Below are 72,089 nucleotides of genomic sequence, written 5' to 3'. Positions count from 1 at the left end.
ACATAAAAATGAATAGGTATTATCAACATTTTTCAAATTGTGTTGATAGTTTTTGTTGTAAAGAATATGCAGTAGGAAATTTGAAGCCTGTAGCTTAGTTATTTCTCAGCTCCTCAGAGACCTTTGACTTTGCAGTTTGGGTCGTATTTCAGGTTGACATGAATCTTTACTTTTTCCTACCTTTTGTTTTTAATTTTATGTATATGGGTGTTTTGTCTGCATATGTCTGTATGTGTGCCCCATATATATGCGACTTACAGAGTCCAGAAGGTGGCACTGGATACCCTTGGAAGTGCAGTTACAGACAGTTGTAAGTGCTGGGAGTAGAACTTGGTTCATCTGGAAGAGTAGTTAGTGCTTTTAACCACTGAGTCATCTTTCCAGTCCCAAAATCTTTATATTTGTCCTAGAAGACCAGGATCGTATTCTACCTGCCCCACTTCCCAGGTGTCAGCAATATCAGCCTTCTAAGAAGCTGCAGAGAGGAAAGCCACCGTGCTGTTCCCTCTTGGCTCTCTCAGTGGCTTGTGAAGACAATTGTTTTTAAACTTGGTCAGCATATAGAGTAACTCCTGAACCAGGAAGCAAAACTGGGATGAGGTATCACAAGCCACACAGGGTGTGGGTGGCTGAGCTCCTGGCTTACAGCTCAGACAATGGGAGCAAATGCCACAAATATATTAATAGTTCTGTGGCTTGTGAATGAAAAGCCCAAGTGTTCGTGTTTCTAACCAGGGAGGTTAACTACACTCTTTCCTTCAGCAGTGCTGGTGGGAATCTTTGCACATTGAATCTGACACAGAAGATCAAAGTAGCTGAGGCTTAACCATTCTGTTTATAACTTTAAAAGGGAGTTTAAAAGATATTTTTCTGTTTCACGTTAGCATTTAAAAATTGATTTCCTACCATACTTTAGGCCCCAGATTCAAGCCCCTTACACCCCATCCATAAGGGGGAAGAGAAAATAGAAGTTAAGTTCAAAGGCGTTTAAAACATGGGTTGATATCTTCAGGTTCTGTGACTATGGAAAGTTCATCTTATACAGCTGTTGTTAAACCTGAAAACTGGGAGGAGGAGACTGAATCCATGATTGTTCAACTGAAGCAAGCTTTATTGAATACCGGCCAGGAAGATGGACACTGTCCAGGTCCATATCGGGAATTCCCAGAGAAATGTCGCTAAATTAGGTCAGCCTGGTGCCTTTATAAAGGCTACAAGGCTAATCTTTCTGCCTTTGTCCAATCAGGGGCAAGCATACATCCTGAAGTACTTCCTGTCTAAGCACCTCCTGCCTAGGTATAACCAAGCACATCCTGTGCTGTTGGGGCAACCAAGCATGTTTACTGAAGCAAAAACAAAGCCTTGTTATCCTATGCGAACCACAGCCTCTAGCATTCTGTGAAGTTATCTGTCCTTGGGCAAATGGGGCTTACAGGTTAAGTTTAGCCCTTACATTGTGGCTAAATTGTACTCTCTCCTTCTGGACCTTTCTCCTCTGCTTCACCCTCCAAGTAAGATAAAAAGAAAACACAAGTGTTTTTCCATGTTATGATACATTATCAACATCTTTTGGAATACCAGGGCCATCATTTACTTAACCATTCCATTCCTTAATGTGCATATAAATTACTCACAAATTTCAAGTTTAAAAATGTATGTAAATTGATATGTTTGTAGAGAAGTATGTGCATTTTAACTACTTTAGAGGATAAGAATTTCTAAATTAGGAGAAATAAGTATTTTAAAGCTTTTGATGTACACTGCTAAATGAAGTATGCAATATTAATGGAAAAACAGTAAATCTTACAGGTTGTTTTAAAAATCAAGTAAAACTTTATTATGAAAACATTTTGAGATTTAAAGGTAAAGCCTTTTTGTTAACTGACATATGTAAAAGCTTGGTAATTAGAAGTAATAAGAAAAGTCAGTTTGATTTGTGATTAATTCTCCCCTGTGGACTACTTTAAAACAATGTGGTTTTCGCATAAAGTTATACCTAGACCAATGAAAAATTTATGGTGCTCTGTTCCAGGCTTTTGGCTCCAAGTTATGGTTTTCTGTTTCAGATTCAGTTTTGAAACCAGACTCCATTTCCTACCACCTGACCTTGGGCAAATTTCTTAATTTCTTTGCTTTATTTGCTACATCTGTTCAGTGAAGATAGTGCCAGCTTTGGCTTATTAAAGGCATATATAGAGCTTGGGGGAGGGCAGCAGGTAAGAACACTGCTTGTTCTTCCAGAGGATGCTCAGTTGATCACAGGCACCCATGTGGCAGCTCACAACTGCCTGTGATTCCAATTCCAGGGGATCCGAGTCCCTGTCCTCCCGGGCCTCTGCATTCATGTAACATACCTACACCTAGACACACACAGGAACACACACATACATGATTAAAAATAATAAAAGTTAACATTTTTAAAACATGGCATATATAAAATAATATACTCAGGGGCTAGGTAGGGAGGTCATGGGTAGAGCATTTGCCCAGCATGTACGAGGCCCTGAGTTTAATTGTTGATACCATAGTAAAAATGAGAAATTAAACAATATATGCCTTGTCGACTACTAGAATGCTGCTTAATACATTCATCCAGTATTTAAATTGAATTTTTAAAATGGAGCTATTGATCAGTTAGGATTTCTGCATAAGGGGCTGGAGAGATGACTCACCAGTTAAGAGCACTTGTTGCTCTTCCGGAGAACCCGGGTTCTAACTCTCAGCACCACATGGTGGCTCACAACCCCTTGTAACTCCAGTCCCAGGGATCTGGCCTCTATAGGTACCAGGCACACATGTGGTACATAGTACACATACAGACAAAACACTCAAACAAATTTTAAAAATCTTTAGAAAGAACATCTGCATTAATAAACAAATTAATTGGACTATATTAAAAAAACAGCAATCTGAAAAAGGATTTTTATGCAAGTTAACTAAAAATTCCTCATGAAGTTGTACTTATTTGTTTCCTTTGTAGATTGCTGTAAATTTATGAACATGTATGTGCGTCTAAGTATATAAAACAAAACAGTCCACAAGAAACCTATCTAATTAATATGGTGATAGTCTAAATTGAGGCCTAGTTTTCAAACCATTGTCTTCTTACTTATTTTATATTATGAAGCAAATAGCTTGGTTTAATGCTCCTAATGCTTGGATTATAAAGGACAACAACAAAACTCCACTGTAAAACTAATGAATACACCAGATAAATTCCATATCATATATAAATATACAACTAATCTCAATATTTATAGTTTATCTGTAAGGAAAAGTATAAGTGGATCAAATAAAAATCCCTAGTTAATAAATAAATTACAATGTTTTCCTAAGTAGAGAAGGACTGGGGATGGAGTTATATACACTGAAAGTTGTCTCTTGGTGTTGAGGGAATCCTATCCTACTTTGGTTTCTGGTTCAATGCAAAAACAGCACTCAACTCAAAAAAGGTAAGAGGGTATTTTTTTTTTAGCCAAATTTGAGAGATCATGGCCCAGAAACACAGATTTAGGTTGTCCCAAATGCCATGTTCCCCAATGTGAAAGCAGACTCATGAAGTTTTTATAGTACCAGAACAGAGAAAGTCTTTAATCAAGGTACTTTTCAAGTACGTTGGTGGGAACATTAATTACATGATTACAACAAAGTGGAGAAATCTTAGCTCTGGGCCTGAGATGTTTTCTGATGACTCTTAGGCCTTTTGGTTGGTGGAAAATTGGGCTTTCCTTAATTTATCCTGAAGGTTTTTTGTTTTTTTTATTAGTAGGCAGGATGTTAATTCCCATACAGAGGTAGCAAGCAGGGAATGGCTAGTCAGCGGGCTGAAGCTAGCCCATGATAAACTGTAATCTGGCTCTGGACCTGCAATATTGCACTCTCCACAGTCGTAGAGGGTTCACGCAGTCAATCAGCAGGGCTACTCCCTACCTGCCCGGGGATGGCATTGCCTACAGTGAGCTGGGCACTCCCTTATCAATCAACAATCAAGAACTGCCACACAGACATGCCTGCTGGCCAGTGTGACAGAACCGTTTTCCCAAGTGACGTTCCCTCCGCCCAGATATGACTCTAGTTTGTGTCATGTTGACAAAAACTAACCAGTGTAGACCCCATAGTTGCTTTGGAGCTGAAACAGCTTTCTGTTTTCATAAGCCTTTTGAGATGCAATTTGATCACTGTGGTCTATGGTTTTTCATTCACCTTACCTCCCTCCCCCCCACCCCCACTCTGCCCTGATCCTTCTGAACTCTTCTCTCAGGACAACATGGTCAGTTTCTGACTACTCGAAAAAGTTCCTTCTGGTTCTTTGTGGTTCCTGTCAACTCATAGGTAGCAAACAATCTAATAATAAAAGTCACACAATTGAGAACATTTCAAATTAAAATGACACAAAGGAATGGGAGACAAGAAAAGACTTGACCACCCTACACTGTCTTCCTGACTCCAATACTGATGTTGCTGGCTTTTCGTTCTTGGGTTTCTCAGCACAACTGGCCACATAACAGGTACCTTGGTGACCTTTGACAGAGAACAGGGACGTGAGACATAGCTGAGTCAGTCTTCCCTGTGGGGTTGAGGACTTTGCTGAAGCTTAAGTGGTGTAGACAGATGGCCTCAACAGTTGTACAAATCATACCTGGATGTTAAGCCCTTACTTTTTTCTACAGAGTCAGGTCATGTTACTCTTTCTCTCCTTGCTATGAGACTTGAACCAGGGCTGTGTCCACATGAAGTGAATGTTCTGTAGTATTCACTACGTTTCTGGCCATGTTACATTTTGCATTGAGTTTCTGGAGTTTCAGGGTTGTCTATGACCTTTATGCTTTCAACTTGCTTTCCTAAATCTCAAATCTGACTTATGTTTCTGAGTCCTCGAATGAGTCACACTTCCTGCCATAAATCCAGTTGTCTAATCAACTATGTCGAATTTTTAAAGTGACATACGTAAGGTTTGGGTGTGTAGCTCGGTAGTAGAGTGAATGCTTGCTTAGCAGGTATGAGGTCTCAGGTTAAATTCATGACACCCAAATAATGGAAAAATGAAGTACTAAGCTTGAAAATGGTAAATGCTGAGAGTGATCCCCAAAGTTACCACTTAATGACTGTCCAGAAGTGGTTCTGTGTTCCTTTAGAAATGAACACACATAGAGACACAGAAAAGATTTAAAGGTTTTCCCAAATATTACTTTTTTCTTATAAAAGAGAAAAAAAGGAAAACTCTGAAATTAAAATTATGTAAGATGATAGGCAATCAAAATTTCCAAAAAGTCAGTCTGCAATTTTATAGACAGTATACAGAAGGTAGTGAAGTGATGACCACAGAAACAGCCTTCCTTGCACAGGGCACATCCTCTGATGATCTGAAGCCTAAAGGGGAGCACAGTGGTCTGCTGTAGGCAGCACTACCACTTTGAGGGTGCTCTGGGGACACACTGTGTAAAATCCTGTCCTCCGGCATGGAAGCTCAATATATTTCACCTGGTTTCAAGTCAGGGCTTCTCCACATTAGCAATATAGAAGACTTGAGCATTGTAATCCTAGCTACAAAATATCTTCTACTTTGTAGACTAGTTAGCATCATCACTGGCTAAATGCTCTTAGTGTGACACTCCAAAATATCGCCTAAAAGTTGCAGATGTCTCTTGGGGTAGTGGAGAATGTAACACTGGTTAAAATCCAATGATCCTAGATTAAACAATTCATAAACTGGTCTTAATTGTTTTCTAATTGGTTTTCAGGAAATTAAAGAGAACAAGAATAGACCCATAGACAGTAGTTCTATGGTCCTTATGGATATGTATGGTATGAGCAGAGTTTGGAGAAGGGCTTTATTTATTCTTTCTGAAATACAGGAACATGAATGTAAAGAAAAAGTAGATGGCACTGCAAATACAGAGAAACACAAACAAAATTCAGGTAAAACCACAAACTCAGAATTTATACTTGCTACTTGATACCCAATGACTTTCTATTTTCACCTAAGTCAGTGTTTCTCAACCTTCCTAATGCTGCAACCCTTCAATACAGTCCCTCATGTTGTGGTGACCCCCAGTCATAAAATTATCTTCGTTGCGACTTCATAACTGTAATCTTGGTACTGTTATGAATTGTAATATAAGTGTCTCTATATTCTGATGGTCTTAGGCAGCCCCTGTGAAAGGATCATTTGATGATCCCTAAAAGGGCCATGGTCCACAGGTTGAGAACCATTGGCCTACACTTTCAAAACAGGAATTGGGAGATTGTAATATACAATATTATTAACATAAATATATAATGGTTGATCTTGATTGTCGACTTGCTGGGATTTAAAATCATCATGTAAACAAACCTCTGGCCCTGTGTGTGAGGGATTATCAAGACTGGGTTAAGGTAGAAAGACTCTCCTACATGTGGGTGGTACTGCTCCATGTGCTGAATAGAAAGGAGAATGTGAGCAGAGTACAGGCACTCACAGTACAGCCTGACTGTGGACCCCATGTGACCAGCCTCCTCCTGGAGCTCATGCTGCCCCGATGGACTGTATACCCTGGAATTACAAGCCAAAATAAACCCTTCCATCCTTAATTTGCTTTTGTTGGGTGTTTTGCCACAGCAGTCGGGTGAGTAAGTAGTAACATAATATTAATAGAATTCTGAAGGTCATTAATGTTATTCATTTCTCATAGAAAAATGCAGGTGTCTCTGCCACCTTCATGGGCAGCAGAGAGATATGCTGTGGGAAGCAAGGATGAAGTTCAGTAAGCCAGTGTTGGTTCTAACATTGGGAGTCTGACACGAGTGATTTATTTTAGGCTGATTTAAACACAGCACAATCTGGTGAGCACTATTCTTACGATGATTAACTCAATCCTCAGTGTTCAACAAAGCATGTCTAATTCTCTTGGAGGGACAAAGTAAGTAAAATACAGATCAGACATGACAATGTCAAAACTCTTTGTAAAGTACACGTGACATCTTCCATAAAGATGGGTTCTATAGACTGAGAAAAACAAGTAGTTGAGAAGTGTGGTAGAACGTTACTTTAAGGCATGTGACTTTTGTTTATGCTACTCAGTGAAGCTTGATTCTTTGCCTGTCCAAAACACCTGATGGTCTAATAAAGAGCTGTGTTGTGACATGTTGTTTAAGATCTAATAAAGCCACTGGTGATCAAAATGCAGTGCTAGCCACAGCCATAGAGTCAGGCACAGATGATACACACCTTTAATTCCAGCAGTCACACTAGATAGCTATAGAGGTGTGGTGGTGGTGGTGGTGGTGGTACACACCTTTAATCCCAGGACTCGGGAGACAGAGGCAGGCCGATCTCTGTTAGTTCAAGGCCTCACTGAGCTACATGAAACTGATCTAGTCTAAAAGAGAAACAGCTCACACAAAGGTGATCTCAGCACTTAGGATCACATGCCTTTAATCCCAGCACTCAGGAGGCAGAGGCAGAGGCAGAGGCAGAGGCAGAGGCAGAGGCAGAGGCAGAGGCAGAGGCAGAGGCAGAGGCAGAGGCAGAGGCAGAGGCAGAGGCAGAGGCAGAGGCAGAGGCAGACGCAGAGAGGCAGAGGCAGAGGCAGAGGCAGAGGCAGAGGCAGAGGCAGAGGCAGAGGCAGAGGCAGAGGCAGGTGGATATTTGTGAGTTTGAGGCCAGCCTGGTCTACAAAGTGAGGACAGTCAAGGCTATTACACAAAGAAACCAACCCTGTTTTGAGAAGCAAACAAACAAACAAACAATCAAACAGCTGGCTAGAAACAAGCCTAGCTAAGTCCAGGCATTCATAACTAAGAATAAGCCTCCATGTATTTATTTTGGGTGCTGGGTGGTGGGCCCCTCAAAATGCCAAAAGGGCAAAAACAGCACACAACAGAGAAAGGTCTGGAGGAGGATTTGATGCTGGAAAGTACTACATAGGGAGTGCAAAGGTCACCAGGTCACTAAGCACTTGTGCTTCAACCTTCTGGCAGAAAACAGGTTTTGCATTCTTTCCCTTGAAAGAACAACCCTGTGTTCTTAACGTTCCAGGTTTCCCCAGTGTGAACACACAGACCTCCATGCCCCCTACACAGAAAGGTAAGTGATCTCAGGAGGCTGAGCATCATATTTGAGACTGCCAAGAGCAATGCTATTTTAAATACACAAGGCTTAAAGTAGAATTCTGTTGTGGAATATTAGTTGAAGATGTGTTACATTTGTTTATGCTGTGGAACACTTGTTTAATGATGCAAAGATATGTTGTATTCTTTTATGTTGCATTTGTTTAACTCTGTGAAGCTGTGTTACTTTGCCTGTCTGAAACACCTGATTGGTCTAATAAAGAGTTGAATAGCTAGGTAGAAGAAAGGTGGGTTTGCCAGGCAGAGGGACTAAATAGGAGGAAAATCTGAGAAGAGAAGGAGGAGAGAGAAAAGAAGGGGCCAACTACCCAATCACATAGCCAGACACGGAATAAGACGGAAAGAAAAAATACACAGAAATAGAGAAAGGTAAAAGCCCAGAAGCAAAAGATACATGGGATAAATTAAGAAAAGCTGGCTAGAAACAAGCCAAACTAAAGCAGACATCCATAAGTAAGAATAAGACTCCATGTATTTATTTGGGAAGTGGATAGCAGGCCCCAAAGAGTCAGAGTTAGGAAAACAAAAAACATAAAAACAGAATTTTGTTTGGAGACAGGGTTTCTCTATGTAACAGTCCTGGCTGTCCTGAAACTCCCTCTGTAGACCAGGCTGGCCTGGAACTCACAGAGCTCTGTCTGCCTCTGCCTCCTGAGTGCTAGGATTAAAGGCATGTGCCACCACTGCCTGGTTTAAAAGCAGAATTCTAAAGCAGCCTTCCCTTTTATACCTCTTTTTAATATAAAACCAAGCATGCAGTGCTGAGTAAGCCATTGTACAGGGTATTGGCCTGTACGGGATACTGGTAAATACCTAAAATAACAGCATCTGCTGTGACCTATCTCTTCCATTTGATGTCCACTCTTTTTTTTTTTTTTTTTTTTTTTGGTTTTTACGAGACAGGGTTTCTCTGTATTGTTTCGGAGGCTATCGGTCCAGCCCGGCCTCGACCTCACAGAGATCCGCCTGCCTCTGCCTCCCGAGTGCTGGGATTAAAGGCATGCACCACCACCGCCCGGCTCTATTTTTTTTTAAGATTTATTTATTTATTATGTATACAGTGTTCTGTCTACATGCCAGAAGAGGGCACCAGATTGAATTGTAGATGGTTGTGAGACACCATGTGGTTGTTGGGAATTGAACTCAGGACCTCTGGAAGAGCAGTCAGTGCTCTCAATCCCTGAGCCATCTCTCCAGCCCCGATGTTCACTCATTTAGAGTCAGTTCAGTTCCTCCATGGGAAGAATGAGGCCCCCTAACCAATTCTTGTGATCGTGGTATTTATGATTGTTAGTATTGTTAGCTCAGTCACCCAGCCTATTCCACTTTTCCTCCCCTTCTCTGTACTTGTACCTGTCTATTACACACACACACACACACACACACACACACACACACAGCACACAAGGTTTTGGAGCCATAGCCATGACTCACTTGCTCAGACTTTGTTCTGGTGTTTTTGGAAAATTAAGTTCACATGCTTGACAAAATGAACTGAGGGTCCTGATGAGCAATTTCTTACCACTTAGGGTGATTTTTAAATCTCCAGTTACTTAGATGGGTATGGAAGAAAAGAAGTTCTCAGTGAAAACAATTAGGCATCTTTGTTAGAGGCCATCCATCCTAGCAGGTGCTCCTTTTACTTTTGGGTCCTTTCCAGCACACTGTTTCATTTCTAGAAGTTCCAATTACAGAAAAGTGTAAACCTTATGGATTTTATTCTGGGAAAACAGAGGCTACAACTCTTGTCTTGTTCTGTAATGAGCTATGCAAGTCATGGATCTTATAGGGTTGCTACATTTAATAATTTTGTGTATGGAAATGTCAAGCACAAAATGTACCAGAGAGGAGGTACAGGCAAGAAGATGAAGCTGGTCTGTGATACATAGTGAGAATTTTGTCTGAGAGAGAGAGAGAGAGACAGAGACAGAGACAGAGACAGAGACAGAGACAGAGAGACAGAGAGAGAGACAGAGACAGAGAGAGACAGAGACAGAGAGAGACACAGAGAGAGAAACCAATTTCATTGCTACGCAACCCTGTGAAACGTTGTCTCATCTTATATTTAATGGACTGCTTGACTTGGAATGACACAGAATTGTCTGGAATCTAAACCTTCTGTTAAAGAACTGCTAGTGAATATGCATTCTAAAACTTCAGAATAAGAGACCCAATTGGCTGAGAAAATAATCATATTTGGCATTGCTTGTGATGTACTTTTGATTTGAAACAGCCACCACAGTCCTACATGTTATAGGTTGGTCACCAATCTGTGATACTGTTGGTCTTGATGGGACATTTACAAAGTGGATCCTAGTGGGAGGAACACTGAGTCATTGTGGAGTATCTTTCAAGGGAACATTGGGACCTTTCTGTCTCGACTTAACAGAGGTCTGAGGTGAGCAAGCTGTGATGTGCTATATTGTCACAGTGCTGAGCAACCATAGCCCTCGAGAACCATGAGCCAAAATATAGATTTCCTCCTCTTATGTGCTTATTTTAGGGTTAGACCACTGGCAGGCACAGCCTGGAACTCACCAACACATGATATCTTTAAGAATACCTCACGAGAATACACCAAGATATGGTTTTATCTATTTAATAGAAGAACACGGATTAAAAACTGACTCCAACAGGAATATGAATAAGATGCTGCTGTTTGCTCTTGGGGCACTTATGCCAGCTGCAGAGTTAGAGACTGGGAAATCGAATTTGTGGGAAGCTTTTGCATTAATTATTTTTTTCTGATCACTGTGTTAAAACACCCCAAAGTTAAGCTCGCGCTTTGAGGGGATGCAGTTGATCATGGTGGGAAAGGAATGGAATCAGATGGCTCTGCAGTGGTGTGGGCACGCAGCTAGGGTCCCTACCATCTCACAAAGGATCCACTGACTTCTGACACGGCACTTCCAGCTGTCCAAACACGTGAGTGTGTGAAAGAATTTTACATCCAAACCATTAATTACACTCTGCCACTGCCCGCCACAGGATCATGGACATCTTGTTAGTCTAACTTCAAGAATCCTATCCGAAAGTCTGAAGTCTGGTCTGAGACTAGACAAACTTGTAACTATGAGCTCTTGTGTGGTGGTTTGAATAGATATGATCTCTAAAGACTCCTGTGTTTGAATGTTTGGCCTACAGGGAGTGACACTATTAGGAGGTGTGGTCTTGTGGGAGGAAGTGTGTCACTATGAGGGTCGGCTTTCAGGTTTCATATGCTCAAGCTACACCCATTGTGGCACACATTCTCTTCCTGCTGCCTGCGGACCGAGATGTGGAACTCTCAACTCCTTCTTCAGTACCATGTTTGTCTGTGTGCCACCCACCATGAATAATGGACTAAGTCTCTGAACTGTAAGCTAGGCCACAATCAAATGTTTTCCTTTATAAGAGTTGCTATGGTCATCAGGGTGTCTCATCACAGCAATAAAACCCTAAATAAGACAGCTTGTGACATAAAAGAAAAGACTCCCAACATATAATGGCACAGAATAAATGTTTGCACTATGAAGAGAAAGAATGGGGAGCAGAGCAAGGAAACATTGGACCATGGCTGGACCAGTGACTTAGTAGTTAAGAGCATGTAAAGTTCTTGCAGAACACCCAAGTTTGTTTCCCAGCACCCACATCTGTAGGCTCACAGCTGCCTGTAGCTCCAGCTCTAGGGAGCAGGGAGCTTTAACTCCCTCTTCTGGCTTTGCAGGCACTGAACTTACATGCACAACCTCTACCCAAACATACAGGCCATGTGCATGTGCCCTTCTTGGCACAGGTGTTACTCTTACACACACACACACACACACACACACACACACACACACACACACACACACGAAAATGAAATAAAAGATTGGCCCAGAATAAGATCAAAACACAGCAGGGCAAACACCAGCCCTGCATGTCCAGCATCTGGGTCTGTAATGGCATCATCTGGGCTCCACATGGCCTGGGCAACCTCCCAGATGCACTACACATCTTGCTCTCTTTTGAGCCAGCTTCATGCAGTGCCTGTAGCTCTCCTTAGTGAGGATCTCATGTTCCTGTCATTACCAATATCCTAACATCTGCACTACAGTATGGCTTCACTGTCACAGCTTGACAAGCAGCCCACTCAGGAGCTCCATGTGGGGAATCTGACCCCGCTACAAATAACTTGACCCCAGTGAATTTCTGGAACCTTGGTTAAGTCTTGGTGAACCCCTCACTCTTATTTTTTACCTGAAAAATCAGCAGTAGATGGACAATGCCTTGGTCCATTACCAACTCAAGATAGTCTGTCCCTCTATCTGCTAAGATTACAGCAGCACCACCTGTGGGAAGCTGGTTCCCTAGGTCCATTGTTCAGCCTCAAGGCTGTTTTCCAGGCTTTTTCCTCCCCATGAATTGATGGGTGAGACTTTGCCCTTAAGGCACCTTTCTTATTGTCTCAGAGCAAAGCTTGTAGCTTCTCAGTGTTGCTAATCTCTAACAAAGGCAGGTGCTTTGTCTGCACCTGCAGACAAGCCTTGTTGTGCCTGAAGTCTTTGACATTCCTTTCTTCACCAAGCCACCCATCTGCCTCATCTTTTAGCACCGTTTGCTGCTCTTTCTCAATGTGTTTTGGCTTAGAGTCATGAGCAACAGCCATGGCACAGCCTGAGTGCTGCACTGTCTTGAGTTTTCTTCTGCCAAATCAACAAGGTCATTACTTGTGTTTTGAGAAGCTCTCATGTAATTCAAGCTGACTATAGCTGAGCCCTGCTTTGAGCTCCTGATCCTCCTGCCTCCACCTCTCAAGTATTGGGATCACCAGCATGTACCATTATGCTCAGCTTAGTCTGTTATTTTCTAATTCATTCTCACTCAAGTATTCAGGACATTTTTATTTTTGCTAAAATATAACATGAATGTCTTCTGACCTAGTTCCTTGGTTTGTTCTGAAACCCCATGAGGCTTCATTGTCTGCGTTTCTCTTGGCATTCAAGTCTTCCATACTCTTACCAGAATGACCTATCAAACTGTGTTTATAGGATTCCAGAAGTTCTTTAGACTGGTTTCTGCAAACCAATCACAAAGGCCAAAGACGTAACAGTCTGAGTTTTTCATGGTAATGCTTCCACTTTCCAATGCTATTTTTAATATTATTTATTCCCATGATAGGACAGAAGTAAACAGTTTACTGGGCTTGCAGCTTGAGGGAATACAGTCCACCACAGAGAGGAAGGCATGCTGGCGGGTGCCTCCATGGCAGTGAGAATGTGCTCCAGGGACTCCTCACATCCTAGGAGACTAGGAAGAAGTAGCTCAGGAGGTGGAGCCAGACCATGAACTTAAGTCTCACCCCTCAGACACTTGCTTCTTGTTGCTGGCTTCCACTCCCCAGGGGTCCACAGTCTCCTCAGTTCTTACCACCAGATGGAAACCAAGTGGTTGAACACGAACCTGTGACGGTCATTTACATGCAAAGCATGGCCGTCTGAACCGTCAGGCGCCTAACAAATAAGAGATCCCGTGAGATGGTATGTGCACCTTTCTCACTGGCTTTGAAAGCCATTCTGACTTTCTCTTGCAATGTAATACTGTCCAGCTTTCTTCAGTTCTTTTCCCCAATGGGCCTATTTCTGAACATTGAAACACTTTTCCTTCCAGACAATTCCCAGCTCCCCCTGAACAGTCTGTGCTACCAGCTCTGCTTCCTCACATCATTTCCTTATGTGTCTGTGCAACCTCACTCAGAGTATGCTGCTCCACAAATGCAGGGATTAATGTGGAACGTGGGACAGGAAGCCTTAGGAAGGGGTACTTAGCAGCTTGCGTATGTTTACTTGGGGCGTGGATACTATCCTTTATCAGAGTTATGTAGCTAAATATTAACGATGAGATTCTGAACAATTCCCTACTGTCTCTGTATCCCAGTCCTTGTTAGTAAAATAGAACAATGACTACACTTGCATCTGGGAAGAGGAATGTAGAGAGTGAGTCACTAGGGAGACACCATGTAGCTGCCAAGGAAGAAAGACGCCCGGGCATTACTGGTAAGACTAAACCACGTGGAGATACATAGATTAATAGAAATGGGTTAATAATTAAGAGAGAGCTATCCAATAAGAAGCCTGAGCCATAGACTAAGCAGTTTATAATTAATGTAAGCCTCTGTACATTGATTTGGGACTAAATGGCTATGGGGCAGAAACTTCTATCTACACTTGCATAACAGATTAAGAGGGTTGAGTTAATTTAGTCTGATCTCTTTGAATGATGTCAGTAAGCATTTGTAAGTCTATTACTTCTATAGAAATGAAAATGCAGCCATGTTTTTGTGTTGCATTTTATTATTTGTGTAAAGCCTTTGAAACATTGAATAATTTTATTTTTAACCTTATTTACTTCCTATGTGAGCAAGCCCACTGTTGTCTTTATCAACACAATAGACCACATGACCCAAGTTCTACCTCTACTGGTGTGTGTGTGTGTGTGTGTGTGTGTGTGTGTGTATAGGTATATCTTGTGTGTAAGTGTCTATGTTTGTGCATATATATATATATGTGTGGTGTGTGTGTATATGTATGTATATCTGTATCTATGGTCTCTGTGTATGTTTATGTGCATGTATATGTGTGTATGTGCATCTGTGTCCTTGTGAATGTGTGTGTATATATGTATGTATGTGTGTTTATGTGTGTATGTCTCTATTTTTGTATGTTTATGCATGTATATATGTATCTGCATATGTCCCTCTGTATGTATGTCTCTCTGTGGATATATGTCGCTGTATGTATGTATGTCTATGTGTCTGTGTATGGGTGTGTTTGTGTCTATGTGCTGTGCACATTAAAACATGAGAGAGTAAACCAGGAGGTGGTGGTGCATGCCTTTAATCCCATCACTCCGGAGGCAGGGGTAGGTGGATCTCTGTGAGTCAAAGCCAGCTTGGACTACAGAGTGAGTTCCAGGACAGTCAGAGCTACACAGAGACCTTATCTCAAAAAGCCAAAAAAAAAAAAATCATGAGTGTCATGGTGGGTCCAGCTGGTCTGGACTGTTCATTCCTCTTGTCATTACTTGCATAATGAAGCTGTCTGATCTCTTTCATCATGTGCAGCTGCTACCACCTGGGCTGACCTAGATGGATACCATGCCAAGAAATGATTAAAAGCCTGGTGTTGTCCTAAGGAAAACAACCCTCCAAATAAGCTGAGAATTCGCTATGGAGGTAGGTTTGAAAGATGACAGTTTTTATTTCACAAAGTCTACTCTTTCTCATTGTATTACTCTGGACTTACTTTTATATTCTACAATAGATGATTCTGTAGTCACTCTCTCCTATATAGACACAGATATAATATAGCACAGATGTAACCTGGCCGAATAATGATAACTCAACACACCTGAAACTGAAAGAGATTCATCATAGCTTAGACATATGGATAAAGACTAAAGCAAAGCTTGGTAACTCTGGCCATCACTGGGAGCAAGGAATGAAAAAATACCAGTGGAAATTGCAGTTGATTAAAAAAAAATTAGACTTCTTTGCTTTATTTAATCTGTGTGAGTGTTTTGTCTACACACACACACACACACACACACACACACACACAGCATGTGTGTGCCTGGTACACTTCTCATGGAACTGAGAAGAGGGTGTCATATCTCTGGAGCTGAAGTTACAGATGGTCGTGTGCCACCATGTGAGCGCTGGGAACTAAACTCGGGTCCTCTGCAAGAGACACAAGTGATCTTAACCGTGGAGTCTCCTCTCCAGTTCCTGTTGTAGATTTTAAGAGATCATCTGCAAGGAGAAGCTCTTCCTGCTTCTGATGTAGGGAGATTTTCCCAAGACAAGACAGAGAACGTCCTCAGTGGCCCGCTTCCTTTGTTTCTTGTGTGGATTCTTTGTCAGGGCTGGTGCAGGGAAGGCAGAGTAGAAGTTGCTCTGTTCTGAAATGTTTTGGTGAGTTCAGAAAAGACAGGGGTATGTTGTGTTGAAGAGTGAACATGGCAAACACAGAAGGTAAGAAAAATCCTCCGTGCTTCGAATATTCCCCTTCTTTCAGTGGTGGGTGCTCCTTGTTTATGAAGGAGCAAGTGTTCTCTTGGATAGATTTCATTGTCTTAAGATGCACCTGCCTTGCCCAATGTTACTGTGCGGCTGTGACTTTTCTCAGACCCCTACAAGGTCTTTACTCTTTTATTACCTCTTACTTTATCTGGGGCCTATCAAGCCACATGGACAAATGAATTCAGTAGGGCTTTAAAGGTTTGACGGTGGGATGCTGGACACTGTAGCAATGGGATGAAGGCAGGCAGGATGCCTGGAGACTCAGAAACCACTTGGGTATCTCATATTTGACTTGGGACTTCTTTAGACAGCTGCTAATAGCCACCTTTTTAGGCACAGAAGTTAAATAATAAATGGACATTCTCTCTCTCTCTCTCTCTTGTGTGTGTGTGTGTGTGTGTGTGTGTGTGTATGTGTGTAAGAGTAACACATGTGCCAAGAAGGGCATCAGGTACCCTGCCTTATCACTTTCTTATACCTTTGAAAGAAGGTTTCATATTGACTCTGGAGCTAGTGTGATGACTGGTTCCAGTCATGCTCCTGTCTCCACTCCCACAGAGTTCCAGGGCCCCAATTCACATGGTGCCACGCTGTCCTTTTTTTTTTTTTTATGTGGATGCTGGACAGTTGAACTCAGGTCCTTATGTTTGTACACCCAGTGATTTTTTTCCCCACTGAGCCATTCTCCAGCCCTCACTCCAGTTCTTAAGTAAGCCCATGCTGTTCCTGTGGTTGTGAAGACTTGGAATTTTAAAGTGGAGACTTGGGATTTTAAAGTCCATAAGCCATGTTTGCTAAGGATGTAATGAACGCATTTCACAGTTCCCCTTGAATGGTCCTATCAAAGAACTACAGCATCCATACATCTCTACTAGTCAAGTTGGAAGAAAAATTCATATACAAAAGCAAGATTAAGTGAAAAATGAAGCCACTTATTTAAAAATGAGTATCACAAGTTGTAGTCTTAGCATATTTATTTCGTTGCCTTAATAAGGTTGTACATATTACAACCTTATTAGTAAAGAGAATTGTCTGTGGAGACTGTAAATTTGAAGAGGAAAATTTGAAAAGATCTTTGCAAAAATCCAAATGAGAGCAGTTTTTGAAACTGCTGCTAAAGTGTTATCTATAGTTACAAAGCGTCTGGCACGGTGAGCGTTGTCATGAGGAATGACAACTTAGGCCTTTCTCCTTTCTTATAATGAACATTCTTATAACATTCCCCAAGGAACTCTAAAACTGTTCTAAGAAATGTTTGTGTCATCCTAAACTTGCATCTGCTCAGCTCTTGATTGCCTCAGCAAGAAAAAAAAAAAAAACAGAAAAAAGAAGAAGAAAAAACTACTCTTTTATAGCGTTTTGCATAGCAACGTCCCAAACACAGCAAAAATGATGATACTTGGAAAATACAAAGACTGGGAGAAATAAAGCTAAGCAGAGACTGGGCATGTGTTCCCAGAAACCACTTGGGGACCAAGTAGCTATTCTCCCATGACAACTGCAAAGGGCAGAGTCACTCATGGTTCTCATTTCCTGAAACTCTTCCTTAGCAATTCTTACAAAGCTTTCTTTTATTCTGAAATCAGGTGAAAAGGATTAAAAAATGTAAAAAGTCTTTTCAAGATGACGTGTACTCCCATAAGGACGGGCTGCATACTTCACAAGTACAGTAAGTATGTAAGTATACACGGGTCTAGAATGGTTACCATAGAAACAAAACGTTTCCCCCATTGAATGGAACAATAATCGTAGTAAATTTCCATACAAATGTCCTTGCTATACAAACCACACACTGGTTGGGAGTCAAATCCACCTGGTTGTGTATTTGAATACTTCCTCGGATAAGCAGGCATTAACTGTGGAAAGATGGGGAGGAGTTTCACTCCCCAAAGTTTGCACATTCTAAGTTCAAACTAGAACTTACCTAAACCAGCACTAAAGAAGGCTTGGGATGGCTACTGAGTTTTTTATCCAGTCCTCATAGCACTCTACAAAGCAGTGTCAGAGGGGTCTCCTACCCTGGCCCCTGGCTTTGCTCTGAAAGGGAGAGCACATGGTAGGATGGGTGGACAGGATACTCTGGGAACAAGGGGAGGTGTCAAAAGGGATTTCACTTTGGAAGGCTTGGGGGATCTGGCTTTGAGCATGGTGTTTTTGGTTTTTGAGACTGGGTCTCATGACATAGGATGACCTGAAATTTGCAGTGATCCTCCTTCACCAACCTCCTGAATGCTGGGATTACAGACATGCCCCACCATGCCCAACTTTGAGCAAAGTTTCCATTTCTCCTAAGAAGCGCCTGGTGGCACAGGCCTGGAAGCCCAGCTAGTTGGAAAGTTATACAGGAAGGCCACAAGTTCAAGAAAAACTGGGGCAACTTAGTAAATTCTGTCTCAAAATGAAAAAATACCAAACATAGAAAACAAAAGCAAAAACAAACAATCCTTGAGCATTTTATCTTAATGACAGAATGTCCAATGTCTTGGGCTCAATCCTTACTATTTCCAAAATAAATAAATACGCCGGGCGGTGGTGGCGCACGCCTTTAATCCAGCACTCGGGAGGCAGAGGCAGGCAGATCTGTGTGAGTTCGAGGCCAAGCTGGACCAACAGCCTCCAAAACAATACAGAGAAACCCTGTCTTGTAAAACCAAATAAATAAATGAATAAATAAATACTGGAAAAGATGCACAGATAGATCCCTTATTTGAGTGTATATGAATTGAGGCTAGTTTAGACTTGATTATGTCTCATAGTCCCTGAAAGATGGCAGCTATGATGTACATGACATTAGTTGCACATGAGTGAACTTGGTCATTTGTTTTTTTGACTATTTTGTCAATGACTGACTCTGTGTACACTGAATTTTACTTACATTTAAAATGTTATGTAAAAAGCTGTGCTGTTCATTCTTGAGATGAAAATTTCCTAGTGACAAAGTTTGATGCTAACTGAAGGAAGTGGTGGTTGAGAGAGGAACTTCCAGTATCATCAAACTGCTGAAGGGATGGAATGGCTCGGGACGGAGTTACAGGCATATGCTGGTCTTTCATGTGACAAGTTGTGTCACCAACATGCAGGCTGGCACAGAACATGTGCTCAAATATGGACATTGATGGTTTTGAGTGGTAGGATGTTGATGTAAAGACATGTAGGATCACTCAGCCTTCACCTTCTAGGCCCACACAGTAATACAGGAAGACAAGTCGTCTTAGCTGAATAGAACATTTGCAAACAAATTTAAAGTCAGAATTCAAAGAGCTAAGAAAACATTGTGATGTTTTGCTAGAACATTCTTTCTTAGTGGTATATGAAATAGCTGTGCTTCTTACTATAATGACACCTCAGACTTAATGGAGTACAGACATCAAGGAAGACTAACAGACAAAGGAGGAGCACTTAGGGGCCCATGGCAGAAAAGCAAACCGAACACAATACAGGGGCCTGGCAGAACTCAAACTCCCTAAAATCCCCTCCAAGTATTAGTAAATACACTGCCTTAAAAACTCATTTGCTATGAAATGGATGAGTGAAGCAGAACACTTGAGTTCTGCTGTGAGCTGTACAATAAGATGCTAGCACTCTAGAAACAGTTAAAATTTGCTTTTAAGGAAATTAGTCTTGGTGTGTGCACTGTGGGGGTTTTCTGATGACTCATTACAACTGCATTCTACTTACATAAAAAATGCTTTCATTCTGAGAGATAAAGACACTTAGGGGAGGAGCAAAGAAGGAAGGGACGAGAACAGAAGGCAGAATAGAAAGAGAAGGAAAGGCCATATGGAGACTCGATATCAGGGACAGCTCAAACCCCTGGAATGATGCAGAGACCTTGAGAGGACTGCACAAGGTGTCACTTGCAATTCAGATTAAGTTCAAACACACACACACACACACACACATACACACACACACACACACACACACACACACACACACACACACACACACTCGGGTCATACTCCTATTTTCCCAGCACTTTAAAAAAAGGTTTTTAAATAAAAAAAATAGAATGTCCAGTTGCTACTAGCTTATTTGGCTTATGCTGAAATAAGTAGAAAATTTGAAGACTAAGAACCTTGGCACATTTTCTTCTGTATATTTTAAGTTATAAAGTGTGCATATAGAAAATAGAGTTTTTAGGATTTACTACTGTATTTTAATATACTAAAGGGAGTGTCAAAGTAATTTTCAAAAAAAAAAAAAAAGAAATCTCTGGGGGAGTTACAGGACAACAGAAGTGTGATGTTCCAGTGAAGGGGCCATCCAAATTCTGAGGGTATTGTAATTAGAGGGCCAACTCACCAGGCTCATGGATTATACCATCTGTACCCTCAGGACTCCCATGTTAGCCAGTACCGGAAATCATCCTTCTATGTGGGTGGCAGCTGCCCGTCAGCTCAATAATCCTGAAGGAAAGCCAGGAATTTGTTTCAAAGCATTTGTCCAGATTAAACCACATGTGGCCTCCAGGGAGCTCTGGGCCTCAAGCCTGCTGGCTGTGTGGAGCCATCGAGCTTATCCAGGGGGAAAAAAAATGGACCGTCTTCTCAACGCCAATAAGATAAAAGAAACCTTTCATAGTCCAAAACAGTCCAGCTCATGGGTGGGGATTGCACAAGATTAGGTTTGTCCTCTTTGCTGGCCTCAGAAAACTGAGAAAACAGGAGAAATGCAGACTGCTGTGGCGTCCTCTGTTTCACATTGATTGTTTGTTTGACTTGCTTAAGAGGAACTTGGAATGAGATCATGGACTTGGTATTGGATAACTCCATTGGTCACTCTCAGGCCTTGAGAACTATTATTCTGTCACTTCAGGTCACATATATACATCACATCATTGGACGAGAGTCCAATGAAATCAATACCTGATGGGATGTCTGTATCTTAGCAGGGTGCATTTTCTCAATAGTCATTAGGTGCATAGCACACAGGACAGATCTGTGGGTGGACAAGAAAGATGTTGACTTTTGTTATTCTGTGGTAAAACTGCAGTACCTGTCTACCCTTCCAAGGGAGCTAACTGGTTGTAAATACTCAGAGCATTGTAGCAGGTCAGCTGTTCCTTGTTACTTTTAGCAAAATAATGTGAAAGAGGAGAACACAAACAAGGAGTGTATAGTTTGCATGGAGAGATGAAAATGAATAGATGAGATTGAATTGTGTTTTCTCTGCAGATGGATTGAAATAAAAAAAAGTACGGTCTCCTCCTTATACTGGGGAAAACAATTGTAATAGGGAAATAGAGAAATGTGTGGAGAGCAATAGACATGTCTATGCCCATCATCAGGATGCAGAAAGAAGATCTTAGATGGTTGCAAGAAGTCTAAACAGGAACATTCAACACAGTAAGATAAGGACAGTGCAGGTTTTCACATTCATAGCCTCTCTTATATCCAGAGTGAAAACATCAATGCAGTGAAATCTAATGAAACCTTTCTCTTTTTTCCCTTTTTAAAATTTAAATTAGAAACAAGCTCGTTTTACATGTCAGTTCCAGTGCCCTCTCCCTCACCTCCTCCCCTGCCCCCCATTAGGCCCCTATCCCATCCCCTTTCTGTTCCCCAGGGAGGGTGAAGCTTTCCATGGGGGATTTTCAAAGTCTGTCATATTATTTGGGTCAGGCCCTAGGCCATCCCCCATGTGTCTAGGCTGAGAGGGTATCCATCTATGTGGAATGAGCTCCCAAAGTCCATTATTTTGGTAGGGATAAATACTGATCTACTACCAGAGGCCCCATAGATTGCTGAGGCCTTCTTACTGACGCCCACATTCAGGCGGTCTGGATCAGTCCTATCTATGTTGGTTTCCCAGTCATCAGTCTGAGGTCCATGTGCTCCCCCTTGCTCAGGTCAGCTGTTTCTGTGGGTTTTACCAGCCTGGTCTTGACTTCTTTGCTCATCACTCCTCCCTCTCTGAAACTGGATTCCAGTGGTTCAGTTCAGTGTGTGTCTGCTTCTGCTTCCATCAGCTACTGGATGAAGGCTCTAGGATGGTGTATAAAGTAGTCATCAGTCTCAGTATCAGGGAAGGGCATTTAATGTAGCCCCTTCACTATTGCTTAGATTGTTAGTTGGTATCATCCTTGTAGATCTCTGGAAATTTCCCTAGGCCAGATTTCTCTTTAAACCTATAATAACTCCCTCTATTATGGTATCTCTTTTCCTGCTCTTCTCTATTCTTCCCCAGACTCAACCTTCCTGCTCCCTCATGTCCTCTCCTCCTCTTCTCCCCTTTTCTTTCTCCTGGCTCCCTCTCCCATACCCCCATGCTCCCAATTAATTCAGGAGATATTGTCACTTTCCCCTTCTCCAGGGTACCATGTATGCCTCTCTTAGGGTCCTCCTTGTTTCCTAGCTTCTCTAGCGGTGTGGATTGTGGGCTGGTAATCCTTTGCTCTATGTCTAGAATTCATATATGAGTGAGTACATATTATATTTGTCGTTTTGTGACTGAGTTACCTCATTCAGGATGGTTACTTCTAGTGCCATCCATTTGCCCCTGAATTTCAAGATTCCATTGTTTTTTCCACTGTGTACTCCATTGTGTAAACATACCACATTTTATCTATGCATTCTTCAGTTGAGGGGAATCTGGGTTGCTTCCAGGTTCTTGCTATTACAAATAATGCTGCTATGAACATAGTTGAACAGATATCCTTGTATGAATGTGCATCTTTTGGGTATATGCCTAAGAGTGGAATTGCTGAATCTTGTGGTTGACTGGTTCCCATTTTCCTGAGGAATCTCCATATTAATTACCAAAGTGGCTTGCACAAGTTGGCACTCCCACTAGCAGTGGAGGAGTGTTCCCCTTTCACCATATCCTCTCCAGCATAAACTGTCATTGGTGTTTTTGATTTTAGCCATTCTGATAGGAGTTGTTTTGATTTGCATTTCCCTGATGGCTAAGGATGTTTAGCACTTTCTTACGTGTCTATCATTCATTTTAGACCCCTCTATTGAGAATTCTCTATTTAGTTCTGAACCCCACTTTTTAATTGGATTATTTGGTGTTTTGGAGACTAGCTTCTTGAGTTCTTTGTAAAATTTGGAGATCAGTCCTTTGTCAGATGTCGGGTTGATGAATATCTTTTCCTATTCTGTGGGCTGCCATTTTGTCTTGTTAACTGTGTCCTTTGCCTTATAGAAGCTTCTCAGTTTCAGGAGGTCCCATTTATTAATTGTTGATCTCAGTGTGTGCTACTGGTGTTATGTTCAGGATGCTATCCCCTATACCAATTAGTTCGAGAGTACGTCCCACTTTCTCTTCTAAGAGGTTCAGTGTGACTAGATTTATGTTGATACCTTTGATTAAATTGGACTTAAGTTTTGTGCATGGAGATAGATATGGATCTATCTGCAGTCTTCTACATGCCAGTATCCAGTTATGCCAGCACCATTTGTTGAAGATGTTTTCTTTGTATAATTTTAGATTCTTTATAAAAAATCAGTTGTTTGTAGGTGTGTATGTTAATATCAGGGTTTTCAATTCAATTCTATTGCTCTACCTGTCTATTTTTGTGCCAATACCAAACTGTTTTCATGATAGAGCTTGAAGTCAGGGATGGTGATGTCTTTGAAAGTTACTTTATTGTACAGGATTGTTTTGGTTATCCTGGGTCTTTTGTTTTTCATATGAAGCTGATTATTGTTCTTTCAAGGTCTGTGAAGAATTGTACCAGTATTTTGATGGGGATTGCATTGAATCTGTAGATTGCTTTTGGTAAGATTGCCATTTTTACTATGTTGATCCTACCTATCCAAGAGCGTGGGAGATCTTTTCATTGTCTGATATCTTCTTTAATTTCTTTCTTTAAAGACTCAAAGTTCTTGCTATCCATGTTTTTCACTTGTTTGGTTAGCGTTACCCCCAGATATTTTATGATGTTTGTGGCAATTGTAAAGGGTGATGTTTCTCTGATTTCTTTCTCAGCCCATTTGTCATCTGTATATAATAGGGCTACTGAGTTTTTGATCTAATCTTGTATCCTGCCACTTTGCTGAAGGTGTTTATCAGCTGTAGGAGTTTCCTAGTAGAATTTTTCGGGTCACTTATGTAAACTATCATATCATCTACAAATAGTGAAAGTTTGAATTCTTTCTTTCCATTTTATATCACCTTTATCTCCTTTTGTTGTCTTATTGCTCTAGCTAGGACTTAAAGTACAATATTGAAAAGATATGGAGAGAGTGGACAGCATTGTTTTGTTCCTAATTTTAGAGGAATCGCATTGAGTTTTTCTTCATTTAGTTTGATGTTGGCTGTTGGTTTACTGTATCATGTTCAGGTATGTTCCTGATATCCCTGATCTCTCCAGGACCTTTATCTTGAAGGGGTGTTGGATTTTTTTCAAAGACTTTTTCAGCATCTAGTGAGATGATCTTGTGGTTTTTCTGTTTCAGTTTGTTTATATGGTGGATTACATTGATGCATTTTTGTATGTTGAACCATTCCTACATCCCTGAGATGAAGCCTAGTTGATCACTGTGGATGATTTCTCTGATGTGTTCTTGGATCCGATTTGCCAGTCTTTTATTGAGTATTTTTGCATCAATGTTCATGAGGGATATTGGTCTGTAGTTCTCTTTCTTAGTTGTGTCTTTGTGTGGCTTGGGTACCAAGGTAATTGTAGTCTCATAAAAAGAGTTTGGCCACGACCCTTCTGCTTCTATTGTGTGGAACAGTTTGAGGAGAATTGGTATTATCTCTTCTTTCAATTTCTGGTAGAGTTCTGCACTGAAACCATCTGGACCTGGGCTTTTTTTGGTTGGGAGACTTTTGATGACTGCTTCTATTTCCATTGGGGTTATAGGTCTATTGAAATTGCTTATCTGTTCTTGATTTAATTTTGGCAAGTGATAGCAATCCAGAAAATTGTCTATTTCCTTTAAATTTTCGAATTTTGTGGAGTACAGGTGTTCAAAGTATGACCTGATGACTCTCTGAATTTCCTCAGTGTCTCTTGTTATGTCCCCCTTTTCATTTCTGATTTTGTTAATTAACATGCTCTCTCTCTCTGCCTTTTGGTTAGTTTGGATAAAGGGTTGTCTATCTTCTTGATTTTCTCAAAGAGCCAACTCTTTGTTACATTGATTCTTTGTATTGTTTTCTTTGTTTCAACTTTATTGATTTCATCCCTCAATTTGATTATTTCCTGGCATCTACTCCTCCGGGATGAGTTTGCTTCTTTTTGTTCTAAAGCTTTCAGTTGTGATGTTAATTCTGTACTGTGAGTATTCTCCAGTTTCTTCATGTGTGCACCTAGTGCTATGAACTTCCCTTGTAGCACTGCTTTCAAAGTGTCCCATAAGTTTGGGTATGTTGTGTCTTCATTCTTGCTGAATTCTAGGAAGTCTTTAATTTCTTTTTTTATTTCTTCCTTAGCCCAGGAATTGTGCAATTGCGCATTGTTCAACTTCCATGAGTTTGTAGGGTTTCTGCAATTGGTGTTGTTGAATTCTAACTTTAAAGCATGGTAGTCTGATAAGATACAGGGGTTATTCCAATTTTTTTTGTACCTGTTTTTTTTTTTTTTTTTGGTTTTGGTTTTACGAGACAGGGTTTCTCTGTATTGTTTTGGAGGCTGTCAGTCCAGCCCGCCTCGAACTCACAGAGATCTGCCTGCCTCTGCCTCCTGAGTGCTATGATTAAAGGTATGCGCCACCACCGCCTGGCGAGATTTCATCTTGATGGACTTTTCCTTTGATGAATATGAAATGACCTTCTTCCTCTCTTTTGATTGATTTTAATTTAAAATCTAATTTGATAGATATTAGGATTGCTGTATCAGCTTGTTTTTAGGGTCCATTTGATTGGAAAATCTTTTCCCAACCCTTTACTCTGAGGTAACGTCTGTCTTTGACAATGAAATGTGTTTCTTGTATGAAGCAGGATGGATTCTGTCTTTGTATCCATTCTGTCTTTTTATAGGTCAGTTAAGACCATTGACATTGATGGATATTAATGACCACTGTTTGTTAATTCTTGTTTGTTTTTGGTTTTTTGTTGTTGTTGGTATTGTGTGTGGATTTCCCCTCTTTTTTTTCTCTTGGTGTATGGTATTGTGGGATTATATATTGCCTATGTTTTTGTGAGTGTAGTTATCTTCCTTGAGTTGGAGTTTTCCTTCCAGTACTTCCTGTAGGGTTGGATTTGTGGATATGTATTGTTTACATCTGGTTTTGTCATGGAATACCTTGTTTTCACCATCGATAGTGATTGAAAGCTTTGTTGGGTATAGTAGTTTGGGCTGGCATCCATGTTCCTTTAGTGTTTGTAGGACATCTATCCAGGACCTTCTGGATTTTAGAGTTTCCATAGAGAAGTCAGGTGTAATTCTGATAGGTCTGCCTTTATATGTTATTTGGCCTTTTTCCTTTACTGCTCTTAATATTTTTTCTTTATTTTGTAAGTTTGGTGTTTTGATTATTATGTGGTGAGGGGACTTCTTTTTGTGGTCCGATCTATTTGATCTTCTGTAAACTTCTTGTAGTTTCATAGGCATATCTTTCTTTAGATTAGGAAAGTTTTCTTCTATGATTTATTGAATATGTTTTCCGTACCCTTGAGTTGTATTTCTTTGCCTTCTTCTATACCTATTATTCTTAGGCTTGGTCTTTTCATGGTGTTCCATATTTCCTGTATATTTTGTGTTAGGGATTTGTTGGACTTGAGATTTTCTTTGGTCGATGTCTATATTTCTTCTGGTAAGTCTTCAACAGCCAAGATTCTCTCTTCCTTCTCTTGTATTCTATTGGCTATGCTTACATCTGTAGTTCCTCATAGTTTGCCCAGCTTTTCTATTTCCAGCATTTCCTCAGTTTGTGTTTTCTTTATTGCTTCTCTTTCAGTTTTCAGGTCTTGAACTATTTGAATTGTTTCCTTCATCTGCTTGCTTTTCTTGGCTTTCCTTACTTTCTTTAAGAGATTTGTTGATTTCTTGCATTTTTTGGTTTGTTTTTTTCTTCCATTTCTTTAAGGAATTTTCTCATATCCTCTTTGAGGACCTCTATCATTTTCATGAAGTTGTTTTTAAGGTCATTCTCTTCTGCTTCATCTGTATTGGGATGTTCAGGTCTTGCCAGTGTAGAGTCCCTAGACTCTGGTGGTGTCATATTGGTATTTCTGTTGTTGAATGTGTTTTATATTGTCTTCTTATCCTTTTTTCCAGTGTGTGCATATGGGGTCTCTTCCTCTTCTGGTAGGTATGGGTCTAAGTTTCTCTTCCAATGGTTTCAAGCAGGTCCACTACTCTGATGGATCTCACAATGATTACAGGTGGGCCTGAGAGACTCTAGGCCAGGGGCAGACCAAAAAGGATCCAAGGAGGGGGACGTAGGGAGTTGGGGCCCTGAACAGAGCCCACAGTCACCTCAAGCATAGGGCAGAGGGCAGAGGGCAGGAGGGGGAGCCAAGACTGAGGTATGACCAGACTCAGGATGGCCCTTTCTGCCTTGGTGGGTCCAATGTTGGCACAGAGCAGGCCCAGGAAGATCCAAGGAGGGGGATGTAGGGTGTTGGGGTCCCAAGTAGAGTCCAAGCTCACCTCAAGCAGAGGGTGGAGGGAGGAGGGGCAAAACCATTCTTTCATAATGAGATAATTTACCTCTGTCTGTCTGTCTGTCTCTCTCTCTCTATATATATATGTATGTATATGTTTGTATGTGTGTATTACAATCAATGCATCTGTATATCTACTATATGTATATACATTAAATGAAGTCCATTATATTCAGTGGATAACACAGATACACGATATGTTATACATACATAATATAACTTTTATAACATATTATGTATTAAATGGCATGACATGTGGAACAAATTCCTATTCCTAACAGAAATACTTACACTGACAGATGATCCATCTCTTGGCAAGAGTTCTGATGCCCTGGAGCAATGGTTCTCAACGTGTGGGTCACAACCCCCTTAGTGGTTACATATTAGCTATCCTGCATATTAGAGATTTCTATTACAGTGGCAAAGTTACAGCTATGAAGTGGAAATGAAACAATTTTATGATTGGGGGTCACTCCACCATAAACTATATTAAAGGGTCACAATGTTAGGAAAGTTAAGAACTGCTCTAGATTGTGACCAAACACAACCAAGTACCTTGAACGTAGGAGTACTTCCTTTATAGAAACACACACACACACACACACACACACACACACACACATTTGTATTTCAATTTTCATATATATAAAACATTGTTTGGAAACATCAGAAGTTGGTTACAGTGGCTGCTTCTGGGAAGTGGAATTTCATGGCTGTAGGAGCCTAAGGAAGGCTGATACTCCTTATTCATCCTTAGATAGGTTGTCAATTTTAGATTATGTGTATCTATACTACCTAATGACATATACTCACAAAAGTATACTACCTAATGAAGTTATAAGTGCATATGTCTTTTGGTTCAATTATTTCTCTCCTGGGAGTAACATCCTGCAAATATACACACATGTGTGAAGTGGTGTCCTTCCAGGTTGGTTCACAGCAACCCTGATTTTAATAGCAAAGACTGAGAGAATGAAAACACTGGCCAATATCAGATAAAAAATGTCAAGTGTCCCGTGCAATCCAATAATATGCTTCCACAAAAGGAATGCAGACCACGTGTGTTGACAGATGAGCTCCACAATATTACTAACAAAAAAAGGCAAATGACACACCATCCTTAGAGTTCAAAGACTCTATGACCCGGAACACACCTGACTCAGGATTAGGCCAGGTTAGTGCTCGGATGGGAGAATTCAAACAAAAATTAGAGGAATGTAGGTGATAGATTGTAATTATTTGTGTGTCCATGTGTGCATACATATGTGTTTGCTGCTTCAAGATGAGAACACTGATTGTCTCAGGAAATGTGGACTTGAGAGCAGAGTTTTAGAAGTGGGATGGAGATTTTTGTTGTAAGAATTGTCCAGATGATTACCATGTCAGCAGTGTGGTTTAGGTAAGTTTCATATTCTTCCTTCATAGATCTCACTCACTGGAGTAATAACGTCTCCTCACTTAACAATTTTATTTATTCACATGTTTTGTGTGCATGAGTGTGTGTATAAGAATGTGTGAGAGTGCATATATGTGTGTGAGAGAGTGTGTGAGTGTGAATGTGTGAGTGTATGAGTGTGTATGTGTGTGAGATTGTGTGTATGTGTGAATGTGTATGTATGTGTGAGTGTGTGTGAGTATGTGTGAGTGAGTGTGTGTGTATGTGTGTGAGAGTGTGTGTATGTGTGAATGTGTATGTATGTGTGAGTGTGTGTGTGTGTGTGTGTGTGTGTGTGTGTGTGTGTGCATGTAGCAGTACAAGGACAACTTGCAGGAATTGACTCTCTCCTTCCATCTCATTGACCCTAAATACGTTTAGCAAAAATACACATTACACAATGTACTCATTACATTTCTACTACTGTGACAAAGCACTGCAACCAAAGCAACTTATAAAAGAAAGTATTTAGCTGGACTTACAGTTTCAGAGGGCTAGAGTCCACGATGATAGAGCAAAGGTGTGGCAGCAGGAACAGGAACAGCTGAGAGCTCACATCTTGATATGCAGACAGGACCAGAAAGCAGCTCACTGGGAATGATGCAGCTCTTTAGAAACCCCAAAGCCTACCCCAAGTGACACACCTCCTTCAAGGAGGCCACACCTTCTAATCCTTTCCAAACAGTTCCACCAATTGGGGACAAAGAATTTAAACATATGAGCCTATGGAGACAATTCTCATTCATTAGCATACTTACATCTACACATTCTTTTCCTTCCTTCCTTCCTTCCTTCCTTCCTTCCTTCCTTCCTTCCTTCCATTCATTTATATTTTATGTATGAGTGCTCTGCATGTATGCTGGAATGCCAGAAGAGGGCATCAGATCCTATTACAGATGGTTGTGAGCCACCACGTGGTTGCTGGGAATTGAACTCAGGTCCTCTGGAAGAGCAGCCAGTGTTCTTAAACACTGAGCTATCTCTCCAGCTCCTCTCTCTCTCTCTCTCTCTCTCTCTCTCTCTCTCTCTCTCTCTCTCTCTCTCTCTCTCTCTCACACACACACACACACACACATCTATCTACATTTCTTCTTTCTTTCTTTCTTTCTTTCTTTCTTTCTTTCTTTCTTTCTTTCTTTCTTTCTTTCTTTCTTTCTTTCTTTCTCAAGACTATGTTTCTGTGTGTATTCCTGGCTGTCCTGGAACTCACTCTAAACACCAGTCTGGCCTTGAACTCAAGAGACACACCTACTTCCTGAATGCTGGGGTTAAAAGCATGTGCTACCACTGCCTGGTACAATCTCATTTCTTATGCAAGATGACTCCTTCAGAATAAAAAATATCTATCTAAGGCACTATTTACATATGTTGCTCAAAAATAATATATGCATGACTGATTTATACCAACACAGTGAAATAACATGTTTCAGTTGCATGTCTACTCTGTTGATAATTTCTTGTTCATTGGTTTAGTGAGTGGAAGAAAAATTTTAAAAATTACCACCTTTGATGTCTTTCAACAATTAAGTTTTAAATTAGTAATGTGTGGTGTGTGTGGTATGTGTGCGTGTCTGTGTGTATACATGCTATGTCACACAGAGATCAGAAGACAACTGTAGGGAGTTAGTTTTTTTCTTTTTGTTATGTGGGTCCCAGTGATGAGTTCAGGCTGTCAGGCTTTCATGGCAAGTATTTTTACCCGCTGAGCCAATCTTGCTGTCCCCATCAACAATTTTTTAATTAAAAAAATATTTAGATAATATTTTATGTGTATAGATTTTGCCTGCAAGTATGTCTGAGCACCATATATGTGCCCAGTGGCCAAGGAGGCGAGGAGAGGGCATCTAATTCCCTCTACTGGAGTTACAGATGGTTGTGAGTCACCATGTGAGTGCTGAGAATTGAACCTGGGTCTTCTGGAAGAGTATTCAGTGCTCTTAATCTCTGATCCCTATCTCCAGCCCCTTGATTGTTTTTTTGGCTTCTTCTTGTGTGCCCATCTGACCTCATGGAAGAGCTGCTCAGAGTTCATTAGTGACCTGTCAGTAGTGACAGTCCCCAGGGGACAGTCTCTTGCCTGCCTATGTCTTGCTGAACTTACAGCTCTCCCCAGATCTCTTTCCTGACTCATGCTCATGCCCCATTTTCCTGGTGTGGATGTGAGTCTACCCTTTAATCCGTCAGTATAAATCTCCAAGTAGATGTCACAAAATTGTCATAATGTCCACCATAACACCTCTGTCTCCCCTCCATATCTTCCTCCAAGCTCTTCTAGTTTTTCTCCATTCAGAAGATGTTATCCCTGTCACCTGTTTCTCAGAGCGGAATTTGTTACTCTTTTTTGGTTTTGCTTTTTGTTTCTCTATGTAACAGCCCTAGCTGTCCTGGAACTAGCTCTGTAGACCAGGCTGGCCTGGGACTCACAGAGATCTACAGGCCTCTGCTTCCTGAGTGCTGGGATTAAAGGTGTGCGCCAACTCCACCTGGCTTTTAAAATTTGTTACTCTTGAGACCTCTCTTTCACCAAGATGTATTTTTAGCTCATAAATGTATCTCAAAGCTGTCAGCTACTCTGTATCTTTGTTATTGAGACCTATGCCACTGATTTCTCCATCTGGTGATCAGTTGAGCTCACCTAATCTTCCACTGTCTGCCAAATGTAGCAAGTGACTGAAAATTGGTTGCATTACACCTACAAAACACTCTGGTCCTGTTTCCTTCTTCAGGTGGTATATTTTGCCTTAAACCCCATCCAGGCACAGTAGCTTCCAGCTTCTATCATGCGTTTTATCTTCGCTGATCAGAATTCTTTCTCCTTGTAATTTTTGCTTCCTTGAATCTCCCAACTTCCTCTAACTCTGTAATCTAACTGAAGATGTGGATCCTAAGAAATCTGATGTCGAACTTCCTTAGTGTTCTCTTGCATAGCATCTAATTTTTTTCTCTTGAACACTCTAAGTTTCTAAGTATAAATGGCTTGTGTGGTTATTGATTATTTATATTCCTCAAACACTACTTTAAAAAAAGATATCTGTATATGCCCAACAAATACAGTGGTTCCTAATATACAACTGTTTTCAAAATGACAGTGAGTGTGCTATGTTAGCTAATGGGGTTGAGATGAAATAATCAATTTTTTAACCCTATCCCAACTAACCTTTGGGTTATGACTTCCTCATGTACTAACTAGATTTATTTAGATGGGAGATTTTGTTTCTGAGGCAGGGTTTCTCTGTGTAACACCTCTGGCTGTCTTGGAACTTACTCTGTAGAACTCATGGAGATCTATCTGCCTCTGCCTCTGCCTCTTGAGTGCTGGGACTAAAGGTATGCACTATCACCTCCAGGTTGTGAAGTATTTCTTAAAGACTGATTTTTAGGCGACCATTCTGTTCAAATGGATATCAGTTCATGTGTAAGATGTGGTCCTGAGAATGTTCATGGGGTCCCCAGATCAGGTTGGAAATTGCATTGATTCACTAATATCAGTCATGAAGGTGCTTTTTCAGACAATTACATTTGGGGGGTGTGTGTGGTGTGTGTGTGTGTGTGTACACCCCACACCCCACACCTGATGTATGGAGATCAGAGGACAACCTTCTATCATGTGGGTCTTGGGGATTGAACTCAAGTCATCAGACTTAGCTGCATTTACCTTTAAATAGAACCATCTCTTTGGCTCTCAATAAAGAATTTTGAGAACCTTCCCCTGCAGAAGGTTACAGTTACATGGGAAATGGGCAAATATCCAAAAATTAGACTGCAGGAGGATCAATGCCTTAACAGACACTGAGGATCTTCCAGACTTACAGGCAGTGAGAAGGGAAAGTGTCATTCTCTACAGAAGGGACCATACCTGAGGATCTGAGAGGACTGCCTTAGTCACTGTTCTGTTGCTGTGAAGAGACACCATGAACACTGAAGTTCTTATAAAGGAAAGCATTCAGTCAGGGCTTGCCTAGAGTTCCAGAGGTTTAGTTCATTGCTGTCATGGCAGGGAGCATGGCAGCTTTGCTGATCTGGCTGAAAAAGGCCCCCGTAGATGCATAGGGAGAGACATTATTGGAGGTATGACCTTATTGATGCAGGTGTGGCCTTGTTGGACCAAGTGTGTCATTAGGGGGTGGCCTTTGAGGTTTCAGAAGCTCAAGCCAGTCCTAGTGGCTCACTGTCTCCTCTTGACGCCTGGGGATCCAGATGTCCATCTCTCAGCTACCTCTCCAGCACCATGTCTGCCTGCATGCCATGAAGATAATGGACTAAATCTCTGAATTTTAAGACTAAACTTCTAACTGTCCCTCAATTAAATGTTTTCTTTTATAAGAGTTTCTGTGGTCATGTTGTCTCTACACAGCAATAGAGACTCTCTAATAAGACAGAAGTCCACAGACAGATGTGGGACAGAGAAGTAGCAGAGAATTCTACATTTGGATTTGGATTCACAACCAGCAGGAAGAGAGGCACACTAGATCTGGCTTGAGGTTTTGAAATCCCAAAGTCCAACTCCAGTGACACACTTCCTCCAACAAGGCCACACCTCTTAATCCTTGCCAAGTAGTAACACTCTCCGATGACCATGTATTCAAATCTATGAGTCTATGGGGCCATTCTTATTCAAATCACCACAAGGATTGTCCATTCTACTGGAATGAAACTGGCAGTATTTCAAGCATTCAAGCTGAAGTCTAAAGCAAAGGGTCTGACCACCTCAAATCTTGGTTCTTCTCCATAGTCTTAGAGAAGAAACACGGGTGAGCCAGGTCTGCTGAGAGAATGGTGTGGATATTGAAACAGGTATCTACTCCTCAGTGGTCATAGTCTCTGCATCTCTTAATTCACAGCTAAAGGCAAGAATGTGACTGCTTGCTGGTCAACTGTCTATGACAAGTGTTTGTCTCTCCTATTGCTTTTAGGGTGGCCATGATTGCATATGGATGGGGCAGGATTGCACTGGAATCACCCAAGTTTGAGAGTCTGTGGCAGGAAGGCCCTTCCTGATTGTGATGGTGGAAGAGATTTCTGTAGAAAGATAGCTTATGACAATGCAACAAATTCATCTGAGACAACATTCTGGGAAATGGAAAAAGGTCTATAATTTTTAAGTGAACAATTATAAAAGGCAAACAAAACCCCTATCTATTTAAAGCTACAGTTTCTAATCTATTCAACATTTAAGACTGTCTTGATCATGACTATCATTTATAGTAACTCCCACTCATAACTCCAGAGCGCAACATTTCTAAGGCTGAAATCATCATTTTTTGTATTGCTACTGATTTTGAAATTTTTGAAAATGAATCTGCATGGTAAGTAATTCATTAACAAAATACTGACCCAAACATCTTAGCCTTAACCCTGGCAGAGAAGGCTGGTGGCCACAGGAGGCCACTAGACAAAAACTAAGTATTTCCCTCGTCATTCACATGAGTAGTGAGGTAAATGAGAAGCTTATCTTTATTTGATTAGGGTTGGCTTGTTACAGCAATCTGTAATTGGTGACTTAGTGTAGGTTGGAACAGTACTCAGAATTTATAAGCTGACTGCTTTGTGGTCCTTTGGTCTCTGAACAAGACAGAACCTGCCCACTCCATAAGTCTGAGGTTCTGAATGTGTGCAAAGGGTTCCTATAGACCTGTTTCCAGCAGAGCAGAACTGTGGGGTCAGGACTAGGTTTCTATTATGGTTATTTAGTTCCTCTGGAGTTCAGTGTTGAAGCTCTTAGCTGGACAAGTGGGAATTTACCAAGTAACATCTTCTGTATATGTCATGCACTACCCTTTAATTTACATTATTTAATAAAGGAATTAAGAAGTTCATAAACAAATCTTAAGATGAATTTTCAAAAATAGTGCCATGTAAACATTCTCCTCTAAGTATACAAGCTTTGTAATGAACTTCTCAAATTCTGGGCATGTAAAATGTTCTGTAAGTACTGTTGTGCTTTTTCCTGTGTTATCCATAGGTTAAAAAAAGATGTAAATAGCATAAGCTATATTGCTTTGAGAGTTTGCAGTACTGATGCCTAACCATATTTTCCTAATTTAAAATTTCATAGGGAGTCAGAGGCAAGTGGATCTTTGGGTTCAAGGCCACCCTGATATACAGAGCAAGTCCCAGAACAGCCAGGGCTATACAGAGAAACTCTGCCTTGAGAAAACAAACAAACAAACAAACTTCATGAAAAAAGTAATTTCTTAGATGTGTAGATTTGTTTCTTATTTTTGAGTTGAAGACACCTCTAGATACATAAATCTGTTGCTTAATAAGTTGTGTAATCTTACAAAAAAGAAACTTTGGGACTCACTAAATCAGTACTTACCCAGGACCCCAACAAAAACAGACCCTAACTTAGCGATGCACTTGTATGGAATCATGGGATACAGAGGGCATCATAGTCGGAAATCAGGATATTGGCTTTGTTCATCATTTTGTTCTTTTCTTCTCCATGTTTTATGATGGCTGAGAATCCACAAGTCATTCTCACCTCCCTCTTCCATCGTGCCCCATGTAGTCATCTGTGTCATGTGCCCTCCCCCCCCCCCAAACACACACTATGTTCCTTCAGGTCCCGGCTACTGAACTACATGCTTAGCCTCAAAGTGAGTTTGCCAGATGGGTCTGGAACCTTTCACGAATTGTCTTTTTAATTTTTCTACCTTTAAATAAACCCTTTTTATCACGCATAGTGTTGGGGATACTGAAAATATTTAGAGTTAAGAATAATTACAAATAACATGAGACCGCTGAGATTAAATGTTTCAAGTCTCTGAAGTTTGGAGGTAACTTACAGGCAACACTTCAGTAGAGCAGGAAGTTACGTGCCCCAGTCTCTGGCTGACAAGCGTGGTTTTCTGAACTGTGTTCTTGGTGCCACCCGGTGAAGAGGGGAAAAAAAAAAAACCTAAAATGCTAAATGTTTTTACATTTCAAGGTGGAAAAAGAATGTTTATGTGAAACAAGTACACAGTGATCCAACTGACATCACGGACTACAGACCAAGGATGCAGCTTCAAACTTTAATGGTTTCTTGATAAGCAGAACTGTGACACTGGGGGAGAAGATTTTCTCTAGTACAGTGAATAATTCAACTATTCTTTCAACATTGCCTACATTTTTGGTGAAAACTTTTTATTCTCTTCATAATCCTCTTGGAAAAGCATGGGTTTATTTTTATGTCCTCTGTGGGTTTTTTTCCTTCTTTCTGTTTCTGTTCTGCAGCGATCTTCTCACTTGTTGGCAATGTAGATGATCTTGTGCTTCTCGATGACACTGATGTCATGCTCCAGCTGCTTCATCTCCTCTTCCAGCTTCTGCTTGCGGATTTTCTTTGGTATGGAGTCTATGAAGACTGAGAGGGACTGGAACTCTTTGTGCACCTCTTCCCAGTTCTTCTTCAGCCCCTGCAAAGGGTAGAGAGACCTTGAGGTGACACGGACACTGCAAAAACGAAATGATGACAACGCTGGGCCAGTAACAAAGAGTGAGTAGGTGAAAAAGGCTGCTGAAAAGCAACTTGAGACGTGGTAACATTGTTGGTCCCGGACTTGGCCACAGTAACAGAAAACAGTGTACAGAGGCCAAGGCCTGCCCTCTGTTGTCTGCTCTGTCCCTGCTGGGAGTGCTTACTTGCTTCACTGTCAGTGTGGCTGTAACTTGTTTTTAGCATCTCACATGTAAATTCAGAGTTATGAGGATCGTGGAACCAGGCTTATAACAAATGTTTTGGTAAAAATCAACACTGAAAATCGATAGCCCCAAGTAAAAGTTGGTTTTGGAAATATTTTTTCATACATTTATAAGAAAAGTTTTACTTTTTAATGCATGTTTTCATATTTGTGTGTGTATGTATTTATGAGTGTGCATGGCTGTGTGTATACAAGTCAATGAAGCTGGATACAATCTCATGTGTCGTCCTCAGGACCATCAAAGTACCCTCTTGTAAGCAGGGTCTCTCATTGGCCTAGAGCTTAGCATGTCGACTCAGGCTAACGGCAGCAAGCCCCCGGGGTTTTCCTTACTGTTGCTGCTTCACAGCACATGTCACCACGCCTGGCATTCTTATGTGGGTTTGGCACTCAAGCTCAGGTCCCCAAGCTCACGAGAAAAGTACTTTATCCACTCTATCCCCCAACCCCCTAATCTCACCTCCCCCACCCAGAATTTTCTGTTTTATCATTATTCTTCCACGCAGAAGTCACTCCAGAAGCCTGGATGTTTTTGACTGGCATATTATATTTTATGTAACAAAATGTTATTGTAAGAAAAAATTCAATTTTACAATGACCTTTTATATATCTTTTCAATATATTATAAAGAATGAATCATCTTCCATATAGTCAGGGCTTATCCTTCCTATTAATGTATTCTAGACATGGTTGGAATGTCATTAAACGTAGAACACATGCTAATTCAATAACATAGTTCATGTTTTATGGGCTCTAAAATCAACAAATTCAAAATTAAAGATCTCTTAGGAGCTATAAATGCCATTTCCATCTTTGCCTGGTTACATTTCTCATCACAGTGCACCAGGGGGCTCCACTGACAACATGGTCTTAAACTATTAATTGAATTCATTCAGTGAAGTTTTATAAACTAGCACTTCTTATTCATTGTGAGATCACAGATCATTTTATTTACACACACAACAAGATGATACCAGAAACTTCAGATCATCTAGCCCAGCTGAATTGGTAAACTCCAGGTTCAGTGAGAGACCCTTTCTAGAAACATACAGTAGACAGAGAAAGAAGCACATTGACCTCTGATCTTCACACATATATGTGCATGAACACACATGCATACACATGCACACAAGCATGCTCACACATATATGTACACTCATCAACACAAAGAAAAAAAGTAGATTCCATTTTAACGACAAAAAAAAAAAAAAGATATTTGTAAATTCCCAAAGCAAGTAAAAGGACACCCAAAACAAGCAGAGAAAATGACAGTTTCCACAAGAATAAGGGGAAAGCCAAGTTGGGTCATGCAGGGTGAGAGGAAGCAGATGCAATTTTTTAAAGGTGAGCCACATAGGAGACAGGCAGTTGCACATTCTGGACAAGCCCAAAGCTGCATTCACAAGCTGCAGTTCCAACTGTAGATTTTGGTGAGACAGTGAGAAATCCCACAGTGTCACTCTGGGTGACTCAGGGCAGCCAAGCTGCAGCATCTTGAGCAATAACTTATTAAAAAACCAAGCTTTCTTGAGGACTGAGAATAGGCCCAGGAACTTCAAGTTTGGCCTGCCATAGCCCCAGGGTGTGGGAAAGTCCTGGAGGCTAAAGTGGAAAGCAGGAGGCTTGATGCTGACAAGTCTAGGCTGTAGGAGACAGGAAGCTGGGCAAGGAAGTATGCAGGGAAGGGTAGTCTGACCCTGGGGACCAGGAACAGATCTCATCAACACAAAACAGCCCTGCAGTCACATTGCTTTTAGTATGAACAACCTCTGGGCCATGATTACTGACCTTCAGTGCCAGACAGCCCAGAAACCTGACATTCCCGGTGTGGTCTATATACCCAACAGCTGCATCTCTCCAGATGGTGGTTGCAGTACTCAGGAGTTCTTGCTGCTATAAAGACAGCTTTCTGCTTGACCAGACTCAGTGCTGTGGCTGCGTCTCACACTCTCAAGGCATTAAGTAGATGGTCCACATTTGAGATCCATCTCAAACGAGAATATTAGCCACCCCATGGATGGAATCCAGGGTGTATCCAAAGGGTGAGAGACCTGCTCAGCCCATTGGATGAAAAGCTACCTGTGGTCAGCCGAGATTTCTAGTAAGAAAAGGAAAGCTGCCAAAGTGATGACGGGCCTGATGAACATCTGTAGTTTTTCAATATAGACTCAGCAACAGCATAAGACTGGGGAGGATGGGGAGTTCACTAGCTTAACTGAGCCTGCCTCCAACTCAGAACCTCTAAGTGTCAGTTTCCAATTTTCAAGGGCCTTGAATAGCCAAAACAATCCTTCTCAGAAAGAGCGATGCTGGAGGAATCTCAAAACCTGATCTCAGATTATATTACAGAGCCATAGTAACAAAAGCAGCATGGTACTGGCGCAAAAATATAGGTTGACACACTGATGGAATAAAGTAGAGGATTCACAAATAAACTCAAAGTTATAACCACCTAATTCTTGGTTAAGGTGTCAAAAGCATACATTGAAAAAGAGACAGTTTCTTCAAAACATAGTACTGAGAAAATGGAATTTCCATGTGTAAAAGAATGAAACTGCTCACACCATACTACAACCAATTCAAAATGGAAGAAAGAGATCTTAACACAAGATTGGAAGCTTTGAAACTGCTGAAGGAAAATACACAAGAAATATTTGAAATCATCAGCATAGGCAAGGACTTTCTGTAAAGGATTTCAGTAGCACAGGAAATGATCTCCAAAACTGACAAATGATATTACATGGAATTATTGGGCTTCTTCAGGGTCTGGAGAGAAGACTCAGGGGATAAGAGCACTGCTATTCTTCAAGAGGACCACAGATTGATTTCCAGCTCCCATAAGGCAACTCATAACTGATGGGGGATGCCCATATATATTATATATATATATTTTTTTTCTCTTATTGGTTGATGGATAAAACACTGATTGGCTAGTAGCCAGGTAGGTGGGGCTACATGAGTAAGGAGTAAGGCGAGAGAGAGGGAGGCCTCAAAGAGATGCCATGCTACCCAAGGAGTAACATGCTCAATTACAGGTAGACCACAGCCTCATGGCAATACATAGATTAATAGAAATGGGTTAATAATTAAGACAGAACTAGCAAATAAGCCTGAGCCATCGGCCAAACAGTATATAAATCTTTGTGTGTCTATTTGGGGCAAAGCGGCTCTGAGACCAGGGGTGACAGAAACCTCTATCTTCAAATAACTATCTAACTCCAGCTGCAAGGAATCCAACACTCTGTCTGACTGCGGTGGGCACCAGACATGTATGGGGTGCACACATATACATACAGGCAAAACACCCACACATGTAAGATAAAATTAAAATATATAAAAGCTTCCTCATGGCAAAGGAAATAACCACCAGGGTGAAGAGACTGTTTTCAGAATGGGGAACAAAAACAACCACAAATCAACCAGTACAGTGGCTAAGAAACTGAACAAATAGTTCTCAAAAGAAAAAAATACAAAAGCTGGCCGATATATATCTGAAAAACGTTCATCATTTTTAGCCATCAAGGAAATTCAAATTAAATCTCACTGGGATCTCATCTCACCCCTATTAGAATGGCTGTCATCAAAAACACAAGCAACAACAAATACTGTCAGGATGTGGGGAGAGGAATCCTTACAAACTGCCGTAGGACTAGAAACTAGATACCGCCACTATAGAAATGCTATAGGAGCTTCTCTAAAACTAGAAACAGCACATACTCTGGCTACACCACTCCTGGCTAGGTACCAGCAGGACTCACAGCCAACAAACACACTACAGAGATCATTGCATTTCCATGTTTATTTGTGCAGTATTCACAATAGCTAGGAAAGGGGCTAAGCTAGATGTCTGTCAACAGACCAATGGATAAGGACAATGGGTAAAGGTGCACAACGTGTATATTCAGCCTTAGGGAAACAAAATCATGACATTTTCAGGGAAGGATAACATTCAAAAATAACTATTTTAAGGGAAATAAGGCAGATTTTTAAGGAAAAATATCACATTTTTCCCTCATAAAGAGAACAGAGACATAAAATTCTAATACATGTGTGCATGTGTATGCATGCATAAGTGTCATATGTGTGTTGTGTTGTATGTGTACTGGTATATTTGTGTGTGTGTGTGTGTGTGTATGTAAGTCATACAATTAGAGAGCAGTCTTGAGGGGGAGTGGGAGGAGGAGATCTTAAACAAGGCAGTAGAAAGAGAGGACAATGGAACCATATGACATGAAAGCAGAGGGAGAACAATTGTGAAAAAAGGGATTGGCCAGAGTAGGGCGGCCAATTGGGGAACAAACTAGAACAGAGTATAAAGCCACATACATATGGAATACATACCGAATCCCACCACATTGTATGCTATCTTTAAAAATTGGTAACTCTCAGAGTTCCTATTGCTGTGAAGAGACACCATGACCAGGGCAACTCTTATAAAGGAAAACGTTTAATTGAGGTAATGGCTTAGAGTTTCCGAGGTTTAGGTCCATCTCAGTGGAGAGCATGGCTGTGTGCAGGCAAACATGGTGCCTGAGACGGAGCTGCTACATGTTGATGTGTACACAACAGGAAGTAGACAGAGACACTGGGTGGTATCTTGAGCATAGGAGACCTCAAAACCTGCCCCCATAAGAGACACCCTTCCCCCAGGAAGGCCACACCTACTTCAACAAGGCCACACCTCCTGATAGCACCACTCCCTGTGAGATTCCAGGGGGCCAGTTACATTCAAACTACCACAGTGACAAAAAGGTGAGGAAGCAGATAGGACAAGAGATCAGTTGGAGGGGGAAGAGACACGAGAAGGCAGGGAAGGGGTGATGTACATTAAGTGCGTGCATGAAAAATGTCATAGTGATGTCCATTAATCTGTGCGAGTAGTTTACACTAAGCAGAGCAAGTGGGGAAGAGAGGGCTGGAAGTCTCTTATGTAACAAGGACGTCACAGTAAGAAGAAACCTTTGGGGGACAATGGAGTTTCGGCCGATTTGCTTCTGTATCAGGTAAAGCAATGAAAAGATAGGTTGCACTGCCATAAGACACATTGGTTGGGGAAATGGGACAGGCGATTTGGGCCCTTGTTGAGTCAGATTAAACCAAAGATCTGGGATGGTGAAAGGTAGAAGACATAGTTGCCGAGGTTTTAACTCTCTCAAGAGGGAGACAGGTAGGTGCAGCTTTTAATAGCACATGAGATGTTTCCTGAAGAGAAGTTCACAGAGGGACTCTGCTTCCCCCTGCTCCTTCACTGTGAAACCTGAACATGTTTCCACAGTGCACTGCAGGGATGCCTACCACAGAGGGAAAATGCATACATCTATACACTTTCAAATATCAAAGGGTTTTCAAGAGAGTTGGGGAATATTTTCATATTACTTGCTGTCCCAGAAGCACATCCCTCCCACCCCCCATGGCTTTCTTTCTGAAGGGTAGTTTGCTTTTAACTTCTAGAATGTACAACAGTGTTTGGTTCAAAGCCAACAGCTAGGGATGGAACTGAACATAATTTTGTATCATGTTGACGAAACCTCTTTGCTGCTTTTTAAACCTTTTATTTTTATTTATTTTATCTTATAGAATAGTCTTTTATCTATTGCAGCAATAATTATTTCTCACTTTTCCCCCCATTTTTCTTTCTTCTGGTTTTGACCTGAAATAATATTCCTCATGAGGTAAAAATTCAAAGAGCAAACCACGATGCATAAGAAAAGGCCTCTGACTCCTGTCTCTGGACCCAATGGCTCCCAAGCCCCCTCCACCTTCATCCATGTGACACAGCTAGGGTCAGCTGATCCTGTGGGCTATCCTGCTTTTTGTGCTTCTGTTCTCCGAGTTTAAAGGATCTGGTGGGAGAGAGGAGAGGTTGGGCCTCTACCCCCTTGCTTCCCGTACTTGTGGACACACCAGCTGTTGTTATCTGTGCTGACTGTCCCTTGTACCTGTCCTTCATGCCTGCAGATAGATGGCGCAGGACTTCCCTGTCCCTAGCCTTGGAGGCCTTAGGACCTTGCTGGCTCCATTCACTACTCTTCACTTCTGTCTACGCTTCCTTCCAAAACTCCCTTCACCACCCAAGCTGGAGTGTGCCTTCCGCTTCCCCACTGGAGCCCAGACTCACACAGCTTCCCCTTTCACCCATCTTGTCTGTGGTGGGGAAAACTCCAGCCTGAGGTTTCTTAGATGTGACTTTAGTCCTGACTCATGGATTTGATAATATGTGGTCAAGGGCAAGTACAACTAGAGTTCAAGTTCACTGGTGAAAGGACTGTGCTTATTTTGTGTGTTATATTCTCTCCCATAAACATATAATCATCCACAAGTCAGGGAATGGATGGGTGCACAGATGAACCCACTGATTATATTTGCATTTACTCTGCTCATCTGTAAAGTGAGGTGTTTGGAATCGTTACTCCAGATGGTTCCTTCCAGGTGTAATGAGACTGTTGCTTTTGTGAAGAATGGGTGCAGGGCATACAATAGCAATGCCATAGAACCCTGCATCTTTGAACTGGGTGGGAACCAAGGTCCAGAGCTTGTGGGGATAGGGGGAGACAGCAATTGGCTTGTAACTGGGTAACTACACACTGACTAGTGAGTGAGGCATTCCGTGAAGGAGTCACTATTTTGCCATTGCTGCATCCAAGAGAGGTTCTGGGATGACCAGAAAAGGAAGTCCAAGTGTTTTTCTGCTGATGGGGGATGTAATTCTGTATGTACGTTTCTCTTATTGGTTGATGAATAAAGCACTGATTGGCCAGTAGCTAGGCAGAAAGTACAGGCGGGGCTACCAGATGAAGAGAATTCTGGGGAGATGAGAAAGAAGCCACCAGGGAGACACCATGCTACCAAAGGAGTGACATGCCAGATTATGGGTAAGCCACAGCCTCCTGGCAATACATAGTGTAATAGAAATAAATGGGTTAATAATTAAGAGAGAAGCATGAGTCATTGGCCACACAGTTTATACTTAATACAAGTCTCTGTGTATTTACTTGGGCCTGAAGGGTGGAGGGACCTGGTGGGACAGAAACTCAAACAACTCTCCATCCACTACAGCCGAAAGGTGCAGGAGGGGAGAACCTTGGTACTCTCTAAGGAAGTCCTTCCTGTTCCCATCCCACAGCATCATACAGGTATAATGATCTGGCTTTTGCAGAGGCACATGCTTCCTGAAACCAAGTAATAATGGAAAAATAACGGGCTAAGAGCCTTCCCCTTCCCTAAATGATCTGTAATTCCCCACTTCCTGCCCGACAGTGCCTCTCCCTTTCAGCATTCCATCGTGGTACCTCCTCAACAGAGAAGCCCCTGCCCTTTAGGCCCTGGTGTCTGGGTATTTTTCTCTCTGCCCTCTGGGGCTCCACTTAAGATGTGTATCTTTTGGTGATGACTACTGCCTTCAACTTCAGATTCACACACCCACAAGTACTCATTCCTGTCTATCCAGGTACATTATTGTGGTGATATATTGTTTATGATTTATTAAAGCCACTGGAAATCAAAAGGGCAAAGCAGTCAAACTAGTTAGCCATAGAAGCCAGGCACACACCTTTAATCCCAGGACTCAGGAGACAAAGGCAGATGGGCCTCTCTGAGTTCAAGACCACCCAGGGCTACATGAGATTTAATCAGTCTAAAGGAGTAACAGAGCCCACACCTTTAATCCCAGCACTAGAGAGGTATAAATGATAGGAGCAGGGTATTCAGTGGTCAGCCTCAGGATTTTTCTCCAGCCACTGAGGAGAGGTAGTAGAATCAGCCCCTTCAACCTGAGCTTGATGTAAGAGGTTGTGGCTTGGCTGCTTTGCTTCTCTGATCTTCATCTTGAAGCTTGAACCCCAATACCTGTCATTGGGGTTACACACTACACAGATCATATCTCATCCATCAAATTACAACACTCTCTATAGCAAAATTGTTATCTTATACCTTTTGTGGTATCTTCATGACTCAGGCTAATACTATGTACAAAATGGATATTTAATAATTTTTAAATTGGGGATTATGATGCCATCCATTAAATGTTAAGACTCTGGTAATGGCATGTAACATTTTCAAAAGAAATTAATAAAAGAGTTATTTTTATGGTGTGTGTGTGTGTGTGTGCATTGTGTACATGAGTATGGGCACGTATGTGCTATAATGTCTGTGTGGACATCAGAGGACAACCTCAGGTGTTGGTCCTTGCCTTCTGCCTTGTTTGAGACCAGGCTAACTGGCCCATGAGATTCTCACCTATCAGTCTTCTATCCATCCCTCAATGCCTTCCGTGTTGGATAGGAGCCCCGCGATTACAAATGCGCGCTGTCGCACTCCCCTTTTTAAGTACCCACATTTGTCAGACAGACTCTTTACTACTGAATCAGCTCCTCTTGTTTTATGAAGTAACTGGATATTGTCAATTGCCTGGTAGGAAGCTTTCAAATAGATGTTTAAAAGGATCATTTTTTCACATCTTTAAGGGACAGCATGATGGCAGAAAAGGACACGTGGGTGCTGGATAAATGTTCTGTGCAAATGACACTGCCACGCCCTGCTCACTCTCAACGTCTCACACTTGGAGAGACCTCTTTCCTTAAACTACAATGGAGATATGTCTTATGGCCCCTTTATTAAAAATAGAAGGAACGTATGTAGAACCTAACACCCATTTATTTAATAATTTGGAAAGTTGAATCATTGGAAAGGGAAAAAAAATGTAAGTTGGAGACAGCTTTGATTATTCTAGAGCTCCATCTAGTGAAAAATACCTCATTTATGAGTACTTTAAAAAATAAATTTACTGAATGAAAGTAAATATTTCCTCACCTTTTAAATACCAGTTTGTTATAGGAGAAAGTGGGTTTCTTTACAACCGATACTCACCAAATTAGAAATAAAATATTTTACGAATCTCAGAATTAGGTTTTTTTTCCTTTCTCTTTCCAAAGAGTAAGCTTTACTCTGTGCTCTTTTGCTAGGACTCAGAGGGACACTGTTGACTGTGGTCAAAGCTCTGCTTCAGTGGAAGCTGATGGGTCCTAGAGAGCCAGAGAGCAACGAGTCTCAGAGGGCTCACCTGCAGGACGGCCTCCCGTTCTTCGTCAGAGAGTCTCTTCATAGCTGCTTTCTTAAGGTTCTCCTGAATGTAGTTGTCATACTCCTCTTGGGCTTTCTTCATATCCTCATTTCGCTTACAGATGTATTCAGGAGTGATACCATAATCCTGAGGGGAGTTTTCAGGAAAAAAAAAAGAATCAGCGTCCTGCGTACAGTCTTCTGTGCGTGAGCATGGAAATGAAGGACTGGAGAGCAAACACATTTATTGTCTTCAATACTGAAGGAAAAAAGACCCAAGAAACAAAAATTTTCTCCCCCATCCTCTGCCTGAAAGCAAGAGATGGTTCATCCTCGCCACTTAAAATGAGATGCTGGACTGCAAAGTTGGCTCAGGGGTAAAGGTGTAAAGGTGTTTGCCACCAAGTCTGAGAATCTGAATTCAATCCCCAGGACCCACATGGTGGAGGCAGAGAAGTGTCCTTTGACCTTCATAGACGTGCACACGTATGTACACACACAAACACAAAGACACACACACACACACACACACACACACACACACACACACGCACACACACAGGAAAAGAAGAGAGGTCTTGTAGCAATTTGTTCTTTCTCTTCTGAGCATCACCAGTATCTAGTCTTAAGCTCTAGACCCATGGGTTCTCAACTTGGGGGTTGTGACCCCTCTGCCTAAATGACTTTTCGAGGGGAGCGGGGGAGGAGGTAGCCTAAGACCCTCAGGCAACACAGACATTTACATCATGATTCATAACAGTAATAAAATTACGATTATGAAGTAGTAACAAAAATAATTTTATGGCTGGGGTCACCACAACATGAGGAAGAGCATTAAAGGGTCAAAGCATTAGGAAAGTTGAGAAACACTGGTCCAGACCTTTTTTTTTTTTAAGACAAAATAGCCCAAGTTGACTTTGAACTCTCTGTGTTGACCAGACTGGCCTCCACTTTATGGAGATCCACCTGCCTCAGCTTCCTGATTGCTGGGACTAACATCACCACACACCGCACATTTACTTTTAGGAGCTGGCTTTTCTGGGACTTGGGAGAAAGTTCAGTGGTTAGGAGTGTTTACTGCCTTTGTAGAGGATCTGAGTTCAGTTCCCACAACCTATTCAGGGGGTGCAGAACTACTGTTATCTCTAGCTCCAAGGGATCTGATGTCCCCTTTTGTAGGTATCTGAATTCACATGGACAAGGACACACATGCATATAGAGCTAAAAAAAAATAAGTCCTTTAAAAAACAGTTGTTTTCTCTGTAGGGAGAGATCTAGGCACATATGGCGCCGACCACGCCCATTTTGGGCATGGCCACAGGTGTGTACCAGCGTGTGGAATAAAAGGCTGAGGAAAGCACACTCCGTTCTTTTTCGGGGTTCCGGTCGGGTCTCGAAAGGCTGTAGATACTAACCTAACCTGGGTTTTCCGTTTCTCGTGTAAGTATTTTCCCTACAATAAATAACCAACAACACCCATATTCCATGTACTGTTATTTTCATCAACATTTCTCAGAGGGATCTTTTTTTTTCTTTTTTTTTCCAGTTTAAATTTAGATAAGAAACGAGGTTGCTTCACAAGTCAGTTCCAGGTCCCTCTCCCATTCCCTCCCCTCCTCCCGTGCCCTCCCCCCAACCCCCCCCCCCCGTTATCCCCTCATTTCCCCAGGGAGGGTGAGGCCCTCCATGGGGGTGTGCATAGTCTGTCATTTCATATAGGGCAGGGCCTAGACCCTCCCCCAAGAGTTCAGGGTGAGAGTGCACCTCACATTGTTCTATGGGAGTCCAAAGTCCGTGTGTATACTTGGGATGGGTACTGATCTGCTGCCCAAGGCTCAATAGATTCCCTCCTCACTGACACCCACATTCAGGGGGTCTTGATCAGTCTCATGCTGGATTCCCAGGCTGATGCCTGGGACTCAAGAGTTAAAAAAAAAAAAAAAAAGGAACAAACCCTTAATGGTACCATGCATAGCAACTTGGAAAGGCAAGCTGCATTTTCAGCCTCCTGAACTGCTTATATGGACTGGTGGTAAGGCCACCAACTGTGGTTCTTTCAAATTGGTGACTGCATTGTCACCATCCAGAGAAACACAATTTCTCTGTGTTCAGTTTTCAAATCAGTATTTGAGAATTTGTTGAGTGATAAGAATAATAGAGAGTAGGAAAGCAAGGTTTATTTCCTCATTGAATCCTTATTCTTATGTAGAGAGGCGTGTTCAGTCAAACCCCAGGGGCAAACAATAAAAACCTGTATCTGGGGATGGAGAGATGGCTCAGAAGCTTAGAGTACTGACTGCATTTACAGAGGATCTGAGTTATGCTCCCAGCACTCACATTTTGGCTTACAACTACCTGTAACCCCAGTTTCAGGGGATCCAGTAACCTCTTCTGGCCTCCATGGCCAGCAGGTACACACATTGTGCACAGAGATACATGCAGGCAAAATATTCATGCACAAAAACATAAATAAATCTAAAAAGTTTAAACTACATCTGTAATGAATATGAAAGACTTTTTTCCTTGTTATTATCCCCTAAACAGCATAGTATAGCAATTATGTATATACTATTTGCCTATATTGGTTATGTTAAGAAATCTAAAGATAAAATAAAGCCCATAACATATTATGTATGCTATACACATCCACTAAGCCACTCTGAGCATTTGTGGATTTTGGTACCCACAAGTGAGTTCTGAAACCTATCCCTTATAATACTGAGAGGGGAAATTAAAAAATAACATGTGTATATGATCTGAAGTAAATAAGAGCAAAGAAGAGTGATGAAACCAGAAGCAATTCAAGATGAAGAAGCCAGGGGAGGTGTCTCTGAGGCACTGGCAGTGAGGGGTCTGGTAGTCATGGAAACTGTTCACAGTTATCCCCACAAAGTCCTCCTGTGACTTCCTCACCTGAGCTGTGGCACATGCATACCACCCTGCCCCATCATAAAAATACCTTTCAAATGTTAGATTATGTTTGGCACATCATGTTCAGGAAAGGGACAGGTGTTACGCATTTTAGAAAAAAATTCTGACAAATGAGCAAAAGCTTCAGTGATCTTGTGTTCCTACAAGCTAAATGACTGGAGGCTGATGAATTTAGTCACTAATTGTTCTATTGTAATGTATATTCTCTTTGGTTCTTTTATTGGGTGCCAGACACCATCAGATGCTTAGTATATTTAATGTCATTTAACACTCACTATACTCCTATGGTCGACCCAAAGACTTGTCACAGATCCAAAAGTTATCAAGTAACAAGTTGGAGTTGGAAATGATTGATAGCTCACTATTATTGCTACATGTGTTCATTTGTCTTTTAGTTTGTCTCCCCAGTCTCAAGGCACAAGCAGCATATACTGCATTTAGAGCAAACAAACCCCTCCCAAGAAAGAAAGAAATGAAAGAAAGAAGGAAAATAAAAGAAGTTTACTTGTTTTTCCTTGAATTGTATTCCCGTTATCCTCTGGTGCTGGTTAATTTTGTGTCAACTTGACACAAGCTAGGGTCATCTGGGAGGAGGGAACCTCAACTGAGAAAATGTAAGCCTCCATCAAATTGTCTTCTAAACAAGTCTGTGGGGGCATTTTCCTGATTAATGATTGATATGGGAGGGACCACTGCCTGTGGTGCCACCCCTGGGCAGGAGGTCATGGATTGTATATGAAAGCAGGCTGAGCAAACCAGGGGGAGCAAGCCAGTGAGCAGCACCCCTCAATGGCCTCTGCATCAGCTCCTACCTCCAGGTCCCTGCTTGAGTTCCTGCTCTGAGTTCTCTTCATGATGGACCATAAACTGTATGATTCAATGAACCATTTCCTCCCTGGGTTGGTTTTGGTCATGATGTCTATCACAGCAGTAGAAGCCAAACCGAGATGCTGCCCATCTCATTTAGTAATCATAGCCTTAAAAAAAAAAAAAAGACAGCTCTGGATAGTGTTGAATCTGTCTATGAAGAGCAACACCAAGAAAACAAGAGTGTGCTGCTTTTATGACTTGATCAACACACACAGGTAGTACATTCATGTATGTGTCTGTGATGGCTACTTCAATGTTTTTCTGTTCCAAAGGAAAACCTATTGATGTGGGCAGCATAAACAGAGACAGCCAGAGAGGAGGCAGCTAGTGCAGCAGTTTCCATCACAACCACCAAAGGAGAAGGAGTTTATGCAACAACAGATCAATAATGGGTTAGAAGTAACTTAAAGGAGCCAAGAGTCCTCTTTTCCCAATGATGTGACAAGAACCACAGAGGAAGAAGCATCCTGAGAAGCCTGTAAAGTTCTCAGCCTGTGGCCAATGCCCAGAAAGCAGCTGAGTTCTTCCAGAGGCGTTCCTCCCCTCATGGGTGAGAGAAGTTTCCCAGAGAGCGGGTGCTGTGCTCTGCAAGCAGCCTGATGGCTGTTTCATTTTCTCCTCTCATGGGTGGTTTGCAGTAGATCACTAGACTACTCGACTCATTCTTCACATTCCTCCCTCTCCTCCCCGCCCCTCTTTTCCTTCCCCCCTTTCTTCCCCTCCTCTCCCTTCTTCCTCCTCCCCTCCCCTTCCCTCTTTTTTCCTCCCCGCCCCTCCTTTTCCTCCCCTCGCCTCTTTTCCTTCCCTCTTCTCTTCCTCTTTCCTTTTCCTCCCTCCCTCCATTCCTCGAGCTCTTCTTCCTTCCACCCTTCCTCTGTTTCTGGCCAAAGCTTACTATTATTTGTTATTAATATTTAAGACCTTGCAGCCTATTTTAGTATGTGTTCACATACACACTTTTGTGCTCTGTAAAATAGGGGCCGGGCGTTGGTGGTGCACGCCTTTAATCCCAGCACTTGGGAGGCAGAGGCAGGTGGATCTTTGTGAGTTCGAGGCCGGCCCGGTCTACAGAGTTCCAGAACAACCTCCAAAACAATACAAAGAAAACTTGTCTCAAAAGACCAAAAAAAAAAAAAAAAAAAAAAAAAAAGTAAAATAGGGCAGGATTTGTATTTTTACATAACATTTGGCAAATAAAATCATACCCCTTCCTGATGAACACCTTTTCAGATAGAAATCCATGGCCCAAATAATTAATCCCTTTACAGGACTTCCAGTCTTTACCCAAACTCAATCGAATCAACACATTTGCACTAAAATTGTAATGTGGCTTATTGGGGAGAGGTTGAGGGGATGGGTGGTTTCAAGGCCACATCTTTTAAGTTCTCTCATTCTTCTCCTAAGTTGATGCACTTGAAAGACCACATCTCATGACCTCCTGGAAGGTGGGTTTCTCCGGATTTACAGTAGTGACTGCCTTTAGCGACATTTTTACCTCACTGATAATTGATACTTTTCAGAGAATGTCGGCTGTAGTTACTAAGTACATTAATAACTAAAGTTGAGGAGGATGGCATTCATGCTTTAGATATGAATAGCGCACAGACCGCAGAGCTGTGGCATTGAGCAGACTTCGAGGTCTATCCAGGGAGCGCATTGTGTAGCTGTCTTATAGACATGGTTAGGAGCCCCCTGCGGGATTTGGGAATCTCAGATCTCTGACAAATTAAGGACTACCTTTTTATTGATGTACTTGGGAAGTAGTCCTGAAGTTTCAAGATCATGCCTGTCTCCAGTTCTTTTGTCAACATAAATTGGCTTAGGCTTTTTGGCCACGCCCACGATGACGTCAGCTGCATTTGTGTTTATGAAGTTTTTTCCACTCTGTATTCCCATGATTGGATGATCAGTCCTCAAGGGCACTGCAGGCTTCTTGGAAGTACCCATATAAAACTTTTTTTCTGTTAAATACAACATTTCATTGTTAATATTCGAAAATAAACATTGTTCATCAATACTATTTAGGACATCCAGATATTTACCAATGGTATTGAGGTTTCATTAATGTTATACAAAAATACTTAAGATAAAATATTATATGTACCCACAAATTTATTTGTTTATGTATATCAAATATGTATTACCTTTTATTTGTCAATCATATTTCAAGTGTAAATAATCAAAATATAAAATTAAGTGCAATGTGCTCGATTTGATGTTGAAAAGCAGTATAAAAGAGTAAGAGGATGATGGTGATGAATCACTACTACATTTCTGATGGATATTATAAAGACTACAACAACACATTTAGTTTTCCCATTTAAAATAAGTTTAGATAAAAGTACATTCTAGCATGTTATCATATTATCCATAATTAAGTTTTTTAGAGAAAACTATAACAAAGTCATTGAATAAATTAATAAAACTTGGTGTTGCAAGTCCAGTGATCTGTGGGTATTTTCACAGAAACTAATTATTACAATGAGTAATTGCTGTGTAATCAACACACAACTTAGCAAGTTACCAAGATTCCCTACTCCTTCCTTCCTGGCGTGTCTCACGACTCTAAAGGAGCAACCATCAGACTTTATTTCATAATCTTCACTATAGCGGATGGAACTGCTTTGTTTAATACAGCCATTGCAGTTTAACAATTCCAACCAGCCATTTTGATATAGCCACATAAATGACTTATCTATTCTAGAATGTCAAATAATTAAACTTTGCTTCTAAGAACTAAGTAACTCTCTTTTGAAGGCCTTACTTCAATTTTAACTGTACCATGATAACTATGGTCTGGCTTTATCCATTTCTGCATTAGCTGACTTTGTTTTCTGTGTGATGTTGTAGGGTATTCACCAGAGTAGACTGCTCAGACACGGCTTAAACCAATAGAAAGTTTTATTAGCTTGTCAGCGATCACACTGGGTGTTTGGGATCTCAGTGTAACGCTGAGCCTTTCTCGGGGTGAGCTGTTTAAGCGCAAAAGGCAGGGTTAGTAGTTAGAGACTTTCCCCAAACCATGGACTTTGATGGATTAGGCCTTGTTTTAGTGCTTCTATGTGCTGAGTTTTACAGACTGAAGGATACTTCCATCATGGGGTCAGTTGTGCTAATGTCTGGGAGCCTACTAAGGTCTGGTGTCCTGTTACAAGTGAGATTAAATTGCTTCTATGGGGGGGCGTAATTACTGTTAAAAGGTTAGATTAACCTCTTCTTGGGCTGATATACATTTCCAGAATTCATATATTTGGGAATAAGGTCTTTAAGGTAATTTTGATAAAAGGAAGTTATTAAAGTAGTCCCTAATTTAATTAGATATTGGCTCAACGACTGATAACAATTATTGTAATTTTCACTTCTTAGGAAAAAAGGCTGGAGTCAAGATGAGGGGCAACCTTGCCCATCAACCAGACACCGTATCTGGGATGCCAACCCATTTTATAAATGCTTAGAATTAAAGATACAAGCCAGGGGACAAGATGCTGAAGCACATGGTGTTGGGGTGGAGGCTCTTTGGAGAGGTCAAGCAGTAGCCCAAGATAGTTGTCCCACCAAGAGTCTGCATGGAGCCAAGTTACCTTCTTTTGGTCTCCTTTTCTACTCCTACTTGTACTTTCTCCTAGTTGCCCAAGCTCCATTCACTATGAGGTTAAGTTGCTATTGCCTACACATATTTAATATGTATTGATGGCAAAACAATGGGGTATCTAAATTACCTGCCAACGATTGTAATATTTAAAACAGTAGTGATTAAACCTACTAGGTGGTAGAGGTTTGTCCTTTGAATGTTTCTTTAGAAAATCCTTTGGGGAAGGTACGTCCACTTTTGCAGGCCCCATAGTTTTCATTGCAGTTTTGGATTTCTTCATGTCATCTTTTACAGTTGCTGTAAACACTGATGTATACCTGAAATTAAAAATTTAAAGTTGTAGCGTTTACATTTCTGGTGCAAAATGCTTAAAGCTTAAAGACGACAGGCATACATCTCTGATTTACATATGTCTGTACTGATAATAAGGCTTAATGATATGACTCATTTCACTGCACTTACAAGCTATAGATTGAAGGAGGTGCCTGGGCAAAGGTGTTCATTTATCTCCATATTATCCTCTATCACTAGCATCTCCTGATCTTAGTGATGTGTCTCCCCATCTCCAAGCCCCAGACAGTCCATTTTACTAGCAGTTTAAACATCTTCTCAATGAATCCAAATTCAGTTTTTCTCTAATAGTCACTAGCAGTGTTTCATTTCAATTATTTAAAAAAAGATTATTAAGGTATAAAGATAAATATATTTGGTCTTTATCTTTTAGGACTTTTTGAGTGTTTAAAGCTATAAATTTTCCTCTAAGCACTGCTTTGGCTGCATCTGAAATATTTGAAAGGATATCATTCACCAGGCTTAAAGGCACATATCTTTAGTCTTAGTACTTGGAAGGCAGAGGCAGGCAAATCACTGAGTTCTAGGTCAGCCACGTCTACAAAATGTGTTCCAAGACAACCAGGGCTTCACAGAAACTCTGTTCTTGGGGGTGGGGGAGAAAGGAAAGGGAAGGGAAGGGAAGGATGTCTTCCATTTTCATGCAGTCCTAAATACCTGTTATATGGTCTTTCTTTAGAAGTTTGCTTGTGTGTGTTTGTTGAGTTTTCAGAGATTCAGGGTTTTTAATTATCTTTTCACAGATTTCTAATTTCCACCGTAGTTGGAGAACATACTTTGTATGACTTCTGTCCTTAAAAACAGAAACTGATGTGTCTGTCTACACTGGAGACGCTGTGTCACCGACAAGGCACTGCTAGTCTCTTGACTTTATTCCCTTGACTAAAGAGTGATCCTCCCTGTCTCAGGAAAAGTCATCCTCTTCCTCACAGGACATGGCTTTGGCAGGAGAGACAAGCAGCGGTGAGGAAGGGGACACACACCTAAGCCAGTCACATCTTGTACTTGACATCTTTATTTTTAGAAGAATTTTCTCATAGACTACATAGAAAGTTTAGCCAATCACTAATCAGTTTTATTTTGTATGCCTGTATCATTTGATTTTAATGTGCTTTTTAGTCTGTATCTGTGGGTTGGTGAGATGGCTCAGCAGGTTAAGGGGCTTGTCAGCAAGCCTGACAGTGGCCTGGTTTTGATCCTGGGGACAGTATAGAGGCTGACTTCCGAGGATTAAAGGTGTGCACCACCATGCCTGACTTACAAACTGGCTGACACTGTCATTAGCTCACCAATGCTCTGTTCTCTTTCCTGGTCTTTATTCCCTGTTGCTAAGCCCCCCACTGTCCTGTTTTCATTTTGGACACAGTCTTCTTCACATCCAGAAGTTAGACTTTTGTCTTTTCTCCCCCTTTCATTTCTCCCCATATCTTAGTCCTGCAACCCTCTATCCCTTTGAACACGATATTTAAGATAGCTGCTTTACATGCCTTTGTCTAGTAATTTTCTTATTTGTGACATTTCTAGGTGTTTAGATTGGCTGCTTTTCCTTTAGGGTATTGTTGGGGAAGTCTTATGTCAATAAAGTACTGTTGAGCCTATAGGGAACCAAGATGGGAGGGACTAGGAGTCCAGGAGAACTCTGGGTAGGAGAAACACAAGAGAGTCAACATGTGACGCCATGGGAGTAGGACACCGGGAACTATTCTCCGGTAAGAAACATACTTAGATTAACAATTATGGGGTAATTACTTAAGGCAGAGCTAGCCAGTAAGAGACGAACAAGGCCAACAGCTTCATAATTAATATGGCCTCCTGTGTGTTTATTTGGGACTCATGCGGATCTAGAACCAGGCTGGCGCGGCAGAGCCCAGGCGACTGGCGGGGGATAAACCAAATCAGCAAGCAAGGAAAAAGCTTCTCTTAACATAATGGTGATCAGGAGTGGGATTGAATTTCCACGCAGAATGACAAAAGCTTTAAAGGAATTTTAGAAACAGAAGAACGGAGAGAAGCACAGATTTTTGGTAGCAGCATTTTTCTCAGGTGTGCTCTGTTTTGCTAACGACAAGCCGAGATTCACGTGGCTCGCTTACGGGAGTCTTCCTGACTCGGCATTAAAAAAAAAAAAAAACAGCAAGATTGTTTTAAGAGACTCTGCTAACGATTGAAAAGTGTGTACGTACAGCTGGAAGTGGCAGCTTTTGCTGGATGTCAGCATGGACTGAGGCAGTAAGCTGGAATCAAGCTTACGCCCGCCATCTTGAAAAAAAAAAAAAACGGCAGTTTACAACAGCCACAGTTTTACAGATAAGACACGTGGCCAGAAAAACGTAAAGATTTACAGTAAAGTCAGACTTGGATGAACAAAACCTCTAAAGGTTTACAGTGTGTTTAAAAATATACGTGAGATTGAGAGAGAAAATGAAACGGCAAAGTAGTAAATAAATACAAAAGCCGGGTGTGGTGGCACACGCCGGTAGGATTGCTCCAGAGGCAGAGGCAGGCAGGTTTCCACAGAGAAACCCTGTCTCAGAGAAAGATAAATAAAAGTGAAAGAAATAAAGTAATATTAGATAAATAAATAAGCCACGTAAAGATGGAAAATACACAGAGAGTCTGGATACTGTACGCTATTGTGTTTTTCAGTTTTTTGATTGCTAAGGAAGGAACAAATGCTAAAGTACACTTGATTATAAATGCTGCTGAATTAATCCAACTTCTATCTTTTGAAAATGACTTGACTTCAAAATTTAAGTATAAGGATATGTTACTCGGAAAAGGAGTTTTTGCTTATGTTTCTACAGAAAATGAAAAGCTGAGAATTCCTTCCAGGCTTCTGTGGTTTCACGAACCAAGACCCCCAGAAGCAGTGGACCAGGTGTTCCAACGACTGAGACAGTTAAGATGATGGAGCTTTACAGACCCCGAAAATACGGACTTATACAGGTTTCTGAGTTTTGTCATGATCCCCATGGTATAAACAGCGCCCCCTTCCAGCAGGAAGCAGTTTGGAATGAGCGACGTCCCAATTCCCATCTTGTTTATAAATCTTTGTTTTCATTTAAATGGGATTGTTTATAATTGGCTAATGATCACAGCCAATCTCCTTTTAATGGTAAAAAGGGGAATTATGGTATGGGTATTATTTTTAATTTATTGATACAAATTCAAGGTCAATTTTGTGATGCTTATATTTCTCCTCTTGATTAAGTATTGTGCTTATACTGATCTTTTAAAATGTAATGCATAATTGAATACAGACTATAGATAGTTACTTATAATAGAATTTATAGTTAGGTAAGTTAGGTGTTCTAGATATACAGAAATATATTTGAGATAGATAGACAGTCTTCAAACCTCTCAAAGACCTTCAGAACATGGCATTTAAAATGGTTTAGGGTTTTTCTTGACAATGAGAAATGTCTGCTCCTGGCAGCACCAATTACGTCTGAGAGGAAGATGGGCATCGAAGAAACTTGTTATGGAGTTTGCTTTCAACATGGCAAGATTAGCCATTTGGGCAAGAAACTGCTCTTGCCTAGACTGTTTGACTATTGTTGTATAATCTGGACATGCAGGACCCATAGGGATGTGACTGCTGAACTAAGTCTTACAGGGTTCCTGCTGCATGAAAGAGTCTACGGGACTTTCTGCAGGACACAGAAAAATGACTGACAGACTGCTGATGCAGATGGACAGTTTGAAATTTCCTGCTTTGCTGAGAAGTGTTCCAGATACATTGTGGCCTATGGGCTGAAGATGGATGCCCCAACGTTACAGAGGAACTTCGGGTGACTGTCCAGGCAGTAAGATATCTCTGTCAATCCTAGTGTTTATATATTATCCTTCTGTGGTCTTTGATAGAGTTGAAGACAGATAGCTATAATTATAGTTTTCCTTAGTTATGATAAGAGATAAGCTACATATAGAACTTTAGACTCACAAGGATGGGATGGATGATATTTTCTTTAGATCTTGCTAAATGTTAATAGACAAAATGTTGTAACTGTGTTCTTACTTGATAACTGTTCTGTCATATACAATTTGACTATGTTAAAGTTAAGACCTTTCTTTTTGTTTAAACAGAAAAGAGGAGATGTTGGGGAAGTCTTATGTCAATAAAGTACTGTTGAGCCTATAGGGAACCAAGATGGGAGGGACTAGGAGTCCAGGAGAACTCTGGGTAGGAGAAACACAAGAGAGTCAACATGTGACGCCATGGGAGTAGGACACCGGGAACTATTCTCCGGTAAGAAACATACTTAGATTAACAATTATGGGGTAATTACTTAAGGCAGAGCTAGCCAGTAAGAGACAAACAAGGCCAACAGCTTCATAATTAATATGGCCTCCTGTGTGTTTATTTGGGACTCATGCGGATCTAGAACCAGGCTGGCGCGGCAGAGCCCAGGCGACTGGCGGGGGATAAACCAAATCAGCAAGCAAGGAAAAAGCTTCTCTTAACAGGGTATATCTTATATTTTCCTGTTTCTTTCCATGCCTATACATTTTTGTTGTTTTTGTGTTTGTTTACTGCAGGGTCTCTCTACATAGTTCTGTCTGTCTTACAACTCATTTTGTAGATTAGGCTGAGGAACTCAGAGGAATCCACCTGCCTCTGCTTCCCAAGTATGGGGGTTTAAGTCATGCAACACCATGCCTGGCTTGCCTGTACATTTTTTATTGGATCCAAGTAATGTGAATTTTATATTGTTGATTCCTGACTTCTGTCTCTGTCTCTCTCTTTCTTTTTTATTGTTTTAACATTTCTTGGAGTCTGGAATGCAGTTGTCCTAGTTGAGAAAAGTGGTCATTTTAAGGCTAGATGTTATGTCTTCAGCTTGGAAGTGTTATTCCAATTCTGCCCTCTGATGATGCACTCTGTGTATCAGGAGACCTCACTACTCCAGCTGGTGAGTGTTGATGCTCTCCGGGGGTCATTTTCTTGGTAGTGTATTTCATCACACATGGGCTATCAGTCAAGGAGTTCAAGGGAATCTCAGATAGTCCCTCTCTGGTGTAACATGCTGTGAATTCTAACTGCTTTGTCTTTCCAGCTCCAAACTGTCTTAATTCTGGGATAATCCGGTGCTTTGTTTCCTTGCTCTGGACTTTGGCCAGGAGGTTGTCGCTGGAGCATCTGTTAGGGCAACTGCAGGCCAGTCTCATTCCTTGTCCTTCTCTCAGGGAGGGGCTACTCTGTGCTGTCCACTCTCTGGTGTTTGAAACCTTTCATTCTGTGTGTTTTTTCACTGGTGTCCTAGCTATTTCTGGTTAGAGAACAAACCCCATCCTCGATTGGAAGCAGAAGTTTGGCTATCCCTTTTCTTTTGTTCTCTTTCTTGTTTTGCTTGAAAGTTAATCAGATAGATTTCTCTTTGTAGAATACTAACTTTAGAAAATTCTCAGAACCTGATGAGGTTATGAAAATTATATGTATAACATCTACCCAAGCTATAAACATCAAAATGTTTGCACTAATGTTATTGAACGGAAATACATTAAAATATAGCTGTTTACCTTAGGGAATTTGGGGTAATCTGTTTCTTTCTGGCCTGTTTCTAATTTGGGTTTTTAATTTTTGAAGTCCCTGGTTTGTATAAATTCACTCTGATCACATCCCCCTTCTCCGTGTCAGTTATCCTACCTTTATCAATTCATGCTCATGTGGATACATAAATATGTTTGCAAAAACAAACTGTTTCTCTGTTTTAGGTCCTTTCCTCAACCATGAACTCAGTACCTGGAAACATTATGGAAATGAATGACTCATAAGACAACTTCAGGCCAAACCTGTGCTTTAGAGCGTCTGTGGAAGACTGCAGTCAAGGTGTCATCATCAATCTTGTCACTTCCTTTTATGTGAAATAGGGTGTGTCTATAGCCATCCCCTTTTTAGTTTGAAAATGTGATCAGTACTTTGTGTGTGTGTATGAATCAAAAACATACTCATTGGTTACATGAAGCTCTGATATTTTATTCTATATTTGTAACACTTGTTTCAAATCAATTGCAAATGGATAACAATCTCAGTTCCTTTCCCTTCATTTCTCCAATTGATTTTCCAGTATAAATTCAGTTTGTGTTTATCTACATGAATTGCGATTTTAATTTGTTGTTGTTGTCTTTAATTTTTCTTCCCCTTATTGTGCTAACAGCCATCAAAATTCTCAGTTTTGCTTCTATATATTTAATTACTTATCTTATTTTTTGATATTTATAATTACATAATTTCTCCCTTTCCTTCTCTCCTTCCTAACCATTCCATATACCCCTCTTGCTCTTTATCAAATTCATGGACTCTTTTACATTACTTATTGTTTCATGGATATATGTACAAATATATGTGAAACTTTATTTTTAAATATTATATAGTGTGATACTTTTTCATGTTAGTATACACAAAGCTTATTCTTTTATTTATTATTATTATTAATATTTTGTTTTTGTTTTTTCAAAACAGGATTTTTCTGTGTATCTCTGACTGTCCTGGAACTCACATAGATCTGCCTGCTTCTGTCTCCTGTGCTGGGATTAAAGGTGTGGGCCACCACTGCCCAGCTATGCTTATTCTTTTAAATAGCTACATTTCATTACATTTAAAAAATTGTATGGCTTTACTATAAAGATATAGCAGGTAATTTTAATCAGATAACTGGATTTGCTGTCTACTTATTTTAGACTGGAAATATCTCTTCCACTTATTTATAGGAAATGTTCATTAGAATTTCAAGTAATATATTGCTTTATGAAAAATCAACATTTTAGCATTTATATTCCTGTTCAGCAAGAAGACTGTTAACTCTGACATGTGGGACATCATAGTACAGCCAATGATGAGTCTAAGCCAGTGCTTCAAAGTCGTGGCAAACTCTCCAGGAGCTCTGAATATAATTCAGTAATTCAGTGATGCAAACAGGGTTAGTACATTTAAATATTTTCTTATGATCAAGTCTATTAGTGAGAAGACTGAGGGGAACAAGTTCATAGTAGTGTGGTGAAGGAAAATGGTGAAATAGTTTATCATTTTTTAAAAAACAAATCAGTAGTTTGCATATGTGGCATCTTGTCAAAACTCTCTCACCATTGTTGCTAACAGGGAAACTGACTTCCTTCTCATCCTAAGTCCTTTTTTTGGTACTTATTTCTTCAGAATAAAACCAAAGAATTTATGCTGCCACTTCAACATGTGCAAGAGTACTAGAGCACTGTTATACAATGAGCAGGGACAGAATGAATACTGTTATTTTTTAAGACAAAATTCCCAGGTACAGTAAAGCTCTTTACTAATTAACAGAATGTTGAACTAATAAAATATTTTGACATTCAAATTCAGTGTTCCCTAAAAGGCAGAATCTTTCAGTGTGTTACAGAGAAGAAGTTTATCTTGTACACTCTATGGACATTTTGGATCAAACTTGAACACGGTGTAAACTCCACAAGTGTGTCAGCATTTACATCCTGCCTGACTTCAACTAGATCTTGATAAGCCAACAGAAAACAATGTTTGTGATTGCTCTGGTTTAAGCTACTCAGGCTTCAAAGGAGTTACACTTTGCTGTTATCCAAGTAACAAGAAGTTGACAGTTGCATTTGGAGCCTTGGAGATGTCTCCTTCACTTACTCTTCAAATCAGAAAACTACTGAATATTGACTCCACACCTCCAAAATAACAACTTGTACATCTTGACTTTTAAAGCTCTCAGGCTTGGTTTCTTTTCTTGGTTGTCTGGTTTTAGAGACAGGGTCTGCCTTTGTACCCCAGGCTAGCCTTGAATTGCACCTGGGTGCTTGTTCTTTTAAAGTGGCTGTGAGTTTCATGAGTCAAAATGAGACTCCCCTTATCTCCCCTCTCATACTTCAATAGAGTTTAAAAAAACAGCTATAGGGAAGAGTATCTGGAACATTTATTTTGCAGTTTCAGAGATTTTCAGAGGTCTAACAAACACACAAAGATTTCCCTCAATTATATATTTTGGAATCTCTATCAATACAACTATATTCCTTTCATTAAACCATAAGATCTGAAAAATATCCTAGAAAATATTCTAGCACACCATCTTTGTTTAACTAATTCAAGTACCGAGACCTAGAAACAAATGCGAACTCAATTTAGACAACAGTACGGGAGGCAAAAGAGTACAGAGAGATAGTAAACTCAAATACATTATGGGGTTCCTAAAATTAAACATAGAATTTCCTAAGACGGACTGATAAAACTTATTTTTCTCTTTTCAACGATGCGAAATTTTACATCAGACACCACACCGTCTACAACTGGATCAATTACATATTAGCAGGAGACTATGGCCATAAAATGACCGGCATACAGTGACAGACCACCTCTGTGAATTATGAAAAGCTAGGTACATCTGTTCACCTGTTCCTAAGAAGTTGCCACCCAAGGTTACTTTTATTAAAAGAAAAATAGATTTTCATTTTAAAAGTCCTACGATACTCAAGCCAGTAAGTCCTTAAAAGGAGTCACCATGCTTCGCTGAGTTTGAAGTCACTTTTGCTTACCCACATACCTAGGAGGCTGGGGCGGCTCCTTCAAGTCACTGGGTATGAGGTTATATATACTCTCGGAAGTGCAGGATGGGTCCATGGCCACCAAAGAATTCCTTAACAACTACTCCACTTATGGCTCCCTATCCCAGTCTCTGCTCCTTTTCTCGCCGCTTTTTTCTTTTCTTGCTCTCTTAACAAGGAATTAAAATTTCTCTTTCGTATGATAATCTCCCTTTGACCCTTTCGTAGCAAACCCTTTTCAGGAAGAAACTAGTTGGCCACTCCTGAAACCGCTTAGCGTTGTTAGCCGCGTGGTTGCTGTGGAAACAGTTGCTAGGAAACAGGCTGGTTTTTCTCTGGTCCCTGTTTTCTAACTCCTTCTCCTGCCTGAGAAATACGTAAGAACGTCCCGGGGCCTTTGGGAAAAACGACATGAAAACAGTGTCCCCCCATCCTCACTCAAAAAATATTTTGCTTTTTTTCTTCGGTGCATCTGGGAAGAAAAATTCTACCACAATAGAGAGCGTGGGTGATGCGCAGGCGTCACACAATAGTCTCCCACAACCCGGCCACGCCCCTCCGGCCCAACCAAGCGGCCGGGGGACGGGGAGGAACCGCGAGTCAGCGGGCGGGGCATATCTGTCACGTGACCGGCATAGCGGCGCGGCGCAGTCGGCGCAGGCGCAGATGCCGCGGCTCTGGGGCGTCCGTTCCCGCTGAGGCTATCTTGGCGGTGCCGAAGCTGCTTCCCTTTCCCTTTCCTCTCCCTGGTCTTCTCTGGGTGGTTTACTTGGTGAGTTAATGGAAGAGGAAAGATAGGCTGGCGCGTGTCGTTGCCCTCGTATCCTTCTTTCCTTCGCGCCGGATCAGGCTCCGCGAGGCCATCCACCTGTCGCACCGGTCCCAGCGGCCGGCCCTGCGCTCCGCTATGTCTCCGGGGCGCGGGCGTCGGCGCGAGTGAGTCCAGCTTTTAGAAATGGGCCTCCGATTTTGCCTAGGTTTCAGCCCCCGATCCCTTTTTGACATTTTTTTTCCCCTCTCCGAGAAGTGCTTTTATTCCGTTTTGAGCCATTTGATCTTCCGTTCGTGCATAAGCACTTGTGACTGCAAGCTCATTTAGAAACCTTGACCCCAATTACACACTGCTTTGAGAGGGGAAATCCGTAGCTCTGAATCCACTGGGAAGGTGTCCATTGGGGAAGTCAAGCGCATCACTTTTGCAGTTCTCATTGCCTGGTGGATGGGTTAAATGGCCTGGTGGCTTAGTGAGCTTTTCAGTTCCTTCCTGGAAGGGGGCCCTCGGTGCAAAATCCTAATTTGAGGCTCTTGCTAAATTCCTTTTTATATGAATAAGGAATAAATTTAATTTTCTGTTTTTCAATTTGATAGAATTTGATTTTTCTGGGCATCCCATATTTAAGATGGCCTTTTGGGGGGATGGTTCTCCTTATTTCACATCACTTTTTTTAAGGAAAACGATGTTTTCTATAGATTTAGATGTAAACAGAGATTACCCTTTTTTTTTTTTTGCCTTGGAAAAAAATGGTTACTCTTCTTTTTGTTTAACATATATAGAGAAAAAAATCCTCTGGGAAATCTGCTCCTGTGCATGCTAAGGTTTGAACTATGAATTAATAGAATGACAACAGTATTAACCAACTTGATCGTTATTAGGCAAGACATATATACCTTCCTGACCTCAGGATTGAACCCAGTATTCAGGTATGTTAGGTCAGTGGTTGGAGCCACATTGACGCCCCAAGGCTTATACATGTTCTAATTGGAAGTAATTGGTATATGAAAAAAAAAGGATGAAAGAATGCAGTTTTCAATAAAGGGGAATGACATAAAGTTAACACATTATTCATGGATTCTATATGTCAATGTCCTGTTTGCTCAAGTTTATTCATAATCCCCCAAATCAGTACTTGGCTGCACATTTTTAGTCATTCATGAATGTGTGTATGGCAGTGAGAATTTTGAAGTGTGATATGTGCACATTCCCAGATGAAATCAAACAAGGTGTTTGTTGTCTTGTTTGGGGTTTCAGTAACAGATACTGTTTTTATATTTTGCTTAGTGACACATGTTTTGCATTCTTATAGTTTCAGTGGCTACACAAACAAGTTCCCAAACTCAGTACTCAAGTACTCTATAGTAGTTCCAAGTATGAAGAGACTGGTGTGTTTCACAGAGAAAACAGGTATGTAAGATGAGCTTCATACAGGTATGAGTTAGAGTACTTTTGACTTAGTTCATAGTGTTAATAAGCAGTGTGTGTAATGTCATTGGGCAGATATGCACATAGTAACGTTAGGATTGAAAGTAAAGGCTCATAGGAACCCAACCCAGCATTTCACCTAAGAGTGAATAGTGGCCTTGCTTCCAGTTCAGGGCATTGCAGAACCTAACTACTTGAATGAGAAGCAACTGTAGTTAAGACTCAGTTTACAGGTAAATATTCAACAGTGGGGAATTAGTCCATCTTCATTTGTCTTTTAATTAGCCTAACTAAAACTTGGGCAGAGAGGCTCCAGAGTTATTTTTATGGCTAAATATTACAAAACAAAATTCAGTATGTAGTTTAAAACAAAATTCTTCCTTTAGAAACATTTGTCACAGCACTTGCCTGCCTTCTGCTAGTCTAATGATACTGATTGGCTGTGAAATGATACTGAAGCAAAATTAATAAACTGAACTCCATAATAGTCTCTTTTTACTTTGCACTCCCAGTGTCATTTGGAAAGAGGACATGAGATAAAGTTTAAGATGAGAGCATGGGTGAGGTAAGGCCAAGAAGACTGGAGAGCATAGTTAATGTGCATATTGTTTGTTTTTCCATGGTCTGCTCTTTATGGAATGGATATCACACAGCCAGTATAAAGCTGAATCAAACATGGAAGGTTATTGTTCATGAAAACAATACAAAAAAAACTCAGTTACTTAGGTATTCCATAGTTTTTCTGGTGTGTGTGTGTGTGTGTGTGTGTGTGTGTGTGTGTGTGTGTGTGAGAGAGAGAGAGAGAGAGTTGTTTGATTCATATGTTAAGTATAATATTCATATGTTAAGTAGTTAAGAGTATACCTGTGCATAAAAGAAGATTAAAGGATACTGTTTTGTACAGTGCCCTTAAAAAACAGGTAGTGCTAACACAGTACCAGAGTACACTTCTATAAATTGTTGAGTGATTTAAGTTAAAATTTTCTCTAGGCTTTGCTTTACTCCAGAGAATATATCAGACTGCATGGCAGAACTGTTTGTAATTTGGGGTAAGCACCACTGTTTTCTCTGAAAATTTATAAATGATATGCTTAGCCTTATCCCTGCATAATTTGGCTTGGTCTTTAAATTCTTTGATGTTTGTCATTGAATGGCAATGATTAGTATTTCTATTTTGTGCTAGTTACCAGAATATGCACTTTGAATTTATCACAGACCTATTTCAGTAGCTAAGATGTATGTGTGGGTGGCAGGTGCTTACAAGCTTTTCATGATAATTTGGATGGGTAAGAAAATCTGAAAGAACAATTTAGGTCCCCATTTCACAGTTCATTGGTATTCCCCTCATTAAACACCAAATTGAATGATTAAAATAGGATGTTACTGTGAAAGATTTTGCAATTGTTACTATTTGGTTATGCTGTCTTTCTTATTTAAATTTATTTTATGTGTATGAGTGTTTTGCTCACCCAGATATCTGTGTATCATGTGCCTATTTGGTGCCCATAGAGGTGAGAAGAGGGTACTAGATCCCTTGAAACTAGAATTATAGATGGTTGTGAGCTGCTGTGAGGGTGCTGGGATCAAATCCTGGTCCTCTGCAAAAACAAGTTCTCTTCTGAGTCATCTCTCCAGTCCTGGTTATGTTGTCTTTTATTGCTTGATGGCAAAAATACCTTTGTTACTGTTAGCATAATGCTTTGCTATTATACTGTAAGTTGCAATAAAGGAAAGCCCAATATCTTAAACATTCAATAATAGATTTTAGCAACATGAAGAAATAAATTTCTTGTGATTTACAATTTCAGGTGCCATCTTGAAATATTATGCATGAAATTTTATGATACTGTATAAAATTCTGATTAACTTGAAACTTTTTCATTGTAGACCCTATGTTCTACAAATATTGGCCCTGCCTCAGACTTACTAGACTCTTCATCTATGGTTCCTGTTACTTTGTGTTTATACTTCAGTGGAGTTAAGCACAGCACCAAATGAAGCAAATAAGGAAATGAATTCTTTCTCTTGATAGGTCAAAGTGCTTGTAAGTAAAATTCAGAGTTAGCTTTTAAAAAATGGTCTAAAGATTTTATTGCAAAACAGAGTTTAGGTAGTATCAGTAGCAGTATACTGTTGGAAATTTTTTTATAATTAAATATGCCACTTAATACTTGATATCATTTAGCTGAATGTTAGTTCTATCAGAGAGCATGTAAAAAGCTCCCACTTTGTACCTGTGAAGTTACCTCAGTCAATTTAAGAAATATTGCAGGGTAGTGCACGCCCTTAATCCCAGCACTCGGGAGGCAGGTGGATTTCTGTGAGTTCGAGGCCAGCCTGGTCTACAGAGTGAGTTCCAGGACAGCCTCCAAAACAATACAGAGAAACCCTGTCTCAAAACACCAAAAAAATATTGCAAGTTATTAAAGTGAATTTTATTTTTGTTATAACAAAGTATTTGATACCTGGCACATCTTGTTTTTAAGGATGAGAATATTTCAAAAGACAGGGACTAAATCCATATGGACAATTGTAGATCACCATATGCCCAAAAGGTTTTATTTTCATCATTGAGTACCTTCATGAATTTCTTTACTTCTCTGAAGTCTAGAATTAAGTCCCACCATTGATGATGCTTACAGGGATACAAACGAAAGCAAAAACCTCATTCATTAATCTTTATTAATTTTGGTACATTATCCACTTCACTGTGGCCTTTTAAAGGCATCAAATATGAAAATACGTCAATGTGAGCCTTCACAGTTTGCAGGTTAAAGACATCGGGAAGAAAAGGGCACACTTAGACTTGCAGTTTAGAAAATTGTTTGTTTATTCTGGTTTCCTGCTATAGATTTTTATGAGAAATTAATAAATAATGATAGTTTATCAAGATGATCATAAAGATGAGTTGAATATTAAGAGCGTCGCTCAGCTTTTATGGATTGCAAGTGATTATCACTATAACTTCATATATTCTCTGTATGTGTTATAAGTCAACAAATCATGACCTAGTATTTGTTAAATTGTTCCTACAAGTAAGAGAGATAGTGGGGCTGGAGAGATGGCTCAGCAGTTAAGAACACTGACTGTTCTTCCAGAGGTCCTGAGTTCAATTCCCGGCAACCACATGGTGGCTCACAACCACCTTGAATGAGATCTGGTGCCCTCTGCTAGCATGCAGGCAGAAGGCTGTATACACAATAAATAAATTTTTTTAAAAAAGAGAGAGATACTAATAGTTTAGTCTGCCTCCCCCACCCCCCAGACAGGGTTTCTCTGTGTAGTTTTGTAGCCTGTCCTGGAACTGGAACTAGCTCTTGTAGACCAGGCTAGTTTTGAACTCACAGAGATCCCCCTGCCTCTGCCTCCCAAGTGCTGGGATTAAAGGCGTGCACCATCACCACCACCACCACCACCTGGCCCAATACTGTGTTTTTATAAAGATTCTGTGATATGATGTTTTCTGAATAAGATTTCTACTGTTATTATTTGCTTTTTATCATACTGGGAGTCATACACATTTTTTTAAAAGTTTTTATTTTATTGATGTCTTGAAATTTGAAAAGATATTAACAAATATTGTGTGTTTTTTCTCAGACAACCAAATAGACGTAATAGTAGAAGAAGGACTGGGGGGAGGGAATGGGAGCCGAGGGTGTGGGAAGGGTGGAGAAAGGGTAATCAGAACTTAATAAAATCATGATGGGAGTGGCACAGTGAGGCTCATTACTTCGTGTAATTAATATGTCATAATTATATCAGTTTATTAAGAAGGGTAGTATACTGTGTGTCTATTATACTACTTAAGTGTCCCATCAGTTTGAAATATTTTGATCATCTTATGTGTTGAGGGCATGGATATATCCAATCCTATCAGATGTTAACCATTTCTTGAAATAAGTAACCAAATGTCTGTTTTCTTTTTCTTTTTTTAAATTTTATGTCTTGAAAAGGGCTAAGCAGAAAAGTGAAAAGAAATGCTGAACTTTACCAGATGTCAACATTTGAAACAGATAACGCAGAAGTGTTTTTCTAATGTACCAGTTAAAGTGCTGACTCGTAAACAACTCTTGCTTTCACGAACCTTTGCATGTTCAGAATCAGGGAAGTCATGGCACTCAACGCACTCTCTTGTTGGAGACAAAAATATTATCCTGATGGGGCCTCCTGGTGCAGGGAAAACGACAGTAGGCAGGATAATAGGTCACAAACTAGGTTGTTGTGTCATCGATGTGGACGATGATATCCTTGAGAAAACCTGGAATATGAGTGCTTCTGAAAAATTGCATAATGTAGGCAATGAGCGATTTTTAGAAGAAGAAGGAAAAGCCATGTTAAACTTGTCTGCATCTGGAAGTGTGATTTCCCTCAGTGGGTCCAATCCCATGCATGATGCTAGTATGTGGCATCTGAAGAAAAACGGAATTGTTGTATACCTGGATGTTCCTCTAGTAGATATAATTAGTCGTCTGAAATCAATGAAAATTGATAGGATTGTTGGTCAGAACTCTGGAACTTCTATGAGAGACTTGCTGAAACACAGAAGACTGTACTATAAGAAGTGGTACGATGCTCGAGTCTTTTGTGAGAGCGGGGCTTCCCCTGAGGAGGTTGCTGACAAAGTGTTGGATGCAGTGAAAAGATACCAAGATTTGGATTCAGACACATTCATTTCAACAAGGCACGTTTGTCCTAAAGACCATGACAAGAGGTTTCCACCAAAATACTTTAGTGAAGCTGTAATAGAGGGATTGGCTTCCGATGGTGGACTCTTTGTACCTGAGAAGGAGTTTCCAAAATTAAGCTGTGGGGAGTGGAAAAGCCTAATAGGAGCAACCTATGTAGAAAGAGCACAGATACTTCTGGAAAGGTGTATTCACCCTGCAGACATACCTGCCACCAAATTGGGAGAAATGATTGAAACTGCTTATGGGGACAATTTTGCCTGCTCCAAAATTGCCCCCGTCAGGCACCTTTCAGGCAATCAGTTCATTCTGGAGTTGTTCTATGGGCCAACAGGGTCTTTTAAAGATTTGTCTTTGCAGCTTATGCCTCATATTTTTGCCTACTGTATCCCTCCAAGTTGCAATTATGTGATACTTGTAGCTACTTCAGGAGACACAGGGAGTGCAGTCTTAAATGGTTTTAGCCACCTTAATAAAAATGACAAGCAAAGGATAGCTGTGGTCACATTTTTCCCAGAGAATGGAGTTAGTAATTTTCAAAAAGCACAGATAGTTAGCAGTCAGAGAGAAAATGGATGGGCAATAGGTGTAAGGTCGGATTTCGATTTTTGCCAGACAGCTCTAAAAAAAATATTTAACGATTCTGATTTTACTGGCTTTCTGACTGTGGAATATGGAACAATCTTAAGTTCAGCTAATTCTATAAATTGGGCTCGACTTCTTCCCCAGGTAGTTTACCATGCCTCTGCCTATCTTGATCTTGTTGGCCAAGGGTTTATTTCTTTTGGAAGCCCAGTGGATGTCTGTATTCCCACAGGAAACTTTGGGAACATATTAGCAGCAGTGTATGCCAAGATGATGGGAATCCCTATTCGGAAATTTATCTGTGCCTCTAACCAGAACCATGTTTTGACTGATTTCATAAAAACTGGACATTATGATCTGAGGGATAGGAAATTAGCACAGACTTTTTCACCATCAATAGATATTCTCAAATCTTCAAACCTGGAACGACATTTATACTTGATGGCTAACAAAGATGGACAGTTAATGTCAAATTTATTTAATCAGTTAGAGAGTCAGCTTCACTTCCAAATAGAGAAGATGCTCATAGAGAAGCTGCAGCAGGATTTTGTGGCTGATTGGTGTTCTGAGGGAGAATGCCTCGAAGCCATCAGCACTACCTACAACTCATTGGGGTATATTTTGGATCCACATACCGCTGTCGCAAAGGTGGTTGCAGACAGGATGCAAGACAAAACCTGCCCAGTGATCATCTCATCGACTGCTCACTACTCCAAGTTTGCACCTGCTATCATGCAGGCACTGAAGATTAAAGAACTCAATGAGACATCGTCAAGCCAGCTTTACTTACTGGGCTCATACAATGCATTACCACCTCCTCATGAGGCTTTATTAGAGAGAATGAAGCAGAAAGGGAAGATGGATTACCAGGTTTGTGCAGCTGATGTCAGTGTCCTGAAGAGTCATGTGGAAAAACTGATCCAAAATCGATTCATAAGGAAGTCTGAGTAGAGTGTTTTTCTTGGTAAGAAGCAAAAATAAATCTCAAGAGTCTATTTGGACTGCAGTAGCATTTTGTTTTGTGTAAATGTTGATGTGTGGATCTGTTGGAATTTCAGTGTCCTGATCCCTGGGACACCTGCAGGGTACTTCCCTCAGGTCCTCCAGAAGAGATAGATACCAGCATAGCCCCGGAACCTTGTGCCATCAAACTTTATTCTCTGCTCATGGTGGGTATGGCAGTCCCCCCCCCACACTTCTGAAAGGAACAAAATATCTGGTGTTTAGCTTTACATTTAAGAGTATTTTAAGTACAGTTAAGTACTGCATCTATAGTCATTTATTGTTTATTGTTGAAACAGTTTGCTGCTTGAGATAGTTAACTCACATAGAGGAAGTAGTAAGATCACTAAGATTAGATTCATCATTTTTTAACCCTTTCAGATTCCATTTTGGACAATAGTTGCGTGCATATTTCCCACACTATCCAGTTAGAGAGTTGGCAGGCCATTCACTGCTCTTAGAATGTTTGTAATTAAGTTGATGAAGTTTGAAAATCATGATGACATTTAGCAGAACTGGGGAGTAGTAGACACAGAAATAAAATCACCTACTTCAGAGGAAGGTGTTCCGAAGTCAGTAATGCTAAAAAAGTTTTAATAAAAGTACAATTGTAGACAGCAGCTTTTCTGTATTATTTGAAGTCTGTTCCTATTTGTCTCACTTTTAATGGTGTTTGGGCACCTAAATCCACACAAATTGAAGCAAATGTTTAATGTCCATTGCTGTGTAGTGGCAGTGATTTTAACTGTGATCTCTGTGTATATTTCCTGAATGTTCACTTTCTGGATTAAACATTGTCACTGACCTGGAGTGCAATGGGCTGTTCTCCACCACAAGATGGCATTCCTTGCAGAATGTGTCTTTGCTGAAGACATTCTGCTTCTAGCTACCTTACAGAGACATAACATTAAAAATTAGAATGATGAAAACCATTAATAGTTTTAATGGGCAAGGAACAAGTTTGAAATTAAACCAATTACATGTTAACATCAGATCTCTGGCTTGGCTTCTAAAATGTAGTTCTAAAGCCTATAATGGAGGCTGAGAATGCCCCTGGTACATGCTTGCGTAGCATGCACAAAACCCTGGGTTCTATCCCTAGCACATAGGAAAGTGGAGGCAGTTCTTAAAAGTCATATTTAGCTATATAGTTTGAGGCCAGCCTGGGATACATGAGATCCTGTCTTAAAAAAAAAAGCCATAAATGAAAATCCTGAAGCAGTTTATAATGATGGGGACTCAAGGCTCTGTGGGTATTTTTGTATATAGTCTATCATTTCAGAATATTTGCTTCAGTGGATAAACTTAGAAAATTATTCTAATGCTGCTGTGTGCATGAAAATGCACTTTCAAAAATAACAGGATAACGTTAAAATAGTTGGTTTTTATACTCAACAAACTAATGGAAGAGCATATGAGATCTGAGTAACGTACAGCATAAAATAACTACTG

At 40.7% G+C, this 72,089-nt stretch overlaps 2 protein-coding genes across 5 annotated transcripts; one reads left to right on the top strand and one right to left on the bottom strand.

The window, feature by feature from the left end:
• Positions 1–36,149: 36,149 nt before the first annotated feature.
• Positions 36,150–62,613, bottom strand: Enkur (enkurin, TRPC channel interacting protein). Its single transcript, XM_005082692.4, has 5 exons — positions 62,165–62,613; positions 53,454–53,599; positions 51,428–51,651; positions 45,891–46,037; positions 36,150–36,547 (listed from the first exon to the last, which is right to left on the bottom strand). Exons 1-5 carry the CDS (start codon positions 62,239–62,241, stop codon positions 36,374–36,376), a joined length of 768 nt encoding a protein of 255 aa, XP_005082749.1. The 5' UTR covers positions 62,242–62,613; the 3' UTR covers positions 36,150–36,373.
• Positions 62,614–62,764: 151 nt separating this feature from the next.
• On the top strand, positions 62,765–70,630 carry Thnsl1 (threonine synthase like 1). Of its 4 annotated transcripts, XM_021234453.2 has the most exons (6): positions 62,766–62,937; positions 63,720–63,866; positions 64,250–64,347; positions 65,356–65,414; positions 66,253–66,409; positions 68,319–70,630. In XM_021234453.2, the coding sequence occupies exon 6, from the start codon at positions 68,343–68,345 to the stop codon at positions 70,584–70,586; it is 2,244 nt and encodes a 747-aa protein (XP_021090112.1). In that variant the 5' UTR covers positions 62,766–62,937; positions 63,720–63,866; positions 64,250–64,347; positions 65,356–65,414; positions 66,253–66,409; positions 68,319–68,342; the 3' UTR covers positions 70,587–70,630. The 4 variants fall into 4 exon arrangements, with proteins under 4 accessions (XP_040611340.1, XP_021090112.1, XP_012977993.1 ...); XM_013122539.3 differs by lacking the exon at positions 63,720–63,866; XM_040755406.1 differs by lacking the exons at positions 63,720–63,866; positions 66,253–66,409 and having other exon boundaries at positions 62,765–62,937.
• Positions 70,631–72,089: the final 1,459 nt, after the last annotated feature.

This window comes from Mesocricetus auratus, unplaced genomic scaffold (genome assembly GCF_017639785.1).
Source record: "Mesocricetus auratus isolate SY011 unplaced genomic scaffold, BCM_Maur_2.0 Super-Scaffold_100013, whole genome shotgun sequence".
NCBI lineage: Eukaryota > Metazoa > Chordata > Mammalia > Rodentia > Cricetidae > Mesocricetus > Mesocricetus auratus.
Note: the sequence above shows the minus strand (reverse complement) of the source record. Positions and strands in the feature narration are given on the sequence as shown.

Excerpts from the sequence above, each read along its gene's own strand:
- Enkur (XM_005082692.4), bottom strand. The coding sequence starts at position 62,241 with ATGGACCCATCCTGCACTTCCGAGAGTATATATAACCTCATACCCAGT. Across the intron at positions 51,652-53,453 it reads GGACAAACCTCTACCACCTA|AAAAAAAGTTTTATATGGGT; the intron begins GTAGGTTTAATC and ends TGTATTTAACAG. Across the intron at positions 46,038-51,427 it reads CCAAGTACATCAATAAAAAG|GATTATGGTATCACTCCTGA; the intron begins GTAGTCCTTAAT and ends AACTCCCCTCAG.
- Thnsl1 (XM_040755406.1), top strand. The coding sequence starts at position 68,343 with ATGCTGAACTTTACCAGATGTCAACATTTGAAACAGATAACGCAGAAG.